Source organism: Sarcophilus harrisii, chromosome X, assembly GCF_902635505.1.
Source record: "Sarcophilus harrisii chromosome X, mSarHar1.11, whole genome shotgun sequence".
Taxonomy (NCBI): Eukaryota; Metazoa; Chordata; class Mammalia; order Dasyuromorphia; family Dasyuridae; genus Sarcophilus; species Sarcophilus harrisii.
This window is the reverse complement of record NC_045432.1, coordinates 81692388-81753335: the sequence shown is the minus strand read 5'-3', so window position 1 is coordinate 81753335 and position 60948 is coordinate 81692388. Positions and strand designations below refer to the sequence as shown.

Here is a 60948-nt window from a genome sequence, read left to right as displayed (position 1 = left end):
AGATAGAGAGAGACAGAGAAAGGAGACAGACACAGATTAATAGAAAGAGACAAAGAAAGGGGCCGACAGACACAGGGATGAAGGACATGGCGGGGGGTGAAGGTTGAGGCTCGGGGCTGCGGCACTGGGTTGGGCTGGGCCGAGCCGCCGCCCTTCTTCCCCGGTCCCAGCGCAGCCCAGCAAGCGTCGGCGGCGACCTCGTCAGCACCAGGGCCAGCGCCACCCCCGCAGCCCCCGCCCGTCGGAATCATCGCCTAGACTCGGGGAAGGGGGGGGGGGAAGAAGAGAGGAACACGCCCCCCTTTTCCTCTCCCCCCCCCCAGTCGCATCCTAAATGGACCGCTCCGAGCCGCCTAGGGCCAGGATGGCGCGAGCCACGCGCTGAGAAGGGGGAGCCCAGACTGGGTTGCGCTGGGCGGAACCACCCGCCTGGAGCTGCGGGCGGGAGGGGGGGGGGGGCTCTGGCGTCGGAGGGAGGGAAGGAGGGAGCGGGCGGGCGGGCGGGCAGTGCGTCGATGTTGCGGCGCTGCGCTCAGTCGGCTCCAGGGCTCGGCAGGAGCCGCCGCACTCGCTGCTGAGCTGGAGTCCCCGACGCTGGCTCGCCCCTTGCGCCAGGCAGAGGGTCGGAGAGCCGCCTGCTTGGGCCTCGGAGCCTCGGCGCTGGCGGGCCGCGAGGCCGCCTCCATCCCTGCTCGCCTCCATCCTCGCCCGCGTCCCTCCCGGCTTCTCTCTCCGTCTCCGTCCCTGCCTCCCGCTGTCGGTCAGTGAGGCGGGCGCTGCTGTCTCCGGCGGCCGTCGGTCCCCCGACCGGCGCCATGAATTACCTCCGGCGCCGCCTGTCCGACAGCAACTTCATGGCCAACCTGCCCAACGGCTACATGACGGATCTGCAGCGGCCTCAGCCGCCCCCGCCCCCACCCGGCGGCCCGGCGCCCCCTTCGGCTGGCTCGGGCAGCGTGTCGCCCGCCGAGCGACCCCTGCCTGCGGCCGCGCCCAGCCCCGGCCCCGGCCCCAGCCCCGGCCCCGGCCCCGGCCCGGGCCCCGGCTCCGGCTCCGGGCTGGGCGGGGGCGGCGCCGGCGGCTTCTTCTCGTCGCTGTCCAACGCAGTCAAGCAGACCACGGCGGCGGCCGCGGCCACCTTCAGCGAGCAGGTGGGGGGCGTGGCCGGGGGCTCCGGGGGCTCCAGCCGGGGCAGCAAGACCCTGCTGGTGATCGACGAGGGGCCCACGGATTGGTGAGACGCTTTTCCAGCGCGGTCCCTACCTCCTACCCTACCCGGCCTCGCCCCACCCCCTCCCCGCGGGCGACCGGGCCCGCCTCTGCACCCGCTTTCCTGCGGGTCTCCCTCTCTCGGATCACCTGTGGAGCGCACCTTCCTCCTCCCCCGACAGCTAGTGTCTTTCCCCGGGGCGGCCCCAGTTTATTCTGAGGCGGGGGCGGCTGGTTGGGCGGCTGAGCGCAGGACTAGGCCCGGAGGGCTCAGTGGTTAGCACGCACTGCAGCCTAGCTCGGAGGCTCCCCCTCCCCCCGCCTCCCCCCCGCCCCCTCAGCTCGCGCTCGGTGAGGCGTGCGTGTCTGGGTCTCTGGGGCCCGAGGCTCAGCATCGGGATGCGGCTCCACCCCGCGTTGAGGCAGCGCCCTCCCTCTGCGGCCCGGGCCCGCGGGAAGCGCCTCCGATTAAAGGGGGTCTAGGCCTGCTTTGGGGGAGGAAGGGCCCCCCCCCCCCCGCCCGGGAGTCCCCTGTGTCGGGAGAATTCCCCGCGCACTGCAGCCTCTTTTTTTCCTACGGGGGAAGAGAATGCGGCGCCAGGGCTGCTGCCCTCGGAAGGGCCGCTCCGGGCCTGTTGGCTTTGGGGAGGGGGAGCTTGGATTGCATCAGGCTTCCCAGTGTGGGTGGAGAGGCAGCAGAGAGGAAATTGCTTCGTCATCTCTCTCCCCTCCCCCTCCCGCAGCCCAGAATCCCCCTCCCCCTCCTGGAACTCGAGACTCCCCCCCCCCCCTGGAGGCAGGAGCCCTGTCCCCTTCCCGAGCCCAGGCTTCTCCTCCCCCAGGGCTGGCTTCGGAGACACACACCCAGATGCCACCTGCACGGGGCCAGCCCCCTCCCCCCAGCCTGACAGACGCATGCTCACAGCCAAAGCGCTCCCCGCAGCCCTGGCGCTCCCCGACTGCTGCCAGCCTAGATGAGGCGGAGGGGGCGGAAGCTGGGGGGGGGGGGGGCTCGTCCCTGCCCCGTGGCCATTAGATTCGGCCTGGAAGCTTCCTGCAGCCCCCTCCCCCATCCGGTCCTGTACAATCGAGCGCAGTTGTCTGAGGGGTGCAGGGAGGGAACTGAGCTCCGAGCCGGCCCCTGCCCTCGAGGTGGTGGTCGGGCCGCGGCAGGTGCCTTTACACCAGAACCTGCAGTCTCCCTCCCAGCCTGGAAACGGTCCCTTCCAAGGAGGCGGGGGCAGGAGAAGGGCCCTTTGCCTCCCCAGCTTTGCTGGGCCCTCCCAGGCCCCGCCCCCAGCCGAGGGCGAGCCCCCCCCCCCAAGGGCTGGTTTCCCCCCAGGGCCAGGGATGAAGGAGGGGCCTCAGCGGCCTTTCCTGGCCTTGCTCGGAGGGAAACGACCCCCGCTTTCCTTCCTCCCTCCCCAGGGCCAAGTACTTCAAGGGGAAGAAGATCCATGGGGAGATCGACATCAAGGTGGAGCAGGTGGGTCCCGGGCCCCCTCGGGCCAAGTAGGCAGGGAAGCTTAGGAGGGAGAGCAGGGCTGGGAGGCAGGGGCCGGGTGGGGCTGGACCCGGTGCAGGCCGGCCCCCCTGAGCCCCCCCCCTCCCCCCATGCTTCCCAGGCTGAATTCTCCCATCTGAACCTGGTGGCCCACGCCAACGGCAGCTTCTCCGTGGACATGGAGGTGATCCGCAACGGAGTGAAGGTGGTTCGGTGAGTGGGGGGGGCCCTGAGCACAGGGAGCAGCTTTCTCTCCCAAGGCCCACAGGTTTGCCTTCAGGTTCCAAACTGCCCAGCACAGAGCGAGCCTCAGGGAGCCCCCTGGGGACAGCAAGCCAGAGGGATGCAGCTTTTGGGAAAATGGTGCTCAATTCAAGCTTCCTCCTCCCCCTCCTATTCTTTCTTCCCCCTCCTCCTCCCTCCTCCTCCTCCTCCCCCTCCTATTCTTTCTTCCCCTCCTTCTCTCCCTCCTCCTCCCTCCTCCCCCTCCTATTCTTTCTTCCTCTCCTCCTCTCCCTCCTCCTCCTCCTCCCCTCCTATTCTTTCTTCCTCCCTCCCCTTTTCCTTTCCTTCTTCTTCCTCCTCATTCCCCTCCTTTCTTTCCTCTTCCTCCTCTCCCCCCCTCCTTTTCCTTTCTGTGTTCCTTTCCTTCTCCTTCCCTTTATTCCCTCCTCCTTCTCTCCCCTTCTCCTTCCCTCCTCCTCCTTCCCCTCCTCCTCCTCTTTTTTTCTGTGTTCCTTTCCTTCTCTTTCCCTCCATTCCCTTCTCCTCTCTCCTGTTCCTCTTCCCTCATCTCCCTCCCCTCTCCTCTCCTTCCTTCCATCTTCCTCTTCCTCTCTCTCCTTACTCCTTCTCCTCCTCCTCTTCCCCTCCCTCTTCCCTTCTGTTCTCCTCCTCCTCTCCTTTCCCTCCCTCTTCTTCCTCTCTGCCCTCCTTCCCTCCCTCCTTCTCTTCCCTTCCTCCTCCTTCCCTCCATCTTCTCCTCCTCTCCTTCCCCTCCCTCATCCTCCCTTCTGTCCTCCTCACCCTTCTCTTTCTCTCCTCTTTCTTCCTCCTCCTCCCCTCCCTCCTCCCTTCTGTCCTCTTCCTCCTCTGTCCCCTCCCTTTTTTTCTTCTCTTTCTTCCTCCTCCTCCTCCTTTCCTCCTCTTCCTCCTCCCATCCCTCCTCCCCACCTCCTCCTCTAGGTCCCTGAAGCCCGACTTCGTGCTGATCCGCCAGCACGCCTTCAGCATGGCCCGGAATGGAGACTACCGGAGCCTGGTCATCGGGCTGCAGTACGCAGGCATCCCCAGCGTGAATTCCCTGCACTCGTGGACAACTTAGACAAAGCCCTGGGTGGTAGGTGCCCCCACTTGTATGGCCAGCCCCGGGGCGGTGGGCCTGGCCGGGCAGGGCCCTTTCCCCCTCACTGTCCTTTCTCCCCCCCTGTCCCCATCCAGTTTGCCCAGATGGTCCGGCTACACAAGAAGCTGGGGGCGGAGGAGTTTCCCCTCATCGACCAGACCTACTATCCCAATCACAAGGAGATGGTGAGTGCACCCGGGCAGGGGTGGGCGGCCTCCTGCCACGGCCTCCGAGCGGTCTGTGCCCACGAGGCTGCAGCATCACTCTGGGTGTGAGGGTGGCCAAGGCACTCAGCCACGTTGGACGGCGCTTGCCACACCTCGGTTGGGCTCACGGAGCCTCTGTTTGGCCCTTTGTAGCGTTCTGGGGCTAAAGACGATGAAATGGCCCCTCTCCTAATGTTCCACCACGAACCACAAGGTGTTTGTGAATAAGTCAATTTGGGGGAGAAAGAGAAAGGGAAGGAGAAAGAGAATCTCTTGCAGGGGAACAGGAAGAGGGGTCGCCTGAACTGCCCACCCTAGGAAGCTAGGGATTCTAGGAGGAGCCCATGCCGGGCAAGGGGCACAACCTCAGCAAATGTGTGGAGATGGGAGATGGGGTGTGCGGTTTGGGGAACAGCTGGGAAGCTGCTACCTAGATGGGAGCAAATAGAAACCTGGACCAGGAAGGGAGCTGGGAGGCAGATTTGTGCAAGGCTTTAATGTCAGGGTGAGGAGTTTTACTTGATCTGAATTGGGGGATTTGAGGTAGTCACAGCTGGAGGGAACTGTGATGTTGTACTAGAGTTAAGGGGCCGGTTCAAACCAGAGACTAGGCCATGTGATCCTGGGCAAGTCACTTCCACCCAGTCTCATTTTTCTTCCTCTCTAAAATGAGAGGATTGGACCAGATGCTCGCTAGTGTCCTTTCTCACTCTGAGATTGTGTTATGAAGGCCGAGCCGGGCTCTGCTGCTGGATGACACTGGTCCTCTCTTCTTTTCGCTGAGCCTCAGTTTCCTTACCCTCTAAAATGGCCCTTCCAGCTCCTAAGCCTGATATCCTGCTAGTTGAGAAGTGAGGAGGACTTGCAGCCAAGGCCACAAGGTGTGTCTTTGGAATCGGGGAAGACCAAATTTAAAGGCTCAGCCAGTTATCATTTCTCTGAACCTCAGTTTTCTTATCTTTAAAATGGGATACCAGTACTGTAGCCCAAAGGTTTAGTCCAAAGGAGGCCAGAGACAGGTAGGAGGCAGGAGAACGATGTAGACATACTTGTTCATGCATCTCTGTGTGTCTCTGTCTCTTCCCTTCTGTCTGTCTTTTTCTATCTCTGTCCCTTTCCGTCTCTGTCTCTTCCTGTCGCTGTCTCTTTGTCTCTTCTTATCTCTGTCCCTTTCTCTCTGTCTCTTCCTCTCTGTCTCTTGTCTCTTTCCTTTCTGTCTCTTCCTATCTCTGGCCCTTTCTCTCCTGTTCCTTCCTTCTCTCCTTTTGTCTCTGTCCCTTTTCCTGTTCTCTTCCTTCTCTGGCCCTTTCTCTCTGTCTCTTCCTGTCTCTCTCTTGTCTCTGTCTCTTCCTCTCTGTCTCTTGTCTCTGTCCCTTTCTGTCTCTTCCTATCTCTGGCCCTTTCTCTGTCTCTTCCTGTCTCTCTCTTGTCTCTGTCCCTTTCTGTCTCTTCCTATCTCTGGCCCTTTCTCTCTGTCTCTTCCTGTCTCTCTCTTGTCTCTGTTTCTTCCTCGCTCTGACTCTTGTCTCTGTCCCTTTCTGTCTCTTCCTATCTCTGGCCCTTTCTGTCTCTGTCTCTTTGTCTCTTTATATCTCTGTCTCTTGTCTCTATCCCATCCTGTCTCTTCCTAGCTCTGTCTCTGTCTCTTCCTGTCACTGTCTCTTTGTCTTCTCTTCTTATCTCTGTCCCCTTTCTGTCTCTTCCTCTCTCTCTCTTGTCTCTGTCCCCTTCTGTCTCTTCCTATCTCTGGCCCTTTCTCTCTGTCTCTTCCTGTCTCTCTCTTGTCTCTGTCCCTTTCTGTCTCTTCCTATCTCTGGCCCTTTCTGTCTCTGTCTCTTTGTCTCTTTATATCTCTGTCTCTTGTCTCTATCCCATCCTGTCTCTTCCTAGCTCCGTCTCTTGTCTCTGTCCCTTTCTGTCTCTGTCTCTTCCTGTCGCTGTCTCTTTGTCTGTCTCTTCTTATCTCTGTCCCTTTCTCTCTGTCTCTTCCTCTCTCTCTCTTGTCTCTGTCCCTTTCTGTCTCTTCCTAGCTCTGGCCCTTTCTGTCTCTGTCTCTTTGTCTCTTTATATCTCTGTCTCTTGTCTCTATCCCATCCTGTCTCTTCCTAGCTCCGTCTCTTGTCTCTGTCCGTTTCTGTCTCTGTCTCTTCCTGTCGCTGTCTCTTTGTCTGTCTCTTCTTATCTCTGTCCCTTTCTCTCTGTCTCTTCCTCTCTCTCTCTTGTCTCTGTCCCCTTCTGTCTCTTCCTATCTCTGGCCCTTTCTCTCTGTCTCTTCCTGTCTCTCTCTTGTCTCTGTCCCTTTCTCTCTGTCTCTCTCTTGTCTCTGTCTCTTCCTGTCTCTCTCTTGTCTCTGTCTCTGTCTCTTCCTAGCTCTGTCTCTTGTCTCTGTCCCTTTCTGTCTCTTCCTATCTCTGGCCCTGTCTCTCTGGCTCTTCCTGTCTCTCTCTTGTCTCTGTCTCTGTCTCTTCCTAGCTCTGACTCTTGTCTCTGGCCCTTTCTGTCTCTGTCTCTCTTTGTCTCTTTATAATCTCTTCTCCCTTATCTTCCCTTTATCTCTTCCCTTTATATTTCCGGTTTCTCTCTTTGTCTTATTCCGTTTCTGTCCCTTTCTCTTTCCTTTCCCTTCTCTTTGTCTGTCCCTTCTTTCTCTTCCCACTCTCTTCCCCTTCTCTCTCTTGTCTCTGTCCCCTTCTGTCTCTTCCTTTCTCTCCCTTTCTCTCTTGTCTTTCTGTCTCTTCTTCTTGTCTCTGTCCCTTTCTGTCTCTTCCTATCTCTGGCCCTGTCTCTAACCTCTTCCTGTCTCTCTCTTGTCTCTGTCTCTGTCTCTTCCTAGCTCTGACTCTTGTCTCTGGCCCTTTCTGTCTCTTTCTTTTCTCTTTATTTTCTGTCTCTTGTCTTCCCTTCTCTCTTTTCCGTCTCTTTCTTCCTGTCCGTTTCTGTCTCTTTTCTGTCCTTTGTCTCTTTGTCTTTTTCTTGTCTCTTGTCCTTTCCTCCTGTCTCTTCCTCTCCTCTCTTTCTCTTCCCCTTTCTGTTCTTCCTATCTCTTCTGGCCCTTTCCTGTCTCTTTTCCTGTCTCTTCTTTCTCCCTGTCCCTTTCCTCTTTCCCTCTTCTCTCTTGTCTTTTCTGTCTCTTCCTTCTCTCCCTTTTCTCTCTTCTCTTCCTGTCTTCTCTTTCTCTTCCCTTTTTCTCTTCCTATCTCTTCCTTCCTTTCTTTGTCTCTTTTCCTTTTCTCTTGTCTCTTCCTCTTCTCCTTCCTATTTCTTCTCTTTCTCTATCCCTTTCTGTCTCTTCCACTTGGCCCTTCCCGCTTTTTCTCTTTATTTCTGGTCTCTTTCTTAAACCAAATTGGGTCCTTCCAACTCCGGTCCTCTGGCCCTCGGCCCCAATTCGGGCTCTTCTTTGGTCCTCTTCCCCAATTTCTTGTCTCCACACCTTCTGCCCCATTCCATCCGTCTCCTCCAAAAGGCAACCAGAAACCATTGGCTTGTTTCCCTCCGGTTTTCCCGGGGCCTCATTTCACGGGAGGCAGGGGTGGGTAGGGGCCCCTGAGGGCCCAGTTCGGGCCTGGGCTCCACCTCCAAGGTTCAGGGAATTTCAGGGGAGCACGGCCGTTCCTTGAGGGCTTGGCAGGGGGGGTGGGAACCCTCCCCGAGGGGCCAATCAGTGGCAATTCCCCTTCCCAGGCAGGTCCCCCCCCTTTTGCCGGGCACCAGGCAGGCCGGATGGAGGCAGCCCGGGAGGGCGAAGGGCCCCACCCCCCGCCCCTTCCCCTGGCCCGGCGCCCAAAGGGCCTCCAAAGGGCAGGGGGGAGGGGCCCTTTTCGAAGCCTTGGCTGGGCTGGGGCTTTCCGGCTTGGCTCAGGGCTTTCCCACCGGAAGGTGGGGGGGAGGAAGCTCCCGTCCCTGTGGGCCGTCCTGGGGGGAAATGGGCCCAGGCCCCCGAGGAAGGCCGCGCAGGCTTAATTCCCCCTCCGGAGCCGGTCCCTCCCTTTCCCCTTTGTTCCCCCGACCAAGGAAGCCCAGGGATGGGTCCCGGGCCCGGAGGGAATTTGGGGTCTCCTCCCTCCCCCTTTGCCCCCCTTGGGCCCTGTTGCTAGGCAACCAAAGGACTCCGGGGTGGGAGGCCCGGGAGGGAGGAGGGAGGGGCCAGGGTTTTCTTTGGGGGTTGGGGGGGCTTTCCTCCCGGGTTAAAAGCCAGGGTTTCCCGGGCCCCGGGGGGGGGGGGGGGCCCCCCCCTTTTTTCCCCCCCCCCAAACCCCCCCGGGCCCCCCCCCGGGGGGCCGGGGACCCGCCCGGGGGGCCCCCCTTTGGTTTCCCCTTTTTTTCCCCCCCGGGGTTTGGGGGGGGGCCCGGGGGGGGGGAAGGGGGGGGGCCCCCCCCCCCCCTTTTCCCCCCGGGGGGGGGGGATTTCCCGGGGAAGGGGGGGGGGGGGCGCCCGGGCCCCGGGGGGGCCCCCCTCCGGGCCCGGGGGGAAACCCCCCGGGGGGCCCGGAATTTTGGGGGGGGGGGGGGTTTCCCCGGGGGCCCCAAAGGGCCCCAAGGGGGGGGGGGGGGGGGGGGGGCCCCGGGGGAAACCCCCGGGGGGGGGGCGGGTTCCCCCGGGGGCCCCCGGGGGGGGGGCCCGGGGCCCCCGGGGGAAAACCCCGGGGGGTCCCCCCCCCCCCCCCCAAGGGCCCCGGGGCCGGGTGGGAGGGGGGGGCCGGGGCCCGGGGGGACCCCCAATTTTTAAAAGGGGGGGGAGGGGAAGGGCCCGGCCGGGGCCCCAAAGGGGGGGGGGGGGGGGGGAAGGGGGGGCGGGCCCCCCCCGGGGGGGGGGGGGGGGGGGGGGGGGGGGGCCCCCCAAAGGGGGGGGGGGTTTGGGGCCCCCCCCCCCCCCCCCGGGCCCCCCCCCCCCCCCCCCCCTGCCCCCGGGGGGAAGCCCCCCCCCCGGGGCCCCGGCCCCCCTGGGGTTTGGGGGCCCCCTAACCCCCCCCCCCCCCCCCCCCCGGGCCCCCCCCCCCCCGGGCCCTGGGGGGGGGGCCCCTTTTGGAGTTTTCCCAAACCCTTTCCCCCCAAAATTTTTTCCCCCTTTCCCCCCCTTCCCCCTTTTCCCCCCCCCCCCCTTTCCCCCCCCCCCCCCCCCAACCCCTCCCCCCCCTTTCCCCTCCCCCCCCGTCCCCCTTGTTTTTCCCCCCCCCCCCCCCTTTTCCCCACCCAACCCCAAAATTTTTCCCCCCTTTTTCCTTCCCCCCCCCTTTTTCCCCCCCCTCCCTTCCTCCCCTCCTTTCCCCTTTTTTCCCCCCCCCCCCCCCCCCTTATTGGGTTTTTTTGGGCCTCCCCCCCTGTTCCTCCTTTTCCCCCCCAAAAAACCCTTTCCCCTTTTTTCCCCTTTTCCCCCTTTCCCCCTTTTTCCCCCCTTTTCCCCCCCTCCCCGGTTTCCCCCTTTTTAACCCCTTTCCCCTTTTTTTCCCCCCCTTTTTTTTTCCCCGGCCCCCTTCCCCTTTTTCCCCCCCCCCCCCTTTTTTTTTCCCCCACCCCCCCCTTTTCCCGGGCCGGCCCCCTTTTTTTTTTTGGGGGGGGTTTAACCCCCCCAAAACCCCCCCCCCCCTTTTGGGAAAGGGGGGGGGCCCCGGGCCAAAAACCCCTGCCCCCTTGGGAAAAAAAAGGGGGGGAAAAGGAAAAATTTTGGGGCCCAAAAAAAAGGGGGGGGCCCCCAAACCAAAAACCGGGAAAAAAATTTTAAAACCCCCTTTTCCCCATTCCCCCCCCCCCCAAGTTTGCCCCCCGGGGGTTTCCCCCCCGGGCCCCTTAAAAAAGGGGGGCCCCTTTCCCCCCCGGGGGGGCCCCTTTGGGGGGGCCGGGCCCCCCCCCCCCCCCCCCCGGGGCCCCCAGGGGCCCCGGGTTCCCTTGGCCCCACGGGGAAAACCCCCCGGGGCCCCGGGGGGCCGGGGGGAAGGCCAAAAGGGGGGGGCCCCCCTTTTTGGGGCGGGAAAAACCCCCTTTGGGGCCCCCCAAAACCCCAAAAAGGGGGGCCCCCCCGGGGTTGGGGGCCCCGGGGGGGAAAAAGGGGGGAAAACCCCGGGGGGGGGGGGAAAAAAAAGGGGCCCCCTTTTTTGGGGGTTTTTGGGTTTGGGCCCCGGGGGGAAAAGGGGGGGGGGGGGGGGGCCCCTTTTCCCCAACCCAAGGGGGGGAAAAGGGGGAAACCCCCCCGGGGGGCCCCCCCCAAGGGGCCCCAAAAAGGGGGGCCTTTTGGGGGGGGGGGGGCCCCCCCGGCCCTGATTCTGTACTAGCAGGATCCACTTTGGCAAATGGTTCTCCATGGTAGAGGACGATCCAAAAGCCTCAGCCGGGGATGTTTGTATTGGATGGGCCGGGAGTTTGCCCACTTATAGGCTGGTCTCTTTTGATCTCAGGAACAGTCTATCCTGGGGGGGAGGGGCTCCATGTGTTATTCCCTCCAATGCACAGATAAGGAAGGGCTCGGAGGAGTCTGGGAGCTTGGCACACCGTGGGACTGCCCCCCCCCCCCCTCCATCCTCACAGCCATAGTCAATGGTGGCCCTCATCTTGATTGCTTGTGGACGGGGTCAGAGTCACTGATTTAGGAGAGCAAGGGGCGGGGCGCTCGCCCATCCCACGAGGTGTTTCTCCCCTGAGACTATCCAGGGTCTCTGGACAAATGCCTGCAGAGGATGGGACCAGGAGGGGTGTTTAGGGAGGGCCTGCTGTGCACCAAGTCAAACCAGAACTGGGCCTGCTCCCGGGGAGATCCTGCTAGTGAGGGGCCAGACTCAGGGAAGGCCTTCGGAAAGAGGTGGCTACCTGCCTTGGAGGAGTCCTGGGAGGAGGCAGAGGGAAGGGAAGGGTGGAGGAGAGAGAGAGAAGAAGAAGAAGAAGAAGAAAGAAGAAGAAGAAGAAAAAGAAGAAAGAAAAAAAGAAAAAAACAAAACGGGGAAGGCAAGGGAAGGGAAGAACAAAACAAGAAGAAACAAGGGGAAGGAAGGGCCAAATAAAGGCAGAACCAGAATGGCCCAACAAGAGGGAAGGGCCAGACACAGAGCCAGACAGACAGAGAAACAAAAGAGAGACAGAAAAGAAAGATGACAGAGACAGAGAGACAAGAGCAAAACAGAGAGAGAGAGGAGGAAGGAAGACAGGTGGAGAGATGGCCACAGTGTGAGAGAGAAACAGACACAGAGAAACACACACACAGAGAGACTCAGAGCGAGAACCTGCCCCGCCTGGGAGCCCATCCATGGTCAAGGCCTTGACAGGTGGCTCCCAATATAGGGTGTTGACATCCCTCCACCCCCACTTTGAGGAAGATGGCCAAGTGGCCCATTCTGGTTCTGTGTGAACTACCCCCTTGAACTTGACCTTTTGCAGAGGGCAGACCCCAGGCTGGAGTAGCTGGAGAACAGCCCCCAAAGCCAGCCAAGGCACTTTGCTGACATGCTGGCACTAAGTCGGTCTTTCTGGGCGGAGGGCAGGTCAGGAAGCAGCGCGCAGTGGGGCCCGACATCCGCAGGGCACCGTGTGAGGTGCTTTGCAAACTATCTCCTTTGAGTTATTATTCTGATTCTTGTTTTTATTATTGTATCTAGAGACCAGGACTAGGCCGGGCAAGTCTCGAGTGAGGGCCCTTCCTCCACAGGGCAGGGGACACTGGGAGCCTGGCCTGGAACCTTGAGGGTTCCTGCCCAGGCAGAGGCAGGAGGGGCTGCAATCCTCAGAGACTGGGGTGGGGGGTTTCCTGCTGTCAAGAGACCCAAGTTTCAGGGTAGGGTGTAGCCCTGTCTGGCCAGTCCCCAGCCCCGTGCGAGGAAAAGCTTGGCGTCGTGCCATGAACGCTGGATTTGGAGCTTGAAGACCTGGGTTCAGACCCCGTTTCTGTCACACACACCTTGGACTACCCTTCCCCCCCCCCCCTCCAGTTTCTTCCCCTCTCAGTGATGAGCACAAACCCTAGAGCATCATGAGAATGTAGTCAAAAGTAGTGATCGTGCCCAGAATGACTGTAGGTCCTGGATTTAGAGATCGTTTGGTCCAACCCCTTCATTTGACACAAGAGGAAACTGAGGTCCCTGGAAGGTGAGCGTTCTCCAGGCATTGAGGAAATCTGGGCTCGATCCCATCTCATGCTTACTTATTAGCCGTATGACTGCAGTTAAGTCATTGGCCTTCCTGAGCCTCAGTTTCCTTATCTGTCAAACCCTCCGGCTCAAAGGATTGTTGCGGGACAATGGGTGGTCCCAAAGCTGGGATTCCAAGTCAGACCCTCTGACTCTCCAGGAACATCTTGGGACTCAGACATCAGGCTGTAGAAGAGAGGAAAGGGGAAGGGAGTTTCCAGTCAGCCAGCAAGTTGCATCACATTGACGCAGTGTTGGGAACAACTTCCCAACTTCCAGATCTCACCCCCCCCTTTGTGTTTCCCGAGGCCAGTGTCCTTGGTCTCACCCTGCCTCCTCTCCTCCCCTCTTCTTTCATCTCCTGTCCTTTCCTCTCTTCCCCTCCCTCCCTTCTTTCATCTCCTGTCCTTTTCTCTCTTCCCCTTCCTCCCTTCTTTCATCTCCTGTCCTTTCCTCTCTTCCCCTCCCTCCCTTCTTTCATCTCCTGTCCTTTCCTCTCTTCCCCTCCCTCCCTTCTTTCATTTCATCTGTTCTTTCCTCTCTTCCCCTCCCTCCCTTCTTTCATCTCCTCTCCTCCCTTTCCCTCCCCCCTCACTAGGGTTTCTCACTCGTGTCCCTTCTCTGCACGTTTATTGCCTTTCCTTTCACTTCTTCCCTTATTTCTGTGCTCCCTCTTCTCATCTCCTTGTGCTTCCTCTCTTTTCACCTCCCTGTACCTGTCCTCCCATTGCTGTTTCACGGGATCTTGGATTTAGAGCTTGGGGGGCATCTGTCCGGTCCAGTATCCTCAGTTTAAAAATAAGGAAACTGAGGAAACCCAGAGAAACAAGGAAAGAACTAGTAAGTAACAGAACCGCATTTGAACTCGGGTCCTCTGCCTTCCAGTCCAATAGTTTTTCAGAGCTGGGTCCCCCGTGCTCCCCTTTTGTTGTCTTAGTGCCTCTTCTCATCGGGGCATGCCACGGGCAGAGGCTAAATCAAGCTCTCGTCAGAGAAGGGATTGCAGAGTCCCGGCTCCCCGCTCCCGGGAGGCTCTTCTGCTGCAGGGAGCTGGGGCTGCTGGGCTGTACCCAGGGGGTACACTTGGCGCTGGGAAAGAAAGAGCTCAAACTCCAAGGGAACTCTGCCTTCAGTCAGGACCACTGGCTTCCTCCCCAGCCTGGGACCCTGAACAAAAGACCTCAGACGAGGCGTTGCTTCTCATGTTCCTCAGTTTCCTCCTCTGTAAGGTGAAAGTAGACCAAATCGAGCCTATGGTTTTTTGAACAAACGGGCCTCCAAGTCACACTGGGAACAGGAGGCAGTGGGGTTTGAATCCTGCCTCTGAGGGGCCTGAGCCCTCGGCACACATTACCCGTTTCTTGGGAGCCGGGCCCTAAATGATGGGGACACAGAGGGGGGCCAAGCTCGACCCCTAAGAGGAAAACGAAGGCCGTGGATCAGAGGATCCCAGAGGGCCCTTTGGCGGAGCCTTCATAGGCCAGAACCTCCGAATGTGCCAGTGCAACCTGCGTAATAGAGGCTTAAAGGGAACACGACCTTGGCATCGATGCGGTGACAGATGAGGAAAGAGAGGGTGAACGAGCTGGTCTGTGACCGTGCACAGTCCGCTTCCCCTGCCTCCCGCCACGGATGGCGGTCCCCCGAGGTCACACCCCCAGTGGCCGAGCCAGGACGCGACCCTGAAAGGGAAACGTGTTCAAGTGAGACAAGTGGGGCAAAAGAGGGGACTTTCTTGGGGTGTGGCCGCCCCTAACGGGGCCTGAAAGCTCTTCTTCACCCAGCACTTCCCGGGAGTGGTTCGGCAGCAGCCTCCTCCTTTTCCCATCAGCCCAGTTCTGATGGGAAGGCAGGAGGGCCGTTTGCTCTTCTGGGCACTCGAGGATGTGCGTGCCGGTGTGTGTGCGTGCTGGTGTGTGTGCGTGCCGGCGTGTAAGTGAGTGCGCTTCTGCGTGTCAGCCGGCCCTGGCCCGGCGGCCATCCTTGGCTGTTGTTTCAGCTGCTGGGTGGGGCCGAGCTGAGCCTTCGGGCATTTTTCTTTGTGGCTGAGCCTGGGTCAGGTCAGAGCTGCGGTGGCAGTCACTCCTCACTCACTTACCGGCTTCCTCTGTGGGAAAACCAACTTTCTCTTTTCTGGAAGTTGCTACTCATCAGTCGGCAGCCTCCCCCACCCGCTAGCTGGAAAAGCTTGGGTGTGGGTGGGAGCCAGAGGGAGGATCCCCGGGCAGCTATTAGCCAATCTGGGCTGGAGCGCCATCTGAGCCATTTAGTGGATGTGACCTTGGGCAAGTGCTCTTACGAGCAAACTCTGGCTCTCCTCACTTGTCCAGCCAAGGTGGCCGGGCCCGTGGTTTCTGGCACCTCTGTTCTTCCTCCTCCCCCAAACTCATTGGGACTGGCCGCCTCCCCTGGGGGCTGACCCTCCCCCAAGGGCCCAGTTCTGGTCCGTCGGGGGAGAATCAGCACGTCGAGTACAGAGGGAGGATGGGAGCCAAGGGCAGAGCCGGATCATCGATGACCTGGAACCGAGTGAGCCCAGCAGACCCGCCCCCTCATTGTGCAGATGCGGAAGCTGGAAGCTCTGGGCAAATTTGCTCAAGATCGCAAATGCGTCAAGTTGCAGAACCGAATTCATTACTTGGGGGGGGGAGGAGTTGGGTGATAACTGGGGGGCAGGGGGGAGGGCTGAGAAGGAAGGAAAGCAAGAGCAGAGCAGGACGAGACTAATCGGACCATTGTCCCTTTCTGCCAGCTCACCACAGCCAGGTACCCCGTAGTGGTGAAGATGGGCCATGCTCATTCAGGAATGGGCAAGGTGAGTCTCCTTCCCGCTCTATCACCGAGGCCTGGCGGGTCCCCGAAGCCTCTGCCCAGATAAGCCCAGCAGTGGCCCAGGTTTCACCGGGATGCCTTGAGGCCGTGCTTTCCCTCTTCCCAGAGGTCTCTGAGGGAGACCGTCGGGTTCTGGGGACATCCCACCAAAGGGTATTCCGGAACGAGTCTGGCTGGGCTTGGGCAAGAGCTTTCTGAGTTCTCTTGCGTACTTTTCTGCCCACGGGGCCCAGCTCCAACAGGCCTTGACCCTGGTCTCCCAACCTTGGCCCGCAGGTGAAAGTAGAGAACCAGTATGACTTCCAGGACATCGCCAGTGTGGTGGCGCTGACCAAGACCTACGCCACCGCAGAGCCCTTCATCGACGCCAAGTATGATGTCCGGGTGCAGAAGATTGGCCACAGCTACAAGGCCTACATGTGAGCCTGAGGCACTGGCTGGGGCCCATTGCAGCTTGTCTCTTCCCATATAGCCTACTTGGATGGGGGGGGGGGGCGGTGTCACGTGGTGAGCTGGCCTTCCATATTGGGGTCCTCATCCCAGGTTGGTCTCATTACCGCTTTGGGGTACTAGTGAGCCCCTGCCCTCCCCCAAACCAGCTTAACACAGCCTGCCCTGAATTGTTTCTTTGCTCTCCTCCCAGGAGGACCTCGGTGTCTGGGAACTGGAAAACCAACACGGGCTCGGCCATGCTGGAGCAAATTGCCATGTCTGACAGGTGGGGCCAGTGAGGGGAGATCTGCCAGGCTGGGAAAGGGGCCTGGGGAGGAGCAACCCATTAGTACACCAGGCCCACAGAAAAACCATGCTTAGAACCCGGGACCCTGAGACTGCAGAAGCCCCGCAGGGAGATGTGCCAGCCCTTCAAATGTGGGGAACCCAGACTGTGGGGAAGATACTGCATCTGCTTGGGCAGTGCCTGGGGTGAGGAGGGAGAAGGCAAAGGAGCAAAGTTAGACCAGATGGCAGGCCAGGCTCTAACCTGGGAGCTGTCCCCCAGTGATGCCAGCCCCTCCCCCTTAAGGTATTCTACAAGTGGCCCGCTGTGTGCTTTTGGGACACCTCCGGCCTTTGTTCACAGGTACAAGCTGTGGGTGGACACGTGCTCCGAGATCTTTGGGGGCCTGGACATCTGCGCAGTGGAGGCCTTGCATGGCAAGGATGGGCGAGACCACATCATCGAGGTCAGCTTTCCCCCCACTTCTCCCCCCATGAACTGGGCATATCTCCTTGTTCTCCCCCCATTCTGAGCCTTTCCCTCCCCCCCCCCCAGGTGGTGGGCTCCTCCATGCCACTCATCGGGGATCATCAGGATGAGGACAAGCAGCTGATCGTGGAGCTCGTGGTTAACAAGATGGGCTTGGCCCTGCCTAGGCCCCGGGAGGCTTCTCCTGGCCGTGGAGCGCACTCTCAGGTCAGCCCCGAATGGCTCTTTGGCCGAGGGGGGAGGGGGAGGGGGAGGGGGAGCGGTAGTGGCTTGTGTGTGCATGAGTGTGAGTGTGAGAGTGTGTGTGTGTGTGTGTGTGTTCTGGACACAGGGTTTGAGGACCACACCCCTCCCGCTTTCTCTGCAGGCTCCATCCCCAGGGGCACAGGCTGGGGGTCGCCAGGCGGGACCTCCAGCTCAGCAGCGCCCCCCGCCCCAGGGTAAGTAAAGCGAGGGCCTTCCCGGAGGGTGGCGGGCTTTCATCAAGGGGAAGGGTTTCCCTTGGAGGTGCTGGGTGACCATCCGAGGCTGGAGAGGCTCAGTGTGAGGGGCTTTCTCCTGGGAGAGAGGGGAGGAATGACGGGAGGAGGGGAAGAGAGGAGGGTCGGGTTTGGGTAGCTCCGGGTAAAGCGCATGTGCGTGTGTTTCCCCTCGCAGGGGGCCCCCAGCAGCCCGGGCCCGGACCTCAGCGCCACGGCCCTCCTTCCCAGCAGCGCCCCCCGCCTCAGGGCCAGCCGCTCCAGGGCCTGGGCCCTCAGGCGGCCGTGGCGGCGCAGCCGCGCCTCCCCAGCCCCAGCGGGCAGGCACCGTCGGGCTCCGGCCGCCAGCCGCGTCCGGCGGGTTCGGGGGCCGCCCCGCAGGCGCGCGCCCCGCAGCCAGCGCAGTCGCCGCAGCCGCAGCCGCCCCCGCAACCTCCGCAGCCGCCGCAACCTGCCGCGGCCACCCAGGGCCCGCGCCAGGGTAGCCAGTCCCCGCAGCCGCAGCCGCGCCAGGCCGGACCCGCTCGGGGCCAGGCAGCCGGGGGCCCGCAGAGGGCTCCGCAGCGAGCGCCGCCCGGGCCGCCCGCGGGCCCCACCCGGCAGCTGAGCCAGGCGGGCCCCCAGGCCGGCCGCCCCGGCCCGGTCTCCGGGCCACCTACCACACAGCAGCCGCGGCCCAGCACCCAGGGCCAGGGCCAGGGCCGCTCCCCCGCCGGGCCCGGGCAGCCCAAACCCCAGCTCGCCCAGAAGCCGAGTCAGGACGCGCCGGCCGCGGCCCCGCAGCTGAAGTAAGGGCGGGGCCTCTGGCCGGGGGGCGGGGCCTCCTATGGGCGGGGCGTGAGCGGGCCGGAGCGGGGCCAGCCCGGGTCCCCGCCCCGCGGTAACTCTGTGTTTCTCTCCCTCCTCCTCCTCCTTCTCCTCCTTCTCCTCCCCCTCCTCCTCCCGGTCTCGTCCCGCCCCCGTCCCCTCCTCCCTCCCTCCGCCCGCCTTGTTTCTCTTCAGCAAATCCCAGTCTCTGACCAATACCTTCAACCTTCCAGACCCGGCCCAGGCCCCGCCCCGGCCCAGCCTTAGCCAGGACGAGGTGAAGGCCGAGACCATCCGCAGCCTGAGGAAATCCTTCGCGAGCCTCTTCTCCGACTGATTCCCCACCCCCTGCCCCCTTCCCCCCGAGGTGTGATTCCCCCTCCCCCCCCCAGGCCTCCAAGGCCCCCTCAGCACCCGGGATGGCTGTGTCTTTAAATATGCAAATCACCGAGCACTCCCAGTGCCCTCGGCCGGGGCGCTCCTTCCTCTCTCCCCCTTGTGCGCGTGCGTGTCAGTGTGCCGTCCGTGTGCCTGCCCGTGACCCTCGTGCCGCCGCTTGGCGTGTGTTGGAGTTTCTCGTGAAGCCTGTGATGCGCGCAGTGACGCTGTAGTGGCCCCCCCCCCCCCCCCCCCCCCCCCCCATCTGTTACTCTGACCACAGAAGAGTCAAGAAACGTGATTAAGTGATCAAAGCGAGAGCTGGGCAGCCTCCTGTGCTTCTTGGGGGGGAGGGGGTGGTGGGAAAGCAGGCACAGGAGAAGGGGTGCGGGGGTTTCCTTCCTCCCCTCTGGCCTTTGAACCTCGGCTTCACCCCCCCCACCCCCACCCGAGGCCGCCGGGAGCTGGGCAAACTGCAGCCGTCACTGCCAGGTCCAGGGAAGCGGGGGAACGGAACCTGGGGCCCCTGGATCCCGCCTTGGGGCTGGCCAGGGCCTCTACGGCCCAAAGAGGCGCAGGGCTCCCAGCAGGGACGAAGGCAGCTCCTCCGTCTGAGCCCGGTGCAGCGACGGTTCCGATGCGCTGCGCTCGATCTTAGGCAGCACCCGTTGCAGCAGCTCTATGGTGACCAGGATCTGGGAGGGGGAGGAAACGGGCAAGGGTTGGGGCCCCAGCTTTCAGGAGGCCTGGCCCAGCCCAAAGCCCCCCCAGGAGGTGGCTTCTGACCTCAGGAAAGAGGGGCCGCTCTTCCCGCTGGAAGCGCAGACAGTCGGCCAGCAGCTTCTTCATGGCTTTGGGGCAGTTGTTGGACACCTTGGTGAGGTCTGGCGACAGATAGCCTCTGCCCACCATGAAGATGATCTGGAACCAGAGCAGGGGGTGGGCATCGGATCACTAGGGGCGGTCCTACCCTGGCAGGACCCCAGAAGGAAGTTCTCCAGCCAAGGAGGAGCTGCATGAGGGAGGGTCAGGCAGGACCAGAACGAGGGTCCCGGGAAGGCGGGAGGAAGGAAGGGGAGGGAGTATCCACCTGATCTCTGTTGTTGATGTGGCTATAGGGAAGACTGCCACTCATGAGCTCATAGAGAACGACGCCATAGGCATAGACGTCAGACTGGAAGCTGTAGGGGTTCTTGTCCTGCATGCGGATCACTTCAGAGGCCTGTGGAGTCCGGGGGGAGGGCCTGGGTGAGCGGGCTGGCCTGCCTTCTCGGTGGCCGCTCCCCCTCCTCCCAGCCCCCAGCCTCACCATCCAGAGCACAGAGCCAGTGGGCTGTTCCACTTGCTGGGCGCCACTCCACCTAGTCTTGACAGTGGCCAGCCCAAAGTCTCCGATCTTCACCGTCAGTCCCTCGTGTAGGAAGATATCTACATCCTTGTCAAAGGCCACAGACAGTATTCTCTGGGCACCCTACCCCTCCCCTCCATCTTGCTGCCTCTAAACCTCCAGGACCCACTGCCTTTCCCAGCCTGCCTTGGCAGACCTCCCCATCCCTTTGTAGCGGCCCTCCAAGGGAGCACGGGTGGATACTGTTGGACTTGAGGTCTCGGTGAATGATGTTCTTGGCATGGAGGTAACTGTAGAAGGACACAGATTATGAGGAAGACCTGTCTGGGGCGTGCGCAACACATACACACACATACGTGTCTATGCCCGGGGGATGGGGGGAGGATTTATGAAACGGCTCTGAGCTGTGCCACGTGTGAACATCGCGTGCCAAGGGCCGGTTCGGAGGAACTCACTCCATGCCCTGAGCCGTCTGTCGCGCCACGTCAATGAGCTGTACCATGTCAAAGTGAGTGTCAGCCACGTGCAGGTGGTGGTAGAGGCTGGAACCCTCACACCACTGGGTGATGATGGCAAAGTCGGGCCTTGTCATGAAGCCCATGAACAAAAGGATGTTCACGTGGCGCGTCTTCCTGTGGGGGGGAGGGGGACGGTTAGCCCCCGCTTGCACAAAGCCAGCTTGTGCAAAGCCAGCTCGTGCTCCCTGCCGGCCGCCGTGCACACGCTCACCTGAGGACCTGCATCTCGTTCTTGAAGGCCTGTGCTTGCTCAGCCGTGGGCTGTGCCACCTTTAGCACCTTCACGGCCACGTCTCCGTGCCATCGTCCACGGAACACGGTCCCAAAGGAGCCCGTCCCGATCCTCTTCAGCAGCTGCACCTCCCCTGGGGCCACCTCCCAGTAGTAGCCTGAGTCTCGGTAACCCAGGGACTTCTGGGAGGCATGGATAGGACAGGGGGGACGGTGAGCTTCCCATTCTCCCAGTATTTCCCCCATTGTTCCCTCCTTGAGAGCTCTGACTCGTGTGTGTGTGTGTGTGTGTGTGTGTGTGTGTGTGTGTGTGTGTGTGTGTTTCCCAGCTCACCACTTTCTTCTTATCATCAGCTGAAGCTGAGGACTTGCGCTCAAGGGGCTCTGATGAAAACTTGGGGTGTGGGGATTTCCTTCCAGGGGGGGACACAAGGCTGGGGCTAGGACTGCTTTGGGGGGTCCTTTCCCCACCTGTTCCTGGGAGAGGCAAGGACACAGACAAGAAACCAGAGAGAGATGGAAGTAAGGAAGGCCTGGGCCAGAGGATGAGGGGAGGAGGGGCAGCAGGGGCTGGGATCAAGGGATTTGGATGCTCACCTTCAGCAGTGAAGGCCTGGGCTGCCTGCTGTGGGAGCAAACGGGGGGAGCACAGGTCAGCCTTTTCTTTGGACCCCCGGGCCTTCTTTTGCCCTAAAAGCTTCCGAGTTCTCTCAGGCCAAGGGCAGGCCTCTTGACCCTCTCCCCCATCCCAGGTCCCCGACCCTCCAAGCCTAGCTCCCCCAGACCACCTCCTCGGTGAGTTCTCATCGGGAGGCGTTCCAGGGACAGCCGTCACTGAGCGTCCCCTGACAGGCATCGATCGCCCTCACACTTGAAGGCCCTACCTGTACGAGCCTACTGTCCACAGGCATCGTGGTGCTGATCATGTGCACATTGGGTGTGGATGTAGAGCGGATCCTCTGGAGGGGTGGGCCTCCAGACCCAGGGAAAGCAAAAGTCTCCCCGTGGGAGGCTGGTGTTTGTGTCCTGGAGGGGAAGGGAAGTGGAGGAGGAGGAGGAGGAGGAGGAGGAAGCCTCTGGATCAGGTTCCTCCCTCCACAGACCATCTGCTGGCCTTACCTGGGACTCTTTGGGGTGTGGGACTCACACAGAGCCTGGCCTCCAGACTGGGGCTCAGGAGCACCAGGGCCTCCAGTCAAGTCCTGGACACTGCGGTAGCAACTGAAGCAGAAAATTAAAGAGACCCCTTAGGGAGGGTGGAGAGGGTGGGCAATCCCCAGGAAGGACCAGCTGGGATGAGGGAGATCCCGCCCCAACCCAGGTGAGGGCAGGCTGACGGACAAAGGCAACCAGGCCACTGGGGACTCTTGGGGCGATCCCGGGGACTGGGAAAGACCATAGGCCTCACGGTTGGCGGGCGGTAGCCATGTCAACACAGACGGTGGGGACCCGGGCACTGCAGTGTTGGTGGAACTTGTAGCCACATGTCTGGCAGCGGAAGCCATGAAAGAGGAAGCGGCGGCAGAAGTCGCAGAAGGTGGGAGCCAGGAATGTCTTCCGGGCAAAGTTGTGGGCAGCTGCGAGTGGAACATCAGCCCGGACCTCGACCGTCAGTTCTTCCCCATGCAAAGGAGCAATGGCTGCATCCCAGGCCGTTGCTGTCTTCCGGCTATGGGACCCGAGGGGATGAGACATACAAAGGGAAGGATCAGTGATGGCTGAGGAGGAGGCGGAGGCTGGGGGGAGGGGCTGGGAGAAGAGAGGACAGACAGGGTGCTCACCCCTGTACAAGGTGATAGACAGCACAGCAGTCTTGGTTCAGTCCCCGCACCTTCAGTGCCTTGTCCAGTGAGTCGGAGACGGTCATTCCATCCCGGGCGGTTACCTAGCAGGCCCCCCGATTCCCCCAGATGGTTGTAATTGGTTTTTTCCCCAAGTCTCCCTCCTTGTCCAGCTCCCCAGATTAGGAATCTCTCCCTTCCCTGGGCGGGACCCCTGATATTCCTTCCCTGCTGGATCGCTCACCACTGTACGCTGCTGGTTGGGCAGATAGACCTTCACAGTGCCCCCTACCCGACTGCTGCTCGAAGGGGTCGCAGCAGGATCTTCTGCTGCGGTTAGGCTCCTGGAGGATCCTACGGGGGTGGCAGTTGGGCCTCGTCTCATCATGTCCCCCCAAGCTCGAGTGACCCGAAAGGCGGGGATAGACACTGTTGGGGGACAAAGATGATGGGGAAGGCTGTAGATCTCCATACGTTACTGGGAGGACAAGTGGAAAGGGGGATGGTTTTGCAGTTGGAAGCCTTGGGTTCAAATCCTGGCTCTGGGTGGATTTGGGCAAGTCACTTCACCTCTTCTTGCCTCTATTTCTTCTTTTGTCAATGATGAAATTAGATTCCCCCTCCTCCCCAGTTCTAGCTCTATGACCCTTATGACGGCCAAGGCCTATTAGAACGGCAATGATGTTGGGATGGCTCAAGGTCTTGTGTTACCATTTATGGGGTTAAGAATATTTGGGATGGGGAAAGATTTGAAGATCTTAAATTCTTTTTTTGTTTTTGTTTTTGTTGCTGAGGCAATTGGGGTTAAGTTGCCCAGGGTCACACTGCTAGGGAGTGTTAAGTTTCTGAGAAGATCTTAAATTCTTGGGGGAGGGGGAGAAATCTTTAGTTACTATAAAGGAGGTTGATAGAAGTGGGAATAGTGGATTTCTAAGCATGGCCGGCGGGCCAAGGATGATGGGATAGGAGAGTGGAACTTTCTACACACTGGAAGCAGAACTGTGCATCTCTTCTCTTGGGAAAGCCCTGCCCCAAACAGCTGGTTCCATCAATCGTCCCTCTAATTCTAGTCCTTAGGGATCTTTTGTGAAGGAGCCCAGGTTTCAGGGGAAAACTCTGAGGTAGGAGTGGGGCCGACACAGGAAGAAGCAGAAGAGGCGCTGGCTAGGTGCTGGGGAGGAAAGCAAGCAAACAATACCGAGTCACCAGAACCTGGTATGGGGTTGTAGATAGAGACGTGTTTGATCAATGCAAGGGGGATACATTTCCACAGCACCCTAAGAGCCCTTTTCTTGGGACAAGCAGGAGTTATGGGATCCAAGAATACAAAAAAGATTTTTCAAAGGTACAGGGGAACGGTGGCCCCTCCAGTTCTTCACATATGCTTTCAGTTGTAAACATAGGACAAAGCAGGGCTTTCAGAGTGGCCACTTCATATGCATCAATGTTTAAAGCTGGGCCCCGGGGAAGGCAAGGAGTGCTATCTGATGTAAAATGGCAGAACTGTGGACATCAATAAAGGAACACGGAGGTGGACACACAGTGAGTAGGTCTCAGAGAACCAAGCACCACCTGCTGAGCAGAGCTACAGGAGGCAAAAATCAGAAGCATCAGCAAGAGCAAATCTTGGCATTAGCCGTGGCTGGAGCCCCACCCAGGGGTGTATTGTAAATCAGGGTTTTGGGATGGGGAGTATGTGCCTGTGCACTCTTGTGCGTGTGTGCCCATGTCTTTGCAGGATTCTATTGTCAGCCTTGTGAGCTTGAACACTTATAAGGGGAGCTAGTGGCTACTCAAGTGGTTCTCAGATTCCAGGTGGGTGGGAATAACGAGCGAGACAATTAAGAGGTGCTCCCAGAGTCCTCGAGCCTTCCTTTCGAAACGACTTGGTGGGGTGCAGCTGGCGTTAAGAATGTGGGGGGGGGCTGAAAATCTCGGAAAACCCTTCACGGAACTTTGATGTTGGGGTTAGTCAGACATCTCCAAGAACCATTACTAGGAAGCTCTCGTCACCAGGAAAAACGAAGCCCCTCAAACTGGCTGGGGATTTCTAAGCTCCAGAAAAGGCGGGGGGGTGTAGGAAGATGAGTATGAAAAACAGAAAAATGGTAGGGGGGGGAAGAAGGGGAAAAACTGAGTCGGGATAGGTGGGAAACAGCCCCACCCCGGGACGGCCGGAGCACAGGCTCCAGCAGGCAGACACTTTAAAGGAACCAAACTTCGTGCCCCTCCCCCTTCCATTCGCGCCTGCGCGTTGCGCCCAGCTACCCCTCCTAGCGACGGGAGATTCCATTCTTTTTCCGTGAAGGGGGTGGGGGGTCCCCGGGACAAGACAGGAAGTAATACAGAACGGTCACCGTGGCTTCGGCCTGGCTTCGTCTTACCTGTCACGGTGCTGCCACAGAAGCTTCCTCCATCTTGGGGCCCGTCTTTCCTCTCCCGGAGGGTGGAACCGGCCACGGCCGCCCCAAGGCCCCTATTCCGTCAGGTCTGCCCCCGTCGAGATCCCATTGGCCGTTTCGGCTCCGCCCAAGCCCCTACCCACAATCTTATTGATCGCAGGAGCCGCCGCTCCTCCAGAATTCCCTGCTCATTGGCGAACGCTTCCTCCTTTTTAGGCTCACAGCGTTGATTGGTCACTGCGGGATTTACCCCTTTACTCTCAATCCCTTACTCTCCTGGAGCCCCGCCTCCCCCGGGCGCACATTGGCTACTTCTGCCGCAGTTTTCCCTCAGCTCACTGGCTGGCAGGGAGGGTTCCCCTTACCCCCCCTCCCCCGTCCCGGCTACTTTCTTTTCTCCACCTTCTCAATCCCGGGAGCCCCACCTCTGCCGAGTGATCATTGGCTATTTCTCCCCCCACCCCTTCTATGCCCGCAACGATTGGCCAGGGTCCTCGCTCCTCTTCCTCCTCCCACTTCGCGGTGGGCTCTTATTGTGTCCCTAAATCTCGCTCTTTAAGCGGATCGGGACAAAGTTGGGGGGAAAGTTGAGAGAGGTGAGGGGTGAGGCCGCCAGGCTGCAGCCCGCCACAGAGGTGAAGGGTGTGGCGGGATGAGTGCCTTCGAGTGAGCTGCCTGTCCTAGGAAGGATCCCACCTCTTTCCATCATTCCCAGCGCCTTTGCCCATTTCTGTCCCCCTCTGTCCCCCTTTCTCTTCTTTCACTCCTCTCTGTCTTTCCTCGGGGACACGTGCTCAAGCTCTGGCTGTCACCCATTCTTCTTAGCTTTGGTTTGAGGAGAGAAATGGGGGGAGAGGGAGGTCCAAGGGAAGAAGCCTCAAGCGGCTGACGCTTTAGATGGGGGAGGAGGGAAGGGGAGGGGACGGCTTCTTTCTGTCCCTGCCGTGCATACCGAGGAATTATCTGAGGTGACCCCCTAAGCCCGGAGCAGAAAGGGCTCCCTAACGCTTGCACACCTCGGCCTGGGCCGGCCCTTGCCTTTCGTCGTGGTCCCGCCAAGGCAAGCGAGAGGATGGCTGCAGCTCTACGAGAAACCTCGGAAACTAGCGAGGGAAAAAAGTCTAAGGCCTCCATCACCTCGAGCTGAGATCTAGCCCCATCAGCTCCCGGCCAAAGAGAGGAGAAAAGTGGGGGGGCTGACTGTGGGAGGAGGGAGGGACTGCTGAGGAAGGGGCCCTTAGGCTCAGGGCTACCCCAGGCCAGGAAACACTACTCATTCCTAGAACGTTCGGGCTACACAAAGACTTAGGAGACTCCTGCTTCCCTCTAAAGACTTGGGCTAGCGGCCTAGGTTGCCGGGGGCTGAGGGGCAACGGATGCCCCCTGTTGTCGTGGAGAGAGCTGAGAGACCACAGAGGACCTTGGAAAGACCTCAGTAATCCCGGAGGCAAGGGCCTGGACCACTGGTCATCTCATGCCGAGACTCTCCGGCCGGTGAAAACCCGGCGCAGGGCTCCCTGCACGTCTGGGTTCCGGAGGCTGTAAATGAGCGGGTTGAGCATGGGACTGAGGACGGTGTTGAGGATCCCAACCCCTTTGCTCTGGTCTGAGGCCTCGACGGAACCCAGGCGCATGTAGCTAAAGATGCCAGCCCCATAGAAGATGCCCACCACGGCCAGGTGGGAGCTGCAGGTGGAGAAGGCCTTCTTGCGGCCCTCTGCCGAGCGGATCCTCAGCACGGCAGCCGCCACGTGCAGGTAGGAAGTGACGATGAGGACCGTGGGGGCTCCGGCCATGACCACGCCCAGAGCGAAGAGCAGCAGCTCGTTGAGGCGAGTGCTGGAGCAGGCCAGGCGAAAGAGAGGGGGGAGGTCGCAGTAGAAGTGGTTCACCACATTGGGGCCGCAGAAGTCCAGCGTGGATAGTGCCACCGTGTGGGTCAACGCGTTTCCGAGCGAGCAGGCCCAAGATGCAGCCACGAGTGCTCCCTGGACTCCTCGGCCCATGCGAGTTGTATAGGTGAGGGGGCGGCAGATGGCTAGGAAGCGGTCATAGGCCATGGCGGTCAGTAGGAAGCAGTCAACTCCAGCCAGCAGGTGGAAGAAGAAGAGCTGGGAGAGGCAGGCGGCAAAGGGGACAGCCTGCTCGTGGGATAGAAGTCGCGCCAGCATTGGGGGCACCGTGACGCTGACACAGCCGATATCTAACAGCGACAGATTCCCCAGAAAGAAGTACATGGGCGTATGCAGCTTGGGCTCCACCAAAATGGCAGCCAAGATGCCCATGTTGCCACCGACCGTGGCTGCGTAGGCCAAGAGAAAGACGGCGAAAAGGACCGGCTGCAGTTCCCACCTCTCTGTCAGCCCCAGCAAGATGAACTCTGTCACCGATGTCACATTGTAACTAGGTTGTAGGTCCATGGGTGGGCTCCCTCCCGGGCCACTGGCAGAAGCTGGAGACGGCTGAGGGAGTTGGCTGAGGGAGACAGTAGAGTTGTTAGCTCGGACTTGGGCCCCATTGTCACTCTGCCCCACAAGCCTGAGCCAGGTTTAAACTAGGGTCCTCCTGACTGGTGCTGGTGCTCTATCATCTATCTATCTATCTATCTATCTATCTATCTCTCCACTATCTAACTGTCCCTACCAATGTATGGTCTTGGAAAATGAATCAAGCAGACCTTGCAGAGCCTCAGCTCCCTACATGAACTCACCTGAGCCCAGATGTTCCTTTGCTCATGAACACAAATATCTACCAATCTGGCCATTCCCAGCTTATGTCTACGGGTAGGACTGATCCTATGATGTTCCCTCTCTCTGAAACCGAGAACTGCAGCCGGTGATGCGCAGGGAGGCCCCGAGGCTGCTGGGCCCTTGTCCTACGGAGCCAGGACGCTCACAGTGGTCAGCTGGGTCCTCACTTTTTGTGCTGGTTAAAGTCCAACCCTGTACTTCTGCTCTTGATCTCCTTCCCTTCCCTGTGCTTTGGGATCCCATCTTGTTGACCATTCAGGCAGTGACCAGCAAGTATTTCCCCAAGGCTTACTCTAGGCAGGATCCAGGAGATGGAAAGGCAAAGGAGAAATGGGCCTGGCCCTCAAGGAGCTTCCGTTCTTTTCATTTGTCTTCCTAGAAATACACGCCGCATAAATAGGAAATGAGCACAGGGCGACTATGGGAGGAAGGGCACTAGCAGCGGGGGAATCTGGGAAGATGGCAGGTGGAAGTTTGAATGGAATCTGGAGGAAGCTCGGGATTTAAAGCGTCCCTGTGGGTAGGAAGAAGTGCATTCCGAAGAGGAGGGACACCCCGTACAGAGGAGGCTGGAGGGGGAGGGTGTGGGCAGCAATGATGGCCACACTGCCCTGGGTCATGTGGGGCAGGAGGTGGATTCAGAAGGGCTTTGAAAGCCAGGCAGAAGTTGAGATTTTATCTTAAAGGTCATATGGAGCCACTGGAGAATCTGGAGGTGTGTGCACATGTATGAGATATGCATGTGTGTATGTGACACACGTGTGATAATGTATGGGATATGTAATAATGTGTTCGTGTGGCTGTGATAATGCGTGGGATGTACACGTATGCATGTGACACGTGTGTGAGATATGCATGTGTGTATGTGACACACGTGTGATAATGTATGGGATATGTAATAATGTGTTCGTGTGGCTGTGATAATGCGTGGGATGTACACGTATGCATGTGACACGTGTGTGATGTACACGTGTGCATGTGATCTATGTGTGATGACGTGTGTATGTGACACATGTGGGATTGTGTGTATGTGTGTGTGTATAAGAGAGACACAGAGTGAGCCCCAGAGCCAGAGGGGACGAGCCCCAACCCCATCGGGCAGCTCTCTCCTCCTCTATCCGTCTGCTGCTCCTTCCCCGCTGTCCCCAAGGCCGCAAAGGCCGGCCGGGAGCCATCGATTCCGGCTTCCCCCGTTAAGGGCCCAAGTGAAGGAGGCGCGAACGCGAGTCCAAAGGGGCCGGGCTCTGCTCGGGCTTCCTTAAATTCTGCCAGGGGAGCTCACCCTCTGAAGGAAGCTGAAAAGCTGAGGTGGGGGAAGGGGGAGAAAGTCCTGGCCCGGAGCCTGGGGGAGAGTCAAGGACAGAGCTAAGAGAAGGAGTAACACAGCTGGTGTGGGAGGGCCGGAGAGGGGGCTCCTGGGATGGGATGCCCAGGGGAAAAGGTCAGTGAGGAGAGGGGGAGGAGTAAGTTCAGGAGGGAGGCCCCAAGAAGGCCAAAGCTTGCTCAGGACCTTCTGTTTGAATCCCCGTCCATCCCTCTTGTCGTCCTCTCACTCCAACTCCTAGAAAGAGTCCTCCTCACTTGCCTCCTCCACCACCGGATGTCCCAGTCCCTTCTTGACTTTTCTCCTCCTGCTGCCTCTCCAGGCCACTCCTTAATGATCAGCCTCCTCCTTGTCTGTCATCCAGTTCCGAGTCCCCTTTGTAGAACTCTGCGCCTTGTCCCCCGGCTCTGGGTGGCTTTGGCCTGGGCCCTCTCCCTTCTCAAGATTCATCAGCTCCCAGGAGAGGGATGCGAGAAGGGAATAAACATTTACATAGCCTACTATGAGCCAGGTACCTACTAAGTACTTTAGGAATATCATCTCATTGGTCGAACAAGAACCCTGGGAGATAGGTACTTATTATCCTCATTTACAATTGAGGATACTGAGGCACACGGGTGAGGTGACTTGCCCAGGATCACACAGCCAGTCAGTAGTTGAGGTCGCATTTGAATCCAGATCTTGGGGACCACAGGCCCGGCTCTCTCTTCGCTGCAGCACCACCTAGCTGCCATGGGTCCGGTTGTCTCTGCACATCATCTTCAGCCCCAGTCCTTGGTCCCCAATTGCTGGCTGGCTGCGGCCATACCCACTTAGCTGTCCCGTGGCATCTTCTTCAGCTTGCCTGGCTCTGCCCAGTGCCCCCATTCTCAGGAGAACGGGTGCCAGGGCCAGCCAGGCCTTCATTCCCCTTCAGTCCCAATTCCTGACATTCGGACCTTCTTGGCCAACTCCCCGGTCCGGCCTCTGGCTTCCCGCTGGCCATTGGCAGGCAGGTGGCTCAGCTGGTGTCTCAGACTTTGTATCTTCCAAAGAACTCATTTGCCCCAAAGGTAAATCAAGGCTTGGAAGGCCTTCCTTCTTTCCTCTCTGAGCTCCCAGACCCAGAGGTCTTCTCTGTGTCATTTCGCCACCATTTTCTCCCTGTGAGCACTCCAGCTTCTTCGCTGGTTCCTCCCCTCCCCGTGTATTCTTCCTGCGGCCCAAAGCGACTCCCCCCGGCGCTACCGCTGCCTCCTGCCTCGAGGACCGAACGCCTCAGCCTGGCATTTCAAGCCTTGCCGAATCTGGCTCCAGCTGGCTTTGCCTGCCACCACGTCGGCTTTCCTCTGGCTCCCTCTCCGCTGGCTGCGTTGACGTCCCGCCCCCTGCCTTGGCTCCTTTGTGTTGGCAGTGGATTCCATTCTTCCCTTGGCTTCTTAGGATCCTTGGTTCCCTTTAAGGTTCTGGTGAGAAGTCGCTTCATCTTCCCTGTTATTGGCATAGCTAGGAGTGTGCAGTGGCTACAGCCCTGGGATCTGTGGTCACAAAGAGCTGAGTTCAAATGTGACCTCATACACATACTAACTGTATGACCTGGTAACTTACCTTAGTTCCTCCAACTTTAAAATAGGAATGATCATACCCTTTGATCCAGCGGTGTCACTACTGGGCTTTTATCCCACAGAGATCTTAAAGAAGGGAAAAGGACCCACATGTGCAACAATGTTCGTGGCAGCCCTTTTTGTGGTGGCCAGAAACTGGAAACTGAGTGGCTGCCCCTCAATTGGGGAATGGCTGAATAAGTCCTGGTATATGAAGGTTATGGAATATTATTGTTCTATAAGAAATGACCAACAGCAGGATTTCAGAAAAGCCTGGAGAGACTTACAGGGACTGATGCTGAGGGAAGTGAGAAGGACCAGGACATCATTGTACACAGAGACAACAATACTGTATGATGATCAATTCTTTTTTTTATTATAGCTTTTTATTTACAAGTTCTATGCAGGGGTCATTTATCAGCATTGACAATTGCCAAACCTTCTGTTCCAATTTTTTTCCCTCCTTCCCCCCACCCTCTCCCCCAGATGGCAGGTTGACCAATACATGTTAAATATGTTAAAGTATAAATTACATACAACATAAGCATACATGTTCTAACCGTTACTTTGCTGCACAAGAAGAATCAGACTTTGAAATAGTGTACAATCAGCCTGTGAAGGAAATCCAAAATGTAGGCGGACAAAACTAGAGGGATTGGGAATTCTATGTTGTGGTTCATAGTCATCTCCCAGAGTCCTCTCGCTGTGTGCAGCTAGTTCAGTTCATTCCTGCTCTATTGGAACTGATTTGGTTGATCTCATTGCTGAGGATGGCCAGGTCCATCGGAACTGGTCATCATGTAGTATTGTTGTTGAAGCATATAATGATCTCTTGGACCTGCTCGTTTCACTCAGCATCAGTTCGTGTGAGTCTCTCCAGGCCTCTCTGAAATCCTCCTGCTGGTCATTTCTTACAGAACAATCATATTCCATCACATTCATATACCATAATTTACTCAACCATTCTCCCACTGATGGGCAGCCACTCAGTTTCCAGTTTCTGGCCACTACAAAGAGGGCTGCCCCAAACATTCGTGCACATGCAGGTCCCTTTCCCTTCTTTAGGATCTCTTTGGGATGTAAGCCCAGTAGTAACACTGCTGGATCAAAGGATACGCACATAATAACTTTTTGAGCCTAGTTCCAAACTACTCTCCAAAATGGTTGGATTCGTTCACAACTCCACCAACAGTGCATCAGTGTCCCTGTTTTCCCACATCCCCTTCAACATTCTGCATTGTCTTTCCCTGTCCTTCTAGCCAGTCTGACAGGTGTGTAGTGGTATCTCAGGGTTGTTTTAATTAGCATTTCTCTGATAAACAATGACTTGGAGCATCCTTTCGTACGGCTAGAAACAGTTTCAATTTCTTTGTCTGAGAATTGTCTGTTCATATCCTTTGACCATTTATCAATTGGAGAATGGCTTGATTTCTTCTAAATTAGAATCAGTTCTCTATTTATTTGGGAAATGAGGCCTTTAGAGGATCAATTCTGATGGACGTGGCTCTCTTTGGCAATGAGAGGAACCAAATCAGTTCCAATTGTTCAGTAATGAAGATAATCAGCTATACCCAGAGAGAGGACTATGGGAAATGAGTGTGGAGCAAAACAGCATTTCCACTCTCTCTGTTATTGTTCGTTTGCTTTTTTGTTTTTCTTCCCAGGTTATTTTTATCTTCTTTCTAAATCTGATCTTTCTTGTGCAGCAAGAGAATTGTATAAATATGTACACATAGATTGTATTTAACATGTACTTTAACATATTTAACAAGTATTAGACTACCTGTCATCTGGGGGAGGGGGTGGGGGGAAGGAGGGGAAAAGTTGGAACAGAAGGTTTTGCAAGGGTCAGTGTTGAAAAATGACCCATGTGTATGTCTTGTAAATAAAAAACTATGATAAAAAATAGGAATGATCACAGCATAACAACAATATAGCAATCATAATCATACCAGAGGGGGGGGAGAATCAAAGGAAATCAGATTTGTCCAGCACTTAGCACAGGGCCTGGCACTGTAGGAGGTACTTAATCAGTGTCCGTTTCCTTGCCTCCCTCATCTTCCTTCTGTCCAGGAAACCTAGAGTGTAGATTCACAATCCTGGAACTTGAGAATTGGAAGTGACTTTAGCTGCCGTTTAGTCCGCCATATACACAGAAGAAACTTCCACTTTAACCTCCCCAGCAGTGGGAGGCTCCCCTCTTGAGGCAGCCTCCCCCATTGTGGGCCAGCTCTTGAGGCAATTCCCCCCCCCCCCACTCTGGAGTTAAAATGAACAAGTTCAATCTCTAATCCCCATGGCAGGCTTTCGAACATTTGCAGACAGCTCTTAGAACTTCCTTCCCTAGACTAAAGATCCCTGGTTCCTTTGAATAAGCCTTATGCCCTTAGGAATCAATGACCTCCCGCATCCTGGTTGCCCTCTTCTGGACTCCCTATAGCTTATCAGTCTCCTTCTTCAGCTGTGGAGCTGAGAAACCCGGTCTCTAGATGGGATCGGCCGAGGGCAGATGCCCAAGGGATCGCCTCCTCCTTATTTTTTAATTTTATTCTTAATGTTTTTTGCCATCTCCCTCTTCCCAGCAGCCCTGTCCCTCTTGAACGCAGCTGCCACATCGTACCGTTGACTCTTAAGCCTGCGATTCACTGTGACCCACAGATTGATTTCCCACAAACTTCTCCAACCACACCTCTCCCATCTTATATTTAGAAAAGCTGATTTTTTTTTTACCATGTATGAGACCACATTTATTCCTATTAAATTTCTCTTTGTAGAGTCAGCTCAATGATTGACTTTTTTTGGATTCCAAAGCCATCTGGAGATCATCTGAACATTTGATGGGCAGACTATGGAAGCCTGTCTCCAAGATATTGATAAAAAATTAGGAAACAGGGTCAGGCAGAGATCCCTGGGACTTGTCAGTGGAACTGTTTTACCACTCTGACATTGGACCCTGACAGCTTGTTGGAAACCCATGTTGTTGTGTTAGTCTATTCCTTCTCTCTCCATCTTCTCCATCAAAATAGTATGAAATACTTTATCTAGGGCTCTGCTGGAGTTGGGGTGAACTATAGCCATATAGTTTCTGTGATTGTTTATGTGGAGATAGAGATAGGCACTAGACTTATGGCTTCATTGATGTAGGAAACTCCTAAATGAGGAACATTCCTCCACTCGTGCAGGTCAGCACCCTTTCTGCCACTTCTAGTCTGAGAGAATTGTGTGGAATACTTGTCCAGGGTCCTACAGCCAGTAGGTATCGGGGACTCAAATTCAGGTTTTACTGACTCTCGGGCCACTCTCTACCCATGATCCCCTGGTTTGCTTTCACTCGTTTAATACTCCCGTCCAAAAAAGGAATGAATGACCTGTTCTTGAACACTGGTCCTAGGTAATCACTGCTTCCCATTACCAAACATCTCTTTATTGATCAGCTCCAGAATCTTCCCGGGAAGCAAAGTCAAGCTCACCAGCCTATCACTGACAGCCTTCACTGCCTTCCTTTTGTGGAAATCGGTACTGTATCTGTCCTCCTCTAGTCCCGTGGCACCTCTCCCCTTTTTCAGGATCTTTCGGGGATCCCTGCCAGTGGCTGGGCAGTCATGGCTGCCAGTTCTCTTAGGACGTTGTTCCTCTGGGCCAGGGACTTAAAAAAAAACCATTTCCTCACTTATCTTGCTTCTGACCTTTGTTAATCATTTTTGTTCTGGGACTTCTGGTTCTCCCTCTGTCGGTTTCCCCCCTTTATCTGGTTTCTAGAATTCCTCACACAAATGTATCTTCTTAATATCCAATCTACCGTCTTTCTCCCTCTTTGGATCTCTTCTCTTCCTTTTAGATAAGGTAGGCACCTCCTCCTAGAGCCAGATGCCCCAGTTATGAGTCTTCCTCCTGCCAAGTCGCGGCCACGTTTGGGAATCCCGGTTTGTCTCCTTGAACGAAAATCCCATACTCGGGGCGTCTGTGGGCCGACGGCTCGAGCTCCGGGTGAGTTGTTGTCGTTTTCTGGCTCATTTCTCCGCTTTAAGCATTTCTGTTTCTCTTCCTCCATGGCAACTGTGCCAGATTCTGAGCTTGGTAGTTCTCCAGAGCCAGTTTCCTTGTTTCCTTTTCCTTTTCAACGTAAAGCTCTTTCGGTGAGATTTTCCAAACTTCAGGTAAACATTTCCCAGCCCTTTAAAGCTGCGTTCTGTCCCTGGCCAAGAGCCCATTACGACTAGACTCTGGAAATCCAGAACCTCTTCCTTCACTCATTTTTTGTTCCCAAATTAGCCAAGTCTTCCCAGTTCTGCCTCCAATCTGTCTCCCTTTCTGTCTCACACAGCTACCATTTTCCAAGTTCCTGTCGTCCCCTCACCTAAACTATTGCAGCAGGCTCTTGACTGGTCTCCCAGTTTCCAACTACTTTCTCCTCAGAGTTGTCAAAATGTGCTTCTGAAAGCACAGGTCTGATCATGTAAGTCCTTGGTTCAAGGACCTCTGGCCAACCTTTGCCTGGAGAACACACAAGCTGTGAGCCCTGCGCACTTGTGCTCTCCTATTTTTGCTAGATTTCTTTCACATTAGTCCCCTTCGCTATTCTTGTACAGCCAAACCGGCTTACTTCCTGTTTCCCGGCCTGGATGTTCACCCTCTGCCACCTTGAATTCTACTCCTTTCTCTTCTCCATCTCCTAGATTCCTTGACTTTCTTCAAAACTCAGCTAACGAACTGCCTTGACCACAAAGCCTTTGCCCTCAAATCAAAGGAACTTGTTTTGATTTGTTTGTCCCTAAGTCGTCTCTTTGAGGGAAGGGACCGTCTTAGTTTTGTCTTTCCATCCTTGACACCCGGCTTGGTGTCTTGTATATTGAAACTGCTAGATGATCACTCTCCCCTTCTCTCTGTCTCTCTCTCTCTCTCATCTCTTTCTTGTCTCTCTCTTCTTTTCTTCTCTCCTTAACTTCTCACCTTTATCTTTAGCTCTTTTTCTTTTCACTCTTCTGTTTCTCTCTCTTCTCTTCTTCCTCTCTCACTTCTCTTATCTCTCTTCATTTTCTAGCCCTTTTTTCTTTTCCTGCCTCTGAGTTTCTTCCCCATCACTAAGGGCACCAACGGGTTACTCCTGGTGTCTCCCTAGACCACACTCCCTTTTCTCCTGTTCTTTCCACCCTGTCTCTCTCTACCCCTTCATCCATTGCACAGAACCCCTCTCCCCACAAGTCTTGCGTTTTTTACTTAGTCTCCTGGACAATATTTTGTTAGTTTTGTATATCAGCAGACCTAGGCCCTGCAGACAGTGACTAATTCACCGAAGCTGGACCAGGCTGGCCAGTGGGACTCTATTGGGGGAACCTGCAAATTCAAGACTGAAGCCTTCTCCTGATCCTCTGAGAGGTACCATAGCATAATGGCTAGAGCACTGACCTTGGAGGCAGGAGACCTGAGTTTGAATAGAACCCTTAAACCAAGGGTTCTCAATGTGGGGGGTCATGGAGAGATCAGATAAGACATCTTATTTTTTCTTTTCTTTTTTTTTTCCCAGTTCCTGTTCTTAAAAATTTTTTTAAATAGCATTTTATTCCCCTCCCTCCCCCCAGTTACCCATGAGGGACATTTTTATATTCAGTGAGCCTTTTGATTTCACATTGTTGTCTTTTGAGTTTCTATCTTCTCTTCCCTATCAGTGTGGTAGCTTTTTATGGTCAAATTCTTTTGTTGTTGTTGCTTGCTCATTTTTCCAGCCTATGACTATGATTTTGGCTTTGACTTGAATTTTATGGGGTTTTTTTTAATTTTAAACAAATTTTTTTGAACTTTGTGTTGAAGTTAAACTTTGTTCACCCAGGGGTGGGAAGGCCTGCCCCAAGCTTTAAGCTTTTTCATGCTTCTGTTTTCAGAGCTAGTTCTGGGGGTCTGCGAGTTCTCTCTCAGTGCTTCCGAAGTGGCGTGATCTGGGGACAGGTATTGTCACTGCTCTCCTGGGCTGTGCCCTGTCTTCACCCAAGAAGGACCCCAATTCTGAGCATCTGCTAGTGCCCTCTTGGAACCGTGACTCAGAACTTCATCCAGGCAAGTGAGTTGTACCCAGTACCAGCAAAAGGGCCCCTGGGATCTCTTTCTCACCAGTTGTCTGACTCACCCTTCCCGTCTCTGGCCCGAAAGCTCCCAGAGCTGCCATCCCCCCCTGCTGCTGCTATTGGGGCTGCCTTGGGTGTGGAACCCTGTCGGGTCTCCCTCTTCAGTTCTCTTCGGCAGGAAAACCATCTCCCCCGATCTTTTGGTGGTTCTGTTGCTCCAAATTTGGTTTGAGGTGTTATTTTAAAGTTGCTTGGAAGGGAATTTTGGGAGGGCTCAGCCCTCCCTAAGCCACCATCTTTGACAGCTTTATTTTTATTAACCTTTGGATTCTTTGGTAATCCTATGTATTTTGCTTTCGGTATTGGATATTATCATTGTGGGAAGGTTAAGATACAGATTATTCTGTAGGTTTCACCAAACTGCTAAAGGGATCCATGACTCAAAAAAGGGAAGCACCTCTGTCTTTCCCCATTAATGACTATATGACCTTGAACAAGTCACTTCACCTCAGTTTCCTCACTTGCAAAATGAGGGAGTTAGATTGACTCAAAGGTCCATTCCAGCTCTACGATTCTCCCTTCTGTGGCTCAATACTCTGCCATAATCCAATAAAGAAAGACATTTAAGGTAGAGTTGAGAGAAAAATACCTGGCTTTGGATCCTAGGTTTACCTCTGCCTCACTCTGTGATCCTGAGATCTTTTTTGTTTTCGGTGCCTCGGTTTCCTTCCTTGGAAACAAGGGGAAATATCCTTCCCAGTTCTGAGATTTTGCTTGTTCTTATGGAGCGAAGGGAAGAGGGTGTGAGATGGGTACTCACCAGGCTCTGCGTTCTAGGCTCCAGGCACCAGATAGGGGCTTCTTGGACAGGGTCATCCCAGCTGAAGTGTTTATAAAGTAGAAGAGACAGAAATGATGGAAAGAGACCATCTCTGTCCCAGGGCTCTGTCCTCCTTAGGATTACTCCCAGAGGCCTTGCTAATGAGCACTCATTAATTAAGGGACGCCCATTCCCCCCACAGGGCTTGTTAGCAAGGGGACCGTAGGGCACTTATCAGTGTCTCAGGGTGGAACTTTTGGAAGCAGAAAGAACTGGAAATGCCCCCTGGGAAATCTCTTCCCTCTTTACCACACATAGACCTATCCTTCAAAGCAATTACTTGGAAAACCTTGAGCTCCAACAGCTTGGGGAAAGGATGAATCTTGCTTGATAAGAGACATTGCGTTTTGAGTAAGCCAGCAAGAGATGGGAACAGCCCTCTTGCTGATGGAGGAACTTCACCCCAATCTGCCAGAATCTGGAGCCAAGGCCAAGAAGATTCACTTACTCAGTGACTTGGACCGGCTTTCATACCCATCAACCATCAGAGTCGGGAGAAAGGAACCTCAAATGGGACACCTGTAAAAGTGGCAGAGGGAGAAACTCGGGCCGAGAAAGTGTGACGGACTCGCTCAGAACAGAGAAGGATGCAGGGAGGGATGTAGGGAAAGATGGAGGCAAGCATGGAGCTTAGGGGGGAAGGAAGCAGGGAGGGGTACCGGGATGGAGGTGAGGAAGGAGGCGAGGAGGGATGGACGTGAGGAGGGAAGCGAATAGGCAAAGAGGGAGGGAGGTGAGGATGGAGGCAAGGAGGGATAGAGGCTGGCAAAGTGGGACCCTTGCCTCAGGCTATTCATCATCCTAAAGTTTTGTGTCAGTCCTTTAGGTTCTGGTCATCTTCTCATCTTAGACCACTTGGTGCCCAAACCTTTTACTTCCTAGGGCTTTTATCTCCAGTAGTGAAGCTGTGACTAAAACCATTATCCACACGTGGGCAAGACGAGTGTCTGGCTCCGAATTTTGGACACAGAAGGAGAACTGGGCCGGGGGATGGAGAGAAGGCAAGCAATGAAAGCTACTGAGGGATCTTCTCACATAGGGCCCATGAGGATATTCCAGTACTAGTTTGCAAGCTGGAGAGTGCTGATGGGATTTGGGAAATTGACAAATGTCCTTTGAAAATGTTAAAGGGACGGGGCAGCTAGGGGGCACAGTGGACAGAGCACCAGCCCTGAAGTCAGGAGGACCTGATTTAACACTTAACACTTCCTGGCTGTGTGGCCCTGGGCAAGTCACTTAACCCCAACTGCCTCAGCAAATAAAATGTTTAAGGGCTTTGCCATCTTCTGCCTTTCAAAGTGTGGTCAAAGGATTGCCTGTTAGCCAGGACATGTGGGCAATTTGGGGCCCACCTTGTGTCTGTCTCAGGCAGAGCAAGTGATAAAGGAATAAGTGAGATTGAACTGCTCATCAAAGTGTTTTTTCACAGTCATGGAGAAGATCCAACAATGAGTCCAAGTTGAAGAGAGAAATCCTGACCAATAGCAGTAAAAATACGACTTCAAATTTCTATAGTGCTTGAAATGTTTAAAAAAAATCATTGAACATAACACTGACCCCTGGCCTTGTAAATCTCAGTTGGAATAGTTGAGATGAGAACCACAGACAGACACACACACACACACTCATGCACACACACACACACACACACGTGCACACACACACTCACTCATACACACACAATTCTCCAAGAGTCTTCTTCAATTCTAGACCCAGATCATTGTTTATTTGCTGAGTCTGAGATAGAAAAGAGAGACAAAGACAATGACAGAGACAGAAACAAAGAGAAGCCCCCGTTAAGTACCTACCATGTAGTGGCTGGGAATGTTGTGCTTCACTCATTTTCAGTTGTGTCCAACTCTTGACCCCATTTGGTTTTCTGGGCAAAGATACTGGCGCACTTTTCCATTTCTTTCTCACCTCATTTTCTAGATAAGGAAACGGAAGCAAACAGGGTGAAGTCACTTGCCTAGGGTCATACAGCTAGTGAGGATCTGGGGCTCGATTTGAACTCAGGTCCCCCTGACTCCAGGCTCCGCACTCTATTCACTGCAGCACTCGCTAACTGCCAAAATACTGAGAATAAAAATGAATGGGGTAGGGGATAAAGATATATAAAGCACCCACTATGTGTCAGGGATTATGTTAAGTGGTTTTTTTTTTGATGGGTGAAAAACAAAAAAATTTATTAAAGCTTTTTATTTTCCAGACTTAGGCATGGTTAATTTTTCACCACTGAGCCTTGCAAAACCTTGTGTTCCTGGGAAATGAGTGTTGCATTTTTGCTTTTCTTCTCAGGTTATTTTACCTTCTTTCTAAATCTGATTTTTCTTCTGCAGCAAGATTACTGGCTAAATATATATATATATTGCATTTAACAAATATTTTAACATATTTAACATGGATGGGGCTACCTGCCAGCTAGGGGAGGGGGTGGAGGGAAGGAGGGGAAAAGTGGGAACAGAAGTGTTTGCAAGGGTCAATGGTGAAAAATTACCCATGCAGATGTTCTGTCAATAAAAAGCTATAATAAAATCTTACGTTCCAGATTTCCCCTCCTTCCCCCCACCTCTCCTCTAGCTGGCTAGTAATCCAATATATGTTAAACACGTGCAATTCTTTTACACATGTTTCTACAATTTTTGTGCTGCAAGGAAAATCAGATCAAAAAGGAAAAAAAGTGAGAAAGGAAACAAAATGTAAGAAAACATAAGTGTTTTTTTTAAACCAAATATCATTTAATTCAGTCCTTACAACAACCCTTTGGAGTAGGTGTTGCTCCTATTCCCGTTTTATAATTGAAGAAACTGAGGCAGATGGCAGTGTGATGACTTGCCTAGAGTTATAGAGCTAGTAAGTGTCTGAAACTGGATATAAATTCAGTCCTTCCTAACTCCAGGCTCAGTGCACTTCTACTCATTTAAAAATAAGCTTCTGAAGATCTAATTCAGTTCCAAGTGATCAATGATGGACAGAAGCAGCTACACCCAGAAAAGGAACACTGGGAAATGAGTGTGAATGGTTTGCATTTTTGCTTTGCTTCTCAGGTTATTTTTACCTTTTGAATCCAATTCTTCCTGTGTAACAAGAGAACTGTCCGGTTCTGCACACATAGATTGTATCTAAGATATACTATAACATATTTAACGTGTATAAGACTGCCTGCCATCTAGGGGAGAGGGTGGAAGGAGGGAAGGGAAAAGTCGGAACAGAAGTGAGTACAAGGGATAATGTTGTAAAAAATTACCCAGGCGTATGTTCTGTCAATAAAAAGTTATTAAATAAATAAATAAAAATAACCTTCTGAGAAGATCACAGACTTCACCAGCCTGCTAACAGAGGTCTGGGCTATGAAAAAGGTCAAGGATTCTTGTCTTAGCTCCCTCAGAGCAAGGACTATAGGGACTGAATGTGTATCACAACATAGTATTTTCATCTTTTTTTTTTTTTTTTGGTTGTTGTTGTTTGCTTGCTCTTTCTCTCTCTTTTTTATTATAGCTTTTTAGTGACAAAACATATGCATGGGTAATTTTTCAGCATTGACCCTTGTAAAACTTTCTGTTCTAACTTTTCCCCTCCTTCCCCCCACTCCCTCCCCTAGATTTATACAGTTCTCTTGCTGCATGAGAAAGATCCGATCTAGAAAGAAGGTAAAAATAACCTGGGAAGGAAAACAAAAAATGCAAGCAAACAATAACAGAAAGAATGGAAATGCTATGTTGTGGTCCACACTCATTTCTCATAGTCCTCTCTCTGGGTATAGCTGATACTCTTCTTTTTTTTTTATTATAGTAACTTTTTATTGACAGAGCCCATGCCAGGGTAATTTTTTTACAACATGATCCCTTGCACTCACTTCTGTTCCGATTTTCCCCTCCCTCCCTCCACCCCCTCCCCTAGATGGCAAGCAGTCCTATATATGTTGAATATGTCGTAGTATATCCTAGATACAATCTATGTGTGCAGAACCGGACAGTTCTCTTATTGCACAGGGAGAACTGGATTCAGAAGGTAAAAATAACCTGGGAAGAAAAACCAAAATGCCAACAGTTTACACTCATTTCCCAGTGTTTTTTTCTTTGGGTGTAGCTGCTTCTGTCCATCATTGATCAATTGAAACTGAATTAGGTCTCTTTGTCAAAGAAATCCACTCCCATCAGATTACATCTTCATACAGTATTGTTGTTGATGTATATAACGATCTCTTGGTTCTGCTCATTTCACTTAGCAGCTGATACTCTTCTTTACTGAACAATTGGAACTGGTTTGGATCATCTCATTGTTGAAGAGTTGCTCTTTCTCTTGTAAAAGTATGTGTGTGTGTGTGTTTCTGTGGTTCTTATCTCAACTGTTCCATCCGAGATTTACAAGGCAACGGGTCTGCTGCTCATACAAAAGCTGAATGAAAATTTCTAGGTTATATGACAAGAGGAAGTTATCCCCCAGGAGTTCGAGGGCTCCTCCATTGTCCTGTGACAGTCACAGAGTAGCCTCTTTCGGTCACTGCTGCCAAGATGCTTGCCAGAGTTCTCCTTCTTCATCTGGAAAATGGTCATCTACCCAAGAGCCCTTGTTGCTTCCAAAAGGGCCAAGAGAATGGTGAATATGGTATTTATTGCTCGACAACTCTAGGAGAAATGCCAGGAGTCCAATGGAGGTTCGTACGCAGCGTTAGTTGATCTTTGATACTGTCAGCCCTAAGACAATTATGGCAAAATCTGGGTCCCGGGAGAAGTTCCTAAGTATCGTATGCTGATTTCCCAATGGCCTGCTTGCCTGGGTTCCAAATGAGGGATAGTGCTCTTGAGCTTTCCCGGTCACCGATGGAGTGAAGCGGGGCCGTGAACATGCTCTCATGCTTTTTAGCATGGTGTTTTCCATCTCATTGTAGACACTTTCAGTGAGGTTGAAAATGGCACCAAAGTCATTTATCACACCAATGGGCAAGGCACTTACCTTGAAAAGTCTATAAGCTAAGACCAAAGTGGAGAAGAGTTGGCATATGACTTTTTGTTCATAGACGATTGCATACTTCCTGTAGCCTCTGAGCTTGAACTGCAACAGAGTATGGATCAATTCTCTGCTGCTCGGGCTCCTTTTGGTCTAACGATATTGAGAATACAGGGGTTATCCAACAGCCAGCACCACACTGTCCGTATGTGGAACGATCAGCCACAGCAACTAGAGAGGTTTTAAATGCTGTGGATAAGTTCACTTAACTTGACAGTATTCTTTGCAGGGACATACATATAGATGAGATTGATGCATGTATTGCCACAGTAAGGTCAATATTTGGGAAATTCTGAAGGAAAGTGGGAGAGAAGAGGTATTAGATTGCCCATCAAACTGAAGGTCTACAGAGCCATTGAGCTGATCTCATGGTTGTATGCCTTGAAACCTGGACAATGTACCGAAGCCAGGCCGGGAAACTGAATTGCTTCTGTTTGAATTATTTTGGGAAGATTCTGAAAATCATCTGGCAGGATACAATACCAGACACTGAGGTCCTTTCTCAAACTAAAGTGCTGAGCATTCTAACTCTATTGAAGTAAATTTATTTATTTTTAATACACATTATTTTATCTATCTATTCATTTATTTATTTATTTGTTTATTTTTTTTGCAGGGGCAATCAATTGGGATTAAGTGACTTGCCCAGGGAACACACAACTAGGGAGTGTTAAGTGTCTGAGACCAAATTTGAACTCAGGTCGTCCTGACTTCAGGGCTGGTGCTCTATCCACTGTGCCACCCAGCTGCCCCATACACATTGCTTTATGAATCTTGTTGGGAGAGAAAAATCAGAGCCAAAGGGAAAAACCATGAGAGAGAGATTAAAAAAAACAGACAAAAAGAAATGAACATAGCATGTCTTGATTTACCTTCAGTCTCCTTAGTTCTTTTTCTGGAAGCAGATGGCATTTTCTGTCCAAAGTCTATCGGGATTGCTTCAGATCACCGAACCCCTGAGAGGAAACTAGTCTTTCATGGTTGTCATCACATATTCTTGCTGTTATTGTATATAATGTATTCCTGGTTCTCCTCGTTTCACTCAGCATCAGTTCATGTAAATCTCTTCAGGCCTTTCTCAAATCAGCTTGTTCATCATTTTTTATAGAACAGTAATATTCTATTACCTTCACGTACCACAGTTTGTTCAGCCACTTCTCAATTGATGAATTCACTCATTTTCCAATTCTTTGCTACCACCCAAAGAGCTGCTTCAAATAATTTTGCACATGTGGGTCTTTTCCCTCCTTTAGGATTTCCTTGGGATACAGACCCAGTGATGGCACTGCTGGGTCAAAGAGTATACACATGTTGATAGCCTTTTGGGCATAGTTCCAGATTGTTCTCCAGAACGCTTGGATCACTTCCTAACTCCACCAAGAGTGTATCAGTGTCCCAGTTTTCCCACCTCCCCTCCAACATTCGTCATTATCTTTTCCTGTCCTCTTAGCCAATCTGAGAGGTGTGAGGTGGACCTCAGAGTTGTTTTAATTTGCATTTCTCTAATCAATAGTGATTTAGAGTATTTTTTCATGTAACTAGAAATGGCTTTAATTTCCTCATCTGAATGAGACCTTTATCAGAAATACTGGCTGAAAAATTTCGTTCCCAGCTTTGTACTTCCCTTTTTATCTTGTCAAACTCTATGGCAGAGGGGGCAACTCTGCCGGGCTGGCCACCTTGTTGGAATGCCAAATGTACGCTTGCCAAAAAGACCGTATTATGGAGAAGTCACACGGGGAAGGCACTCACATGGTAGTCAGAAGAAGTGATACAAGGACACTCTCAAGTTCTTTCTGAAGAACTTTGGAATAAATTGTGTAACATGGGAGACACTGGCAAAGGACCACACAGCAGGGTATCTAGCAACCGAGAAGGTCCTGTACTCTCTGAGCAAAGCCAAATTGCAGGAGCTCAAAAGAAATGGGAGATTGCAAACTTTAGAGTGGAGAGATATCTCCAATCTAAATGTTCATGTGGATGATTTATGCCCTCCCCTGTGATCCAGTTTTCTGGGCTTGAATTGGTTTGAGTGACCACAGGAAGTCACTTCCTGTACTTTTGATTCCAATGTAGTGATGTCAATTTGGTCCTCTTTGAGGAAGAAGGAGGAGGAGGGGGAGGAAGAGAAGGATTTGGGTTATATGCATTTCTGTTGGTTGTCTGTGTCGCTTGGATACCAAACTCTTATCCAACATATTTGATGCAAACATTATTGCCCTATTTCACTGCTTCGCTTTTTGTCCTAAATCCCTTAATTTTATTTTATTTGTGCAAAAGCTTGTCAATATTACATAATCAAAATGCCATATTTTATCTTCCGCATTTGCCTCTATCCCTTGTTTAGTTAAGAATATATCTTCTTAACTCTAGCTGTGAAAGGTGTTTTTAATGTGCTTCTTTTCTAATCTTTTTATGTATGGTATGATCTTTAATATTCAGGTCACACATCTCTTTTTAAATTTTTGTGGGATACGGTAGAAGATATTGTTCTAAAACAATTTCTGCCAGATTGTTTTCCCATTTTCTCAGAAGTTCTTATCAAATAGGGAGTTCCGATTTGATTTCCTGTTTCCCTTCCTTGAGATGTCAGAGAGGGTGTGATCACCTCCTTTTTGTGATGTTTTCACTCCTTTTTTGAGCAGTCAGGGAAGGCATGATCACCTTGTTTTGGGGGGTTCTCACCTCCTTGAGAAGTCAGGGAGGTCGTGACCACCTATGTTTTAAAATCAAAAGAAAGCAGGAGATGTAAGAATTCTTACAAGGTGCCAAGTCAGTTACGTAATTTAGCCTGGTACTTAACAGTTCTCTAGTTCACTAATGTACTTAGTACTTATTAGAGTTCCACAAGATTCACACCTTTAAGAGAGCATATATAAGGAGGAGCCCGCTGAAGGACAAGCCCACTAAGACACAAGCCCACTCTTAGAGGCGGAGTCAGATTCATTCCATATTCCACCTTTGTGCTGGCTGGAGATTCGGAGGGAGCCAGAGGCTAAAGATGGCAGAGGCAAAGGACTAGCAGCAGGAACCAAGGAGAGAGATAAGCTTCTAAGAAAGCTAACCGGGCCAAAGGAAGGAGACAAGACTTAAAAGGAAACAATAAAGGATTTGGACTTTAACAGCTGGCTGCATTTGAGGTTATTATTAAACTGACCTGAAACTAAGGCTGCCTCCAGAAGCCCCCCAAGAAATCTACACCCAGAGAAGATTATAATTTAAAGAAGACCGTTACAGGGAGTATTTTTCTAAGCAACCCACATTTTTGATGTAACTCACAGCCCAAAGTTTATTTGCATAGGACTCACCTGTTTGGTAGAGATTGATTACTCAATGCTCTATGCCTGTGTGAAGAGTAGAAATGATGAGAGCTTGCGAAAAGAGAGATCCTAGTCTTCTAGTTTCCAGTTTTAAGCAAGAAGATAACATGGTTCCAGATTCTCTTTAAGTACCTGACGAGAGAGGAAAAACTCAGGGAAGAAGCTGTCATAGAAAGGCTGGCACCTGGTAATTTTATCTCTATCACTAGAGACTTCAGGGAGTTTCTCTCGGGTGAGATCAAGGACTCTTTCTACTTCAGTTAAGATATTTCACTCCCAGTGGGAGAACTCATTCACTTTGTACTATTTGGTATATTCTCATCTAAATAACTTCTCTGATTTCTGATAACTGTTAGCTTGGATAAACATATTTATTTTGGACTTTTACTTAACTTATTGATTCCATTTTGTTTCTTCCTTTTTATTTAGTTACTGAATTCTCCCCCTTTCATTTCCCCTTCCTTTTCCCCCTCTCAGTTAAGTTGTTGATTAAAAACCTCCTGCTTTTCCTCTGATTTTTTTTTTTTTGTATATGGCTATTTTTTTCTCTTTTTGTAGCTTTCTCTTTTTTTTTTTTTCAAGTAAATTTATTTAGTTTTAATACACATTATATTTGTCTCAAAAAAACAAACATGCAGATATGCTTTTGTCTCCATTTGGGGTGTAATTTTTGTAGTGTTGCTCTTCATTGTTCTTTAAAAGTCTGGTAGAATAATTGCAAATTTGTCAGGACCACAAGGCTTTTTGTTGCTTTGTTTTGTTTTAGTTTTTTTTTTTTTTTTGGTAGTTCCTTGACAGCAACTTTTATATCTTTTTTTTTTTTTCTGAGATGAGATTATTTAAGATCTCTATTTGGTGTTTTGTTAGTTTGAGTATTTTGTATATTTTTAAAGGCATTCCTCTATTTCTTTTGTGTTCTCAGTTGTATGGGTATATATCTGTACCCAGAAAATTCTGATAATTTTTTTGTTTCATTTCGATTTTATCTTTTGATTTTTTGTTTTGTTGTTTTGATTTTCTTTCCTCTTTTAGCTTTGGGTTGGCTAAATATTGATCAGTTTTGGTATTGATCTTTTCAAAGAACCAGCTTTTAATTTACCATTTCTATAATCTTCTTGTTTCTAATTTATTACCCCTCTAATTTTCAAGATTTCCTCTTCCGTGCTTATTTGTTGGATTTCTAATTTCTTAAATGTACATTTGGTTCGCCAATACTGTTCTTTTCTATTTTGTTAATATATGTATATATGGATATATTTTCTCTCCTGAGGACTGCTTTAGTTACATCTCAGAAATCTGGGGAATTTTGTTTTATCATTAACCTTATCGTTCACATCGTTACTAATTATTCCTATGAGTTATTATTTGACTCGGTAATTTAGGATTTCATTATTAAGTATTTGGGTAGGGTCTTGTTTGTGATCCCTGAATGGATTACTATTTTCGGTATGTTATAATCTTCAAAGAATACATTTTGTATTTCTGCCTTTTTACATTTATTTGTAATATTTCTGTGTCCTATTTCACGATCGATTTTTGTAAAAACTTGAAGTGCTAAAAAAAAAAAGTATATTTTCAGGGGTTCCTGAAACATGACATCTTTTAATCCTAATTTTCCTAACAGTTTATTCATTTCTACATTTTCTCTATTGTTTCTCTGTTAGATGAGCTCTGAGAGAGGAATATTAAAGCATCCTCTTATTTTTGTTTGAACTAGATATTTCTTTAAAAAAACTATTTCTTTTTGCAACTCAGTTAATTTTTTCTTTATGAATTGTAGAAGCATATTAAAAACCTCCTTTTAGTTTTTCTGGAAATATTAAGAAAGTTATGCAAGTTAAGATTTACATTTTCCTTCTTTTCTGTCTCTAATGTATATGCATATATGTGTGTGTATATATATGTGTATATTACATATATACACATAAATATACATAATTTTTTAAAATTTGGACTTTTTTGGTTCTTTTTCTTTTTTTTTTACGACAGTACTTTGTCCCCCTAATTGGTTTTGCTGAATCTATTTTAGCAAAGCCTTATTCCTACAGGCTCTCTTTCTTTTTTCCTCAAATGCCTCTTTTGCCCCTTTGTTAGCTTTTTTTTCTTAGTTTTTGGATTTTCACTTAACTTATCGATTCCATTTTGTGTCTTCCTTTTATTTAGTTATCTATTTCTTCCCTTATTATTTCCCCTTCCCCTCTCAGTTAAATAGTGAATTCAAAATCTTTCTCTCTCTTTTCCTCTGATTTTTTTTGTTTGTATTTCTTCTATTTTTGTACCTTCTTAAAAAAATTTCTTTACTTCTTTCACTTCATTAATTTCCTTCTCTTTATGTCTATTCTAAACCCGGATTCATAGTTATTGATGTGTTTGTTCTCTGTATTCCTCATGAAATTAAAGCTTCTAAAGAACTAAGTCTGAGTTTACTCTTCTAACTAATTTCTTTGTTATTGTCTTATAAGATCTTGCTCCCTTGATCTTTTTATCTGTTGAGCTACACTCTTAGAAGTGATTACTGAGGGGAAAAGAAGGCTCGCCAATGGCGGAAATTAACTGTGTCCTAAGTTATTCCATCTCATTGTATATGAAAGGGGAGAAGGAAGGTGAAAGAGGAAAATATGCAATGAAATCATGATTAACAAAAAATTTTGCAATTTAGTTCATCTGTGGGGGGAGGTTTGCAAGATTTAGTTCATGGTATTTCAGACTTGCTGCTCTACTGTCACTTATCTGATTTCTTTACATTCTACTTTCATCTTTATCCCTTTATGTACATTTAGAAAGAAATCTTTTAATGATCCCTTAAAAATAATTTTTTTCTTTTCATACTCTAGAGATGGAATAATTTATTTTTGTTACTTATATTTTCTTCAGCAGTTATGTTTATTCATCTTTCTTGTTTCAGGTGTATGATAAATAGATAATCCTGCTCATCTCTGTTTCTTTCTCCGAAGGAACACTTGGAATACCTCTCTTATTGAATGTCTATCGTTTTCATCGATGATTTTGGGTCAGGTTTGTAGAGTGTCATTTGAGGTTGCATTTTGAACTCCTTTGCTTTTTGGAATATATGATTCCATTCCCTTTAGTGGTATCTGGTGAATGTAGACTAGTCAGTCGTGTGTTATTCTTTATCTGAAGATCTTTCTCTTGGTTGTGTTCAGAATTTGTTATTTGTCATTGGAATAATTAAATTCAGCCATTCTGCATCTCGGAGTTTGAAGCATGATTTTTTCCATTTTTGGAGGGTGATCTGTGGATTGTTTGTTTGTATATATATATATATATATATATATATATTATGCATAATTATTTTTTTTTTGCAATATGATATTCAGGGTTTTGAACTTGCCATGTTTTTTTTTTTTGTTGTTGTTGTTTTTTGGAAAGCCTATAATGTTTGAGTTGTCTCTATATATCCTGTCTTTTTTTTTTTTTTATTTAATAGCCTTTTATTTACAGGTTATATGCATGGGTAACTTTACAGCATTAACAATTGCCAAACCTCTTGTTCCAATTTTTCACCTCTTACCCCCCACCCTCTCCCCCAGATGGCAGGATGACCAGTAGATGTTAAATATATTAAATATATATCCTGTCGTAAAGATCGATATGTTTTGCTTGTGGAGACATCATAGATTTCTTTCAACATTATTGCTTCTCTTCTTCCAGATTGTTCTTGACTTCCATATATTTTTATTCCCAAGGTACAATTCTCTCTTTTGCTTTTTTGAGGATATTTGCTACACAAACTAGCTTTTCTATTCTAGTGTTTTTAGTATTCTTATTTCTATAAATTTGACTTAGTTTTCTATTTATTGACAGATAAGGTATTTACCAGAGAAATTTGCTGTAATTTTTTTCTCACACTAATGATTACTATGTGTGTCCCTTCATCCTAATCCCTCACTCTCACTCCCGTTTATCCTACTCTCTGTCTCCTTTCACCCTGTCCATTTAAAAATGTTTTGCTTCTCCCTTTTATCTACCCCAATTTTTTCTTCCTTTTATCATTCCTTCCCTTTTCTTATCCTTCCCCTCCTACTTTCCTGCATGATAATACAGATTTCTGTACCCAAATATGTATCTATGTTATTCCCAATTTGAGCCAATTCTGCTGAGAGTAAGATTCATGTACTACCTACTCTCCACCTTCATTCCATTCCCCCCCCCCCACTGTAAAATCTCTTTTAGCTTTTTTATGTCAGCTAATTTACCCCATTCTACCTCTCCTTTCTCCCTTCTCCCAGTGCATTCTTCTTTCTCACCCCTTAATTTAATTTAATTTTTTACATAATATTCCATCATATTCAACTCATACTTGTACCCTTTGTTTATGTATACTTCTACCTGCCCTAACAATGAGAAAGATTTTAAGAGTTACAAGTATTATTTTCCCATATAGGAATGTTTCATTTTAACCATATCAAATCCCTTATTTCTCTTTCTTGTTTACTTTCTTATGTTTCTCTTGAGTCTTGTATTTGAAATTCAAATTTTCTCTTCAGCTCTGGTTTTTTCATCAAGAATGCTTGAAAGTCATTTATGTCATTGAATATCCATTTTCCCCCTGAAGGATTATGCTTAGTTTTGCTGGATAGGTGATTTTCGATTGTAATTCTAGATTTTTTGTTCTCCAGAATATCATATTCCAAGTGTGCCCAGCCTTTAATATAGAAACTCCCAAATCTTGTGTTACCTTGGCTGTGGCTTCTTGATATTTGAATTATTTCTTTTTTGGCTGCTTTGCTTCAATTTTGTCCTTGACTTGAGAGTTCTGAAATTTAACTATAATATTTTGGGGAGTTTGCATTTTGAGATCTTTTACAGAAGGCTATCGATTGATTCTTTCAATTTCCATTTTACTCTCATGTTCTAGATTATCAGGGCAGTTTTCTTGGATAATTTCTTTAAAGATAATGTTTAGGCTTATTTTTTGATCATGGCTTTCGGTTTATCCAATAATTCTTTAAAAATTTTGAAAATAATTACTTATTTAAACATTAAATAGAAAATAGAAAAAGAAAAAAATTGCCATATACACAGCAGAATATTAGAGAAGATTTAAATGATAAAGCAATAAATTTCCATTTCAAGAAACCTAAATAAATATGACTGTCCATCTTTTCTTTGCTTCCTCTTAAGTTTTCTTTTGTTTTCTGCAGTGCATTTTTTACTTTATTCTTTTTTTCTTTTTCCTCCCCTTCTCCCCCAAGAAATCCACAATTGAGGATACACACAAACACACACACACATTCACCTACATATATATCTGTAATCATACAACTATATACACATATATTTCATATACATGTATGTAAGACCACACTATGCTTTGTCCTTTGTTTTTCTGAAGGTGAATGACATCTTTATAAGTCTGAGTCTTTTCATATTTTTCTAACTCTATTAACTCATTATTTCCTACACCATAGCAACTACTGTCTAGTTATTTGAAATAAACTAAAACTGATTGATTTTGAATTGATTGATTACTGAAATATATTGATTGATGGATGACATATAGTATTATATGTATGTCATATATATATATATATAGTGTTCTTTTAATTAAATATATTTTAGCTTTAACTTTGTCTGAGATCATGATTACTACCCAAGCTTTTCTCCCTATAATAAATTCTACTCCTGATCTTTATGATGTTTATGCATTTCTCTTATTTCTTATCCCTCTTGACTCCTTTGTTTTACATTTACCCATGACCTTTCTTTCTTCTTACTTACCTCCCTCCCCCAAGAATCACCCCTTCTTTCCCCTCCCTTTCTCCTTGTCCTCCTTTTTATCTGAATTTAGGAGACTTTTATAGCCTTTCAAATATATATGTTGTTCCCTCTTTATCCCAATCCCATTAATCTACACAGCCTTCTACACTCCACCTCCATATCCTATTCCCTTGCTCTATTATTTCTTTATAAATTTAGAAGACTTTTATTCTCTTCTAAATGTATATGTTATTCTCTCTTTAACACAGATCTGTATCCATATCCATGTATATTGCTCCCTCTTTAACCCATTCCTGATGAGTGTAAGTCCTCCTCCCCACTCTGTGTCAGTTCTTTCTCTTGACCCTCATTTGTATAAAATAATCTTTTTACCTTTTCCTACATGATTTTGCTTTTTAATAATCACATCATAATCAGCTCTATCTTAATCTTTTTTTTGAACTAATTACTAATGACAGTCTTATACATATGGTTTACATTTCCAGGTATGAAAAGTAAACAGTCTGTCCTTGTTGAGGCCCTTGTAATTAGTCTTTGTTTACCTTATATTTTTATCAGATCTTCTTTATGTCAAATTTTCTATTAAGTTCAGGTATTTTTGCAACAAAATCCTGAAAGGTTGGCAATTTGTTAAATATTTATTTTTTTCCATTCAGGATTATGCTTAACTTTTCTGGATATGATATTTTCAGCTGCAACTTTAATTCTTTTGCTCTTAGATATATAGTGTTAGATAGATATAGATATCACTTTCAAGACGAATAATTCTTACACTCTCTCTCCTGGATCTATTTTCCAGGTCAATTTTTTCCCAATGAGATATTTCACATTTTCTTCTATTTTTAAATTCTTTTTACTTTCTTTGTTTCTTGGTGTCTCAAAGTCATTTAACTTCCACTTGTTCAGTTCTAATTTTTGAGGAATTATTTTCTACGGTGAGATTTTGCACTTCCTTTTCCATTTGGCCAATTCTACTTTTTAAGGTATTCTTCTCTTCATTGGATTTTTGACTTATTCTGTTTTTAAGGTGTTATTTCCTTCATTTTTTTTTTTTGTGCCTTCTTTACCAAGCTGTTGAGTCTTTTTTCATAATTTTCTTTCATCATTCTTATTTCTCTTTCCAATTTATCTTCTACCTCTCTTACTTAGTTTTTAAAATAATTTTTGAGCTCTTCCACGACCTAGGGACAATTCATAAATTTTTTTTGAGGCTTTGGGTGTAGGAGTTTTGACTTTGTTGTCTTCTGAGTTTGTGTCCTGATCTTCCATGTCACCGCAGTAACTTGCTATAATCGGGATCCTTTTCTGTGTTTGTTTTCCAGCCTATTTCTTGACTTTTAGTTCTATGCTAACGTGGTACTCTGCTTCTGGCACGGAGAATATACTATTCTAAGCTTCAGGGTTTTCTGTGCAGCAATTTTCGGAAATAATTCTGGAAACCTGTAAGTTTTCGTTCTTTTGTCTGTGGGTTAAGAGTCCTGAAAACTGCCATTGTCACCATTGATTCAGTCACTCCTAAGGCCTGCTTCTGGTTTGCTGGAGCTTAATCTGTGGTGGAACAGCCTGTACTGGGCTGTGTTTCATCTCACCCTGGTGCAACAGACTTTCCTGCTGACCTTCCAAGTTGTCTTGGTTCTACCAGTCCGGCATTTGTTTGGGGGCATTATTTAAAGGTGTTTGGAAGGATTTAGGGCAGAAATCAGATGAGTCTCTGTCTTTTCTTTGCCACCGTGGCTCTGCCCCTGGAATTTAATTTTTGAATATGTCCAATCCCTCCTGGCACTACTGCAATAGCCTCTCGTTGACTTCCCTGTCTCCAGTCTCTCTCTGCTCTAGTCCATTCTCTACTCAGCAATCAAAACGATCTTCTTGAAGTACAGGTCTGACACTCTCTCAAGAAACCTCAAGGGCTCTCCCTGGTCTCTAAGATCTACCTTTGGCCTTTCCTAATCCAGTTCTAGCCTCTCTTTCCAGAATGACTCTCTATGCTGCAGGCTGTTCCCTTTGCAAGCATCTTATCTCCTGCCTCCTTGCCTTTGTACATATTTTCCTCCAAATTTGGAATGTCCTCCATCTTCATCGCTTTTTCTTGATTCTTTTAGACTTTCTTCAAGGTGCAGCTCTAGGGCTGTATAACTCTTTGATTTCTTAAGTTGTTGATACCTCTCCCTATCCATTACTTCAAATTTCTGTTTCATTTATCTTATATTTATCTAAGAACCTGTTGTATCCCACCAGTAGAATGGAAGCTTCATGAGGGCAGAGGCTGTTTCACCTTTGTCTCTATATTGCCAGAGCCAGACACTATACCTGGCATCTAAAAGGTACTTAAGAGGGGCAGCTAGGTGGCAGAGTAGATAGAGCAGCAGCCCTGAAGTCAGGAGGACCCGAGTTCAAATCTGGTCTCAGACACTTAATACTTCCTAGCTGTGTGACTCTGGGCAAGTCACTTAGTCCCAATTGCCTCAGTAAAAAAAAAAAAAACAAACGTACTTAAGAAAAACTTGTCCATTGATTGACTGACAGTGAGTTCTACCTCAGTTCTGCCTCAGTCTTCGAGCAAAGGCTGACAGGATGAATTGTTGAGGGGCTTTTTGGTTAGGCCTGAGATTCTGGGATTGGTGCCTGAGCAGGTAAATCAAGAAAATACATGCAGTCACTGGGGAAAGTCTCTTGTCTAAGATGGATTCTGGGAGGAAGAGATTTCCACAAAGGGGTCAATAATAAAATGCTGTTAAAAAATGGAAGGCTGCTTATGGGTAGACCTGAATAGGCTGAGATCTGCATCACTGGAGGAGACATCCTCATTGATGAGCTATCAGTCATAGTAAATAGTGAAATATTCTCTCAGAATCAGGATTGTCTAGTTTATACCCAGATAAAAATAACTGGCTTATTTGGACACACTATCCTTCACTCCAATAAGTCAGCTCTCATTAGGGACTTCTTTTATTTATTTATTTTATTCTATTTGTTTAATATTTTAAAAATTGTTTTCTTTTTTTCTGATTATACACATACATTATTTTCTTCTTTTTTTAATTAAAGTTTTTATTTGTCAAAACATATGCGTGGACAATTCTTCAACATTAGCCCTTGCGAAATCCTGTCTTCCAATTTCTCCTCCTTCCCCCATGCCCTTCCCTAGATGGCAAGTAGTCCATCACATTTTAAACATGGTAGAAATATATGTTAAATCCAATATATGCATATAGATTTATACGCTTATCGTGCTGCACAAGAAAAAAAAGAGAAACAAAACAAAGTGCAAGCGAACAACAAAAAAAGAAGTGAGAGTGCTATGTTGTGGTCCATACTCAGCTCCCACAGGCCTCTCTCTGAAGGCAGATGGCTCTCTTTACTGAACAGTTGGAACTGGTTGGAACAATCATCTCATTGTTGAAGAGGGCCACATCCACCAGAATTGATCGTCATATAGTATTGTTGTTGCTGTGTGCAATGATCTTCTGGTCTTACTCATTTCCCTCAGGATCAGTTCCTGTCCCTCCAGGCCTTTCTGAAATCATCCCGCTGGTCGTTTCTTACAGAACAATAATATTCCATAACTTTCATATACCACAATTTATTCAGCTGTTCTCCAATTGCTGGGCAGCCACTCAGTTTCCAGTTTCTAGCCACTACAAAGAGGGCTGCCCCAGACATTCTTGTACATATGGGTCCCTTTCCCTTCTTTAAGATCTCTTTGGAATATAAGCCTAATAGAAGAAACACTACTGGATCAAAGGGTGTGCAGTTTGATAACTTTTTGAGCATAGTAGGGACTTCTTTTAAATGCTTCTTTTTAAAGATATTCAAATGCTCTATCAGTGGGAAGGTAATGTTATTGAGAGGGTTTTTCCCCAGGAGGCGTATCTTGACCCATCCAAGGTAACTCAGACTAAGTCCTCTTACAAGCTTATCGGGGTCATATATTCCTCAGTCATACTTCAGTCTTGGCATGTGAACAACCCATTTTCCCCCAGTGGATTTCTTTACTCTTTTTGTCCTTCACTGCTGTGCTGTAGTTGGCTCATGCTGGCACATGGAACTCCATCGCCATTTCTAAGATCATAATTTCTAAGTCATTGGAGACTATCAGGTATAATGCATAACCATCGAATTAGTAGATTGTCAGAATGGAAAAAAACTTCAGGGAAAAGTCTGGGGTGTCTAAGGGAATTTTACAATTCCCAAAAACCACCTGTCCTTTTCTTCCCCTCTGGTTTATTTCTGGTCCCCATTCATTGTCCAAGATATAGGTCAAAGGATAATAATTTTGTCCAAGCTTTTGAAATCTTACAGGATTCTTTCTGAGCGTCTCTCTGGCATTCAAGACCCTTTCTGTCTCTCTGTGTCTGTCTGTCTCTTATTCTCCACCCCTCCTCTCTCCTCCCACTCCCTTCCTCCTTCTCTCTTTCCCCTTCCTTCCCCATCTTTCTCTCTTTCTTCCTTTCAAATTATTTTCCCCCTTATCTCATCATCTGTTCTCTCTCTCTCTCTCTCTCTCTCTCTCTCTCTCTCTCTCTCTCTCTCTCTCTCTTCCCCCCCCCCCCATTCTCTCTTGGTCTTTGTCTCTTATCTTTCTGTCTCTCTGTTTCTTTTTTGCTTCATATAGCTGCTCCCCATCCTGTTGCTTGCCATTAAAATCATGTCCCATTTGAGAATCATTTTCAGCTTCCTCCTTCCTCCCATGTTAAAGTCTAAGTTTCTCCAGCCCAACAATCGAAGATCTGATGACATTTTCATCCTTATTTCATAGGGATTCTTTTGACCATCTTTTAGGTCTCAGAATTTTAGGGCCAGGAAGCCACTTAAGAGACCACTGAATCCAGCCATACTTATCCCCATTCCAAGGTTGGTAAAGCATTGGCCTTCCAACAGAACCTTATTGATGAGCAAAATGAAATTGCAAGAGGCTAAGGGATTCAAAGACGAGGTTCCTGGCTCCATTTCCCAACTGCTGTCTCTCAAGATGGTGCAGAAGGGACTTTGCTGGGGTCATTACTTAAGCTAGGGGCTGAGATGGAGACAAGCTGACCCATCAGCTACTTTGAAAGATGATTGATTCAGGCAATGGGGAACAGTCTCCCCAAAGACTGGCAAAGTTTTGCTTCATTATTGATTCTGAGGTCTGGTGCCTAGGGATAGGGCCCAGGAGTGGATGGGGAGACTCTGCCCTGGGAATAGGGCTCTTGGCTCATCATCCTAATGATCCTTGACTAATGGGATCTGTCTAACAAGTCCCCAAGTGATTTTGAAGACTTTCCCCTTGGATCGTTGGGTAATGAGGCCGAGGGGAAGAGGTGGCTTCTCTGTAAGGAGGTGCCGGGATTAGCTCATTAGTGAAAACTTGAGAATGGCTCCCAAGGGCAAGCCCAGGGCCTGGGCCTCTGATTCATTCTCATGTCTGATCCCTTTGCCTGAATTATGTCCACTCGCCCCTCACAGTCTGTCCTGTGGCAGGGCCCTGCCATTCTCTCCCCATGTTCTGATAGATCCTAGTGGCATTTAGCCCTTCTCTTCTTCTTCTCTCTGTTCTCCCTTCATTAAGGCTTTGTTTCCTCAACTGATTTGCTTATTCCTTCCTTTTTCAAGGCTTAAATGAGCTAATCTGGAGTGGACACTCAAGGTGTCAAGATGCCTTGGATAAAATCAAGTTGTTTGGCATAGACGCCTTACATCACGGGGGCTATCTGTCCTGAGCCAATGTGATTCCTCAGTCCCTGGCACTGATCTTTGAAAGAGCAGGTAGAATAGATAGAAGGGCAGAGGTCCCAACTTTCAAAAAAAAGGGGATACTGTCACTAAGCTTAACTTTCACTTGGAATTCTAGAAACACTTTTTAAAAATCCCATTTTAACCTTATTTTGCTTTGGGGTCTGAGATGTAAGTCTGTGCCAAGTTTCTGACATTATTTTCCAGTTTTCCCAACAATTTTTGTCTTATTCCAGAAGCTGGAGTTTGGGGGTTTATCAAATACTAGATTGCTATAGGCCTTGACTATTGTGCCTTGTGTACCTAATCTATTCCACTGATCCACCACTCTATTTCTTAGCCAGTATCAAATGCTTTTGATGACTGCTACTTTATAAATACAGTTTTAGGTCTGGTACTTACTGCTAAGCCATTATTCTTTGTATTTTTCCCATTAATTGCCTTGATGACCTTTTGTGCTTCTAGATGAATTTTGTCATTATTTTTTCTAGTTCTATAAAACAATTTTTGGCAGTTTGATTGGTATGGCACTGAACAAGTAGACCAATTTAGGCAGAATTGTCATTTTTATTATATTAGCTCAATCTAGCCATGAACAATTGCTATTTTTCCAATTGTTTAGATCTGATTTTATTTCTGTGAGAAGTGTTTTGTAATCGTGTTCATATAGTTCTTGGGTTTGTCTTGGCAGGTAGACCCCCGAGTATTTTATTTTGTCTACGGTAATTTTAAATGGCATTTCTTTCTATCTCTTGCTGATGGGCTTTGTCAGTAGTATATAGAAATGCTGATGATTTGTGTGGGTTTACTTTGTATCCTGCAACTTTGCTACAGCTGTGGATTGTTTCCAGTCGGTTTCTGGATGATTTTCTGGGATTCTCTAAGTATATCATTACATCATCTGCAGAGAGTGATCATTGTATTTCCTCATTGCCTGTTCTAATGCCTTTCCTTTCTTTTTCTTTTCTTATCGCTAAAGCCAGCATTTCTAGTACAATACTGAACAATAGTGATGATAACGGGCATCCTTGTTTCACCCCTGATCTTACTAGGAATGTGTCCAGCTTCTCTCCATTACAGATAATGCTTGCTGTTGGTTTTCGATTGATTCTGCTTATTATTTTAAGGAAAGCTCCCTTTATCCTTATGCTCTCTAGTGTTTTTAATTGGAATGGGTGCTGCATTTTATCAAAAACTTTTTTTCTGCATCTATTGAGATTATTGCATGATTTCTGTTGGTTTTGTTATTGATGTAGTAGGTGCTGTTCTTCTCTCCATTTTACAGTTTAGAAAATTGAAGCAGAGGTTAAATGCTCAGGGTCACATAGCCAGGGAAGTGTCTAAGATCAAATTTGAAGTCGGGTTTTCCTGACTCCACCTTTCACAAGTGTTGGGGAAGGGGACTGTTTGTGTGTTTCTTGGTGCCGTGCTCTGAAATAAATATTCCTCTGTAAAAGATCATCTGACTGTTAAGTAGTTAAAATGTACCTAAGGTGATTGGACATCTAAAATTTGAGGGGAACATTGGCTTGAGCCAATGGAGGAAACCAAACCCTTGAGGGTACTAGAAAATCCCAAGGGAGGGGGAAAATGTGCATAGGGTTATGAGGGCACCTAGTGTGTAGGGAGTACAAAGTAGTTATCGGTACAGAATGTAAGGTTGTTGAGGGCAGAGCCTCTGTTGTCCTTTTGCTTATGTGATGGGACTAATATCTACCAATGTTTCCCCAGAACGTGGGTTAAGCCAACTCCTTTCCGCCCCCTCCCCGTGCTGTGATTTCTTTTTCCTAAAAGGAGACAAAGCAGTGTCAGGACTTCATGGGCTCCTGTTTCTCTCACAAAGTTTTCTGGTCATCTATGGATCTGTGTTATTAGGGTCTCTCCACCTTGACCATATGAGTCATCATGTCTTTCACCATACCCTGAGAAGCCAGGGTTCATTGGGTCTCATAAAGCACTGAACCTGAACCAAGAGAGTGCTGGTGATGGAGTCACCTTCAATGTGATTTGCATCCCTCAGGCCTTAGCGGAGTGCCTTCCAGGGAGTAGGTACTTCGTAAATGCTTCCTGACTTGAAAGGGCATTTCATATGTGACATTTGGGTGAGCTTATCCAATGATATGTCAACAAGGAAAGCTCAGCAATTGACTGAATCATGCAGATTATGGAAATGTAGGAATTTATAATAGCAGTTCAGGACTGGGTTATCAACACTAGAAATACAAAAATTATCTTTTTTTCATTTAAAATTAATTTTTATTTTTGTTAACATCCTTTTTTTTGGCATTTGCAGAGTGCTTGGTAATTTTCTTTTTTTTTTTTTTAATTATAGCTTTATATTTACAAGACATATACATGGGTAATCTTTACAACACCGATCCTTGCAAAACCTTCTGTTCCAACTTTCCCTTTCTTTCCCCCCCACCCCCTCCCCTAGATGGCAGGTAGTCTAATACATGTTCAATATGTTAAAGTATATGTTAAATATAATATATGTATACATAGTTATAGTTATCTTGCTGCACAAGAAAAATAGGGTTAGAAAGAAGGTAAAAGTAACCTGAGGGAAACAACAATCAAGCAAACAATAACAGAAGGAGTGGAAATGCTATGTTGTGGTCCATACAAAAATTATCTTAAAGGAACCCCATTCAGTCATTGATGCTGGTTGCACAAAGACATGGTAACTTGGCAAATTATCATGCTGATGGCCATAAACATTTAACACCTACTGAACAGATAGAGAATATGGGCAAAAAAGATTTGGTTGCTAGGGTTATCCATCAGAACCTCACTGCTTTTCATAAACTGATAATGAATCGAGTACTGGAAGCGGACTATTGTCACAGATTAAATTGTCACTCATAATTTCCCAGACATATTATTGATCTATAAAAATTAGAGAGCGAGGTTTGTAATTATCATCACCCTCTTCAGTACCAATAAACTTTACATTACATGTAATGAAAAGTTTTTGAAATACACAGGTCCATAGTGGAGGAGAGCAGTATGGTCTAGGAAAAGGAGGAGGGGGATGGTTCTGTCAGTTACGGGCACTATACTAAGCCAAGGGAGCACAAGCTCACACCTCAACTCTTTGAATCACCTAGAAAAAGCCATTAGTCTATCTGCCTGTACCATAATCTAGAAAACATTCAATGTAAAAGAGTAATAGCAGGTGAGTGACTTGTCTCAGAATTGTTTCTATCTGAAACTTCTTTTGAAAAAAAAAAAGAGAACAAAAACCATAGCAATGATAATTCCTTAATATTAACAAAACCCAGGACTCATTACCCTGAGGCAGCTCTAGAGAGATTAACACTTCCCTGTAAAAAAGGAGGAAACAGATGGATAGATTTCTCAGATCACACAAGAAACAGGTTAACCCTTTACAGAGATATTTCTGAAACAAACAGAAAAGCAGTAGGGAAGTCTAACACCAGGTATACGCCACTGGATTTGATGAATATAAATGACAGGAGTTGAATTCTGGACAGGACCTATGAAAACACAAAGATCCAAGGAATTAGGGTAACAGCAAAAGGTGCTCCATGATCCTGACATAAAGAGCAAACAACAATGAGTTGAGACAGAAAAGTGAAACAAATGGCTGAGGCATGAAGTCTTTGGGATATTATGATAGTGATTGAGGAGTAGGTCATCAATATCATTAGTCCTAAATAACCCAGATTTATAGATAGATGGAGGTTATGCGACAAAGTGCCCCAAATTGGGCAATATACCACTGTAGATTACAAAAATTGAGTACCTAGTGGATACCTAGAAATATACTGTTTAATGTTTAGAATCATTAACTAGAAGCTTGCTATCCTTTCAAACCTCACAGAAAGATCTGTGGATTGCAAATAATCTAAAAATATCCTTAAAAATTCAACACCTAAACTGTATTAGAATCAAGGTATCATTATACCCAGAGAACCATGACTCACAATTGTCCAAGTCATGAAGACTTAAAAACATTTTTTAACAGCTATTGTCCTATTCAACATTCAGACTCTTGTTTAAAGCACATGGAATAAAAAAATGCCCCTATCAAAATAGAAAGACCGAGAGGGAGAAATTAAAACTGGGGGAGAGGAGTGGAGAGGATGGAAGATTTTACCTAATTGAAAGGGAGGGAAAAAGAATTAGATAACGAAGTTAAAGATGAGATAATTAGTTAAAAGGAAGAAAGAAAAAGAAACTA

At 49.6% G+C, this 60948-nt stretch overlaps 3 protein-coding genes across 3 annotated transcripts; 1 reads left to right on the top strand and 2 right to left on the bottom strand.

The window, feature by feature from the left end:
• Nucleotides 1-479: 479 nt before the first annotated feature.
• SYN1 (synapsin I) lies at nucleotides 480-18396 on the top strand. Its single transcript, XM_031945244.1, is given in 13 exon segments — nucleotides 480-1234; nucleotides 2638-2695; nucleotides 2835-2926; nucleotides 3899-4052; nucleotides 4154-4243; nucleotides 15128-15190; nucleotides 15484-15626; nucleotides 15851-15925; nucleotides 16289-16391; nucleotides 16481-16621; nucleotides 16782-16854; nucleotides 17072-17681; nucleotides 17896-18396. Coding segments are annotated over 13 exon segments (2163 nt in total). The 5' UTR covers nucleotides 480-815; the 3' UTR covers nucleotides 18038-18396.
• Nucleotides 18391-24468, bottom strand: ARAF (A-Raf proto-oncogene, serine/threonine kinase). Its single transcript, XM_012553421.3, has 15 exons — nucleotides 24341-24468; nucleotides 22201-22385; nucleotides 21957-22060; nucleotides 21584-21844; nucleotides 21295-21396; nucleotides 21060-21201; nucleotides 20773-20800; nucleotides 20510-20652; nucleotides 20156-20358; nucleotides 19882-20058; nucleotides 19670-19716; nucleotides 19388-19506; nucleotides 19169-19300; nucleotides 18865-18999; nucleotides 18391-18773 (listed from the first exon to the last, which is right to left on the bottom strand). The coding sequence occupies exons 2-15, from the start codon at nucleotides 22342-22344 to the stop codon at nucleotides 18636-18638; spliced, it is 1875 nt and encodes a 624-aa protein (XP_012408875.1). The 5' UTR covers nucleotides 22345-22385; nucleotides 24341-24468; the 3' UTR covers nucleotides 18391-18635.
• A 450-nt stretch (nucleotides 24469-24918) lies between these two features.
• LOC100913635 (olfactory receptor 3A2-like) lies at nucleotides 24919-26955 on the bottom strand. Its single transcript, XM_031944520.1, has one exon. It carries the CDS (start codon nucleotides 26776-26778, stop codon nucleotides 25831-25833), a length of 948 nt encoding a protein of 315 aa, XP_031800380.1. The 5' UTR covers nucleotides 26779-26955; the 3' UTR covers nucleotides 24919-25830.
• Between the last annotated feature and the right edge of the window lie 33993 nt (nucleotides 26956-60948).

Coding starts and splice junctions, on each gene's coding strand:
- ARAF (XM_012553421.3), bottom strand. CDS start 22,344: ATGATGAGACGAGGCCCAACTGCCACCCCCGTAGGATCCTCCAGGAGC. Junction 21,845..21,956: donor GTCTATCACCTTGTACAGGG/GTGAGCACCCTG, acceptor CGGGTCCCATAG/CCGGAAGACAGCAACGGCCT. Junction 21,202..21,294: donor CACACCCCAAAGAGTCCCAG/GTAAGGCCAGCA, acceptor CTTCCCCTCCAG/GACACAAACACCAGCCTCCC.
- LOC100913635 (XM_031944520.1), bottom strand. CDS start 26,778: ATGGACCTACAACCTAGTTACAATGTGACATCGGTGACAGAGTTCATC.